This window comes from Armigeres subalbatus, chromosome 1, assembly GCF_024139115.2.
Source record: "Armigeres subalbatus isolate Guangzhou_Male chromosome 1, GZ_Asu_2, whole genome shotgun sequence".
NCBI lineage: Eukaryota > Metazoa > Arthropoda > Insecta > Diptera > Culicidae > Armigeres > Armigeres subalbatus.
This window is the reverse complement of record NC_085139.1, coordinates 13386960-13453549: the sequence shown is the minus strand read 5'-3', so window position 1 is coordinate 13453549 and position 66590 is coordinate 13386960. Positions and strand designations below refer to the sequence as shown.

Genomic DNA, 66590 nt, shown 5'->3' with positions numbered 1-66590 from the left:
CGTCTAATCAAATCTGATTTTTTGTTGAATTCAACAAATAAAATTAGGTATTAGCCGTGAAACAATAATTATTTTTGTTGTTTTTATACATAATATCATTGAGTTTAAAAAACATTTCTCTGCGTGCTTGACTTGTTTCAGGACCCTTAGAAAATTTCATTCGGAATTCCTTGATATTTAATTCGGAGTCTCTCGACATTTTGCCTTGGAAACCCTCAGTGATTTGCTTTGGAATCCTTCGACGGATTGCTTTGCAATCATTCGACAATTCGCTTCGTCAAATACATCGACGGTTTGCTTCGGAATCCCTCGAACATTTAGTTCGAGTCCCTCGACGAGTTACTTCGATTCGCTTCGAAATCCTTCGATGATTTGCTTCGGAATCCTTCAACGATCCCTGAAACATCCCTGAAGGATTCCTTTCGCAATCGCTAGTTTTTTTTCGGAATGCCTGGATGATTAATTCGGAGTCTGGATAGGCACATTTGCGTGGTGTGTTGCGGTGTAAGATCTACCATGGTCAAATTGTCAGCTACAGGCAAATCCTGGCCCAACGAATGCCTTCCCCAATATCCAACTCCGTCGTACTTATAAGGGTGTCGCTGAGTCGGGGGTCTCTCGTTACGTAAGTACTACATCAACACTTCCTTTCCCTCTCAAGTTACGGTGAAGATTGGCGTGGCCACGAGTAGTAATCCTCATGCTTTTGTGATTTTTATCCTTGATGGAAATTAAGGATCACACCCACCTTGATTTCTGATAGCAATCTGAATAAGGATTTCAAAAGAAAAACATGAGTATCACTAGTGTCCAATCTATTAAGTACACCGTAACTATGCTATGCTATGCTGGATGATTAATTCGGAGTCCCTCGACGATTTGCTTCTGGATCCATCGACAGGTTGCTTCGGAATCCTTCGATGATTTGCTTCTACATCCCTGGAACATTCTTGTTATTCTTGTTATACTCAACGTATCCCCGGGCCGTGGCCAATCTACGTTGTATGACACTAGGCAATACGTTTACACTGCTGGCTTAAATTTTCAACGTGACGATTAATGTATAGAACTCATGAAATCAATGTGAACTCGCCTCGTGGAAAACTTATTCCAGGTTACCCGAGGCTTGTGATAGACCCTTTATCAGCGTCCCGTTCTCTGCTTCAGACCCATAAGGGGTCCAAAACAGTTCAGTTTCAGGGTAGTAAACTAGTGAGAGTAGAGGTGTGCGCCGGTCCGAAAATCGACGGCGGCGACGTTTGTCAGAATTTTGGTCGGCGGCGTTTTCGGCGTCACGCCGAAAGCCATTTTAACCGGCGGCGGCGGCGGCGTGAATCGGCGTGGTGATTTTTTTTATAACGTTCTCGAAGATTTTTTTTTTTCATTTTTTCGGGATATTTTCAAGACATCAACGGGAGCATCTTTTCCAAAATATTCATTATTGGAAATTATTTTCGAAATTTCCACAGGAACTACTTTGTAGCTCTTTGTCATTCCCAAGGGAAATTGTTTGGATTTACAGGGGAAAACAATTCAAAATTTGTATGACAAACCTCCTTAGCCGTGCGGTAAGACGCGCGGCTACAAAGCAAGACCATGCTGAGGGTGGCTGGGTTCGATTCCCGATGCCGGTCTAGGCAATTTTCGGATTGGAAATTGTCTCGACTTCCCTGGGCATAAAAGTATCATCGTGCTAGCCTCATGATATACGAATGCAAAAATGGTAATCTGGCTTAGAAACCTAGCAGTTAATAACTGGGGAAGTGCTTAATGAACACTAAGCTGCGAGGCGACTCTGTCCCAGTGTGGGGATGTAATGCCAATGAGAAGAGAAGAAGAATGACAAACTTTTCAGAATTTTGTACTCCAGAAAACTCAACAAAATATTTTGTCAAATTTACACTAACAATTGTCGGAACATCCACGGGGGACTCTAAGGAGTTTTTACGGGAAACTCGCTGGAGTTTTCACCAAAAATTTACCGCAAATTTTTTTCTTGAATGAAAAAAAAATCGATTTCAATGGAAATTGTTGGGAGATCATAGGAAATTTATTTCAATTGGCACACGATTTTTTTTAAATTGCCGTGGAAAGTTCTTCGGAATTTTCTAGAATTTCCACTGGAAAACCTGAAAAAATGCTGGAATTACCAGAGAATTTCTGACACAATCAGGGAACTTTCAAACATAAAAAAAGTAACAAATTTAAGAATTGAACACGTATGGATCGTTGTTCCGCTTTATGGTCAAAAAAACGTTTATCCTGCTTCAAAGCTTCATCCAAATTTCTTAATAATTTCCGTAGCAATACCTAAAGAGAGCTAAACATTTATTCGGGAAATCAAGTAGTTTTTGCTTGTAAAATCTTCTGAGAATTCGCTAGAATATTCTTCATGAATGTATTAAAAAATATATAATAGGGGAACTGTTCCGTTTTCCATCTCAATGAACATATATTAATCTCATCGCAAAACAAAGAAATACATCACCAATCTTGTCGCTTCTTTTTGCTAACACCACAAAAAAAAACCACAAAAATAAGAAACAAGCCAAATTCATTCTCATTGCTTTGTTTTTGAAGAGATGGAAATAGGAGCTATGGGATAAAGTGCCGAACCGTTCCCCTAATTAAGGATTTCAAGGCAGTTCCTGGAAGAACTTTCGAAGAAATTTCTGGATCAATTTTCAAAAGAATTTTCGAGTGGTTTTACAAAGGAATCACGTGTTCTAGGAATTATAAGCGTAATTTTCTAAATTATTTCTGGGGGAATTTCCAAGATGAGTTCCCGAATGAATTACTGGAGGAATTTCCGAAAGGATTCATTAAAGAATTCCCGCGGTAGAACATAGAGATTTTCAAGAGAAAAAATCTAAAGGAAATTGTGAAGGATTTCTGCTAAAGGAATTTTCGATAGGATATCGAATGGATTTTCCAAGGAATTCCCAGAAGAATTTTCAAAAGAATTTCTAAAGGTCTTAATAGGTAAATAAAAAAAAATCAAAGAATTCCTCAGAAGGATTCCTAAATGAATTTATGAATAGATTCCCGAAGGAATTTCGAAATCAATTTCTATGGAAATTTCAAGAGGAAGGAAGGAGGAAGAAAGGAATTTGTAGAAGAGAAACTCTCTAGAAACGACCGAAATTTTTTTTGACCGAAAAAAATAAGAAATTCTTCAAAAGTTCCATTGAAACATTTAAAACAGGAAAGGGTCGTCGACCAAATAACTTTGGGCTAGATGGACTTCGGTCAAATGATATGCTTGGTCAAACTACATATTCGACCTAACAACTTTCGGCCAAATTACTTTCTGCAAAACGACAAAAAATCTATATCAGCGAGAAATCTTTCGGAATTTACACTCACATTTTTTCTTAGTTTTTATGGAGAGGTTTTAGTAATTTAAACGACAATTCTCAAGGAAATCATTGGTATTTTCACGAAAAATTCTCTGGGGTTCCAACGTAATGATGTGGGGATCATTCGGGAAATTCTACGGAAATTCCACTGAATCTTCGAAATTTCTACGGAAAATTCTGTGGACTTCTTCAAATTTGAATCGGCGTGGAAAAATATGGATCAGCGGCGCGACCAAATTTTAAACAGCGGCGCGTCGATGCAAAAATGCCGGCGGCAACGGCGAGCCAAAAACTGTCGGCGGCGGCGCACACCTCTAAGTGAGAGAATAGAAGATAGAGGAGGAGAGTGTGGATCGGCTTGTTGACCGCTTCCGGCTCTAGCGACTGCTATGGAACCTATTTATTAGAGAATTGTTTGTAGAGATAGAAACGGTTGTGTTTATGTTCATGATAGATTTTTAGACAGTTCGGGATCGCTACGATAGAGTTTGTTATAGCTTAGATGATTTATACTTATGGTAGAAGGGAAATGATAGAAATCCGTTTTCTGGTCGAAGAAGCTATGTAGATTGATTTGATAGAGGTACGTGCAGTTTGGAATTAGTATGATCACGTTGGTTTAAGTTTGGAAACATAAAATAGAAAAGGAGGGAGCACGAGGGGTGGGGAAACAAATACCTAACCATTTGACGCAGAAAGATTAAAATAATTAAACTGAATTTAAAAAAATCAATTAAATTTTACCCTTTTGATCGAACTTAAGTTAAAAATGTGTTCCAAGCGTGCCCACCGAATTAAGTATATTACGAGTACTGATAACCTATGACCAAATAAAGATCGTGATTAAAAAATGGAGGTTGACATTGTTATTGCTCATTAAATATAATCAAGGATGTTATCGATCATTCAGCAATTCGCGCTCGATCACCTAGCAGTTCTTCAACAACTCACTCCAGAAGCTGAACTTCAAAATGCGCTGCATGGCGGACCTCCAGCGCGAAGGCCCCTCCACAACCCTGCCCAACGGCTCGCTATCAGAATTCAACCAATAACGGAGTTACAACGCTTGCAGTAACTTAAACTAAATGATTGCAATTTTGTGATCATTTAGTTTAAGTTACAGAAACTACTATATAACTTTTTTGAGTGCTATAACTCCATTACCAGTGGCACTCAAACAACGAACCACTACGCAGAGCTGCAGAAAAACCCTCGCGCTAGAAGTCCACCATACAGCACACTTCGAAATTCAGCCTCTGGAATGAGTTATTGACAAACTACCAAATGAGCGAACGCAAACCACCAAATGATCGATAATATCCTTGAATATAATATTATTCTAGATATTCTGTTAAGTATGAAAACTAAATCCTAACTGTCCCGAAAGTGCTTTCACCATACTGCCGCCCCGAGCACAGCCGCCCCTGCCACTCATAGGCAATGTACCTCCCACCGCCTTGACAGCCTCCAGAAGTATGTACCACAAGATTTGAGAACTAGAATGAATTATTAACATGTCCAGCCATTATATAAAATGATTTCTCGCTTAACTTTTCAAAAGGACCTAAGTAACATTTTTTTTCATGAATTAATTTGAATAGCGCAATCAACAGAACAACATGAAAGCTTTTGATTGCAGTACTCAAATTAATTCATGAAAAAATGTTACTTAGGTCCTTTTGAAAAGTTAAGCGAGATTTGTTCAAGCAAAGGCGTCATAGATGCGGGAACGACACTGCCATAAACGACACGGGATATCCATGCTCTACCAGACAGTGCAACAATGCACGGAATCGGGGACCTCCTCAACTGTTCTATGCAACGCAGAGTTTTACCCTCTCTTGCATTATGTGATGCTGAAAATAAGCTCCTAATCATTTGATGGCAAAAAATAAAAATATTCTAGCTAAATTTTACTATTTTGGTCGAGCATGAGTCAGCGGCCTGTCATCCGCGTTGAAAAATATGATCCATGCGTGCCCCCCACATATAATAATAACGTGTGCTAATCACTAATGATACTAAAAGATTTAAATGGAATTAGGTATTGTTCCCGCTTATCATTTTAGCACCGCCAGGGGGAACTTGGCCAGTACCCACTGCACTCTTCTTTCCCTCTCCACAAACAATTACCATCATTTGTGATATTTCAACGGAATCTTATTGGGAATTCTGAAAAGGCAGACAATCAATGCAGTTAGATTGCCAGGTAATACGTGCACATCGTAGCACTGGTGATGCATCACAATCGTATATATACAGGAGTATATGCACTATATGATGACATTGACCGGAAAATTAGATAAGCATTTCCCCCCTTTTGCTTCTACATCCCTGGAACATTGCCTACAAAATCCCTGGAACATTCACGTAAGAGTTCCTGGAGGATTTCCGATGGAATCTCTGGAACATTCCCGTCGGAACTCCTTAAACATTCCCATCGGAATTCCTGGAGTTTTCCCATTTGAATCCCGAAACATTTTCGTAGGAATCCTTGGAACATTCCCGTTCAAATTCCTGGAATATTCCCGTCGGATGGAATCATCTCCATGGAATCTCTGAAATTTTCCCATTGGAATTTCCCTTCGGATTCCCTGGAACATTCAGATTCCCAGGGGGCTCCCTTCGGTATGCTTCGAGGATTCCCATCGGAGTCCCTGGATGAATGTTGCATTTTTATATTTTTTCAATAGAGATATATAGAATATTTATGAAATATGCCAAAATATCCACTGCCTACCGGTGGGAACCTTTGAGTGTGCGGGTACAAACCCGAGCGCTACTACACTGAGATCGCCTTTTACGAAGATACATTTTATCAATTTCTCGGTTGACCTAAATTACCCCAAATTTGTAAATACCACCTGATTTTTCTACGATATTTTTTGGATTTTTTGGCCAGAAACAAGCAAAAACAAACCGCATAAAAAGCTACCCCAGTGTAGACGCAATATGCTATCAATTTGAGTCGTTGTAGAAATCATCGGCTGGTAAACAAACTTTGATACTGTGGGCTACCACAGAAAGCACATGCTTGAGTAAACAGAATATGGATGAGTATGATTGATCCGTCCTTAGGTAGTTGGACCGTATTTATCACATTACCACTAAGATAACTTAATGAGATGGTAAAATGTTCGAGAATTTTCGAAAAGAAGCTCAAAATAGAGGAAATAGATGAAGGGGCTATAGTCGACCGTAGGCATCGGGGCTATTTACCTATTTACCTATTGATTCTTAAGTGATGGAGCGCTTCTTCTGTGATGAACATCGATTACTTACGTTAATATTATTTAATATTAGGGATGAAGAAGAGGTTGCGCTCTAATTTTCGACAAAACAATATGTCCCGAAAAATCGCGGAAGTCGAAACAAACGTTATGTCCTCCCGATGGATCCATTAAGATGTTGGTCACTTTCATGCTTTCGGCATCACTTCATCATTCCCAGTTGCCTGAACAATACTATCATTACTCTGATACCAAAGAGTATTTATATATCCGAATGAAGCTAATATGACTTTCGTTCATCTAGTGTCTATTTCGATTGCGTTTGAGAAAATTTAAATTCGGTCGAAAACGTGATAAAATCGGGGGTAACCAAAATCGTGGGTAGACAACATCGGAGGGTGACAAAATCGAGACACTGCACAACATAATTAACAATCATTATCATGGCACTCAAAGATGAGCCAAACCAAAGCTGCAAGTGTCTTAAATAAAGGCAATAATACATAATAATAACTAATTATCATGACCACGGCATCTGCTTTACAAAATGAAGCATTATTTCGGAAATCATTTACATCACATTTTTTTGTCAAGTCGACACGTTTCAAGTCGAATCAAGTCCTATACATAGAGGAAAGACTTTACTGGAGAGGTCGAAATACCCATCAGAAAGCCTAATGACAAAAGTTTTATCCATCAAAAACAATGTACACACTGTGTAGCCTTTTAAATATCGCATGATGATGGTCTGCACTGTTTACCGTAATTACAAATAGTACCGTAACTCACTCGCTAGCACAAACACAAACGATGTATGAATGAATTTTCGTTCACTGCTCTTACTGCATCATTCGTTGATATTTTGACAAGCTGATGCAAAAATAACTCACGCAAGCAAACTCCGTGTGTTTTCATGAAAATAATTCCTTCGTTCGCTTCTCGTTGTTGGTCGTTTACGAAGGAGTGAAAAGCGCAGAACAACCTGCACTATCCTCCTCACTCCTGTTAAAGGCCTGTTATTGGTGCGCGGAGCCGGACGTAAACTCGAAAACACTGCGTAACGACGCATACGCAAAATACGCACGTACGTTGGAGTGAAGAGTGCTTACCATTAAAGGGGGTTATCCTTATTGTGTTCTGCATGCGTGTGAACGGGTGCGACAACGCAAGGCAAATATTCGTGTTTTTAAAGGGACTGAAGGAAGTAACAAGTTCCGCGTTAAGAATTTTGTTGGTGAAAATACTGTTTCTAGTGTAAACTGTTCGCATTTCAACTGGCAGAAACATTTGGGCAACGAACGATGGAGGCCGATTATGACAATATCTATTTGAACAAACTGCCGATCACGGCAGCTACCGGTGATAGCGTAATGGTTCCCTACGCTCTGGTGGAAAGTACCTGGGGTGAAAGAAAGATTCTTCTCAAGATTATAGTCTTCAGTCCAATCTACAACACCCCGTTGAGCTTCCTGAGCGAAATCGACCACGAAGTCCTTCAGCAGACGGCAATCCGGCTGGAGAAAAGCATGGAAGACTTTCTAGCCGAAACCAAGGTGGCCCTCTGCACTGATGGAGGTGCGCCCGGATTCAGCTATTCGGTGGAGGATAACAACTTCGTTTGGCGAAAGTTGGGCGGATCGCTAACGGTGACGTATGGATCGGTGATTTTGTTACGATCACCCTGCCTGTTGTCGGATGTTCTACAGAATTCGATCAACGTTCAGAGCCACTTGCGGGGCGTCGTTCAGCTGAGAAACCAAATACTGCTGGAGCTGAAGGAAGAGCACGAAGAGCTCCTTGAATTTCAACGCCAGCAAGAGGAGGATAACCGTTTGTATGAAATCGAACTTATTACCAAATGTATCACGATTTTGAACGAAAAGAAGCTGGTAATAAATCAGATGAAGAAACAGTTGGCCGAAGACGACGACGAAGATCTGGACGGGGATAATCATCTTGCGGTGCAACAGAGGCGCGATGAGCTTGGAGATGGCGGCTTAGAAGGTCGTTCCACAGGCGCAGGTCCGCTAGCTTCGACTGCTACCACCGCCGGTCAAGACGTTGAATCCGTCGTCAGCCGTAAAAGTTCGTCCGTAATCGATTTCAGCGACTCAGATGCTTTCGACAGCCCCCTGCATGAGCAAGAGGAGCTGGAACACAATCTTCCCAAGCGGACCAAGTTCCAGCTTCCAACAGCTGCGGGCACACCAAGAAGTTCCACTTCGACCTCATCTACTGGAGCCACTGGACGGGCTCTTCCTATTGCTGAGACTGACCCATCGCAGGCGTATAACCGGGACACAGAGGAGCTGCTGCAGAATATGTGAGAATTTATGGCGGTAACATTAAGTCACTGACCCAGTGCAATTTATTTTACAATCCGGAGTCCCTGTCTTAAAGTCTAGGGGCGTACAGATTAGTATAAACATTATATTTTATTTAAATAAACGTACAATATTTATTATTTCCATCTAGTGGTACACTTATCCTCTTTATCAAATCACATCGATTTTAGGGATTACAAACATAAGGTCATTTGATCATTCACTTAGAGCAGAACGGTTGAAAAAAAAACAACCCCGGGAAGCTCAACATTCATGTGTCATACTATCCCATTACAATTTAGAAACATAATGAGCATTTTCAACTGTAGCAGGAGGAGTGATTTTGAAAATAAATTATATTTAACGACTATTTTAATGTTCGATTCAATTTCCGAAATCCTAAAAAATGTTTGTTGGTCAGTTCGATTACTTGAATAAGTTTGTGGAAAATAACAAACTCATTAGTATAAAAGATTTAGGAATATTAAACACAACCAGTTGTCGTCCTCAAGGGGAAGTGACATATTTTAAATTACATTACTTTTTGCTAATCAGCACAGGTTCGTAACGCAGAGGTGAGAGATCAGCTTAAGATTTACGATTTATACAGATTAAAATAATTTCGATAGAAATTCTTGAAGGAATTTATTAAAATTTCCGAAGAAATTCATAAAGGAATTTCCAAAAGAATCTTTGAAAGCATTTTCGTAGCAATATTCGGTACAATGTGTTTTCTAAAGAGAGACACTGAGATTTTCATGTGACCAAATAGTCGTTGTTTACACATGTTTTGTAACTCCACTTCAAATCAATTCAGTACCAAATTTTCAAGCCGAAACATTCACCTACGTGTTGATGGTGCTGATTTGCGTGGGAGTGCTATCAGATTCGTCAAATCGACTTTTGAATCTTTGTTTACAAAAGCAGTTAAGTCGTTTTGAAAATTTGTTATTGAATTGTTCTTTTTGCTAAGGTATCAGAAAGCTACAGAAATAAGCGGAAACAAAAATTGAAGACGACATTGAAAAAGGTGGGTATTTAGAGTAGGATGTAAGAAATGTAATTGGAGGATCAAATAAGCTCTAATAACACATTTTAATATTTCCAACTCAAAACAAGTGGATTTTTTAATTTTTTTATCTTTATCTTATCTTTGAAAGTCTCCTTATTTCAGCCCAAGGCTGGCTAGCCTCCGAGAGACAAGTGGAAAATATTACTATTCTAAATGATGTATTAACTCATGTAACAGGAACTTAATCATATTTGAACATGATGCAATATTGTCTGGTAGGGTAAAAGCACTATATTTCGCCACCCTAAACGTACGTTTAACTCTCAAAATGTAAAAAAAATCTAATTATTGAGGAGGTGTCGGGACTAGTATGTAAAACTGGTCCTTACCTAGCAAATCTGATTCAATAATGACGATAAACTATTGCTAATTTATATAAATATGCCGTTTAATTAGCAAGTATTCTGATTCAATTTTCGCCAAACATTTTCAATTTTTGCCACCTCCGTGATCTAGTTTTTGCCACCCCTTTGTTGTCCGCTTGGCTTCTCTTTTCAGTCTGATGTAAGCTTCCACCATCTTCTCAAAGTTACGTGCCATAATATCTATGTCGTCGGCGAAGCCAAATAGCTGGACGGACTTATTGAAAATTGTACCACTCGTGTTAATCCCTGCTCTTCGTATTACCTCTTCCAAAGCGATGTTGAATAGCAGACACGAAAGACCATCACCTTGCCGTAACCCTCTGCGCGTTTCGAAGGGACTCGAGAATGCCCCTGAATCGGACTAGTCATTAACACGTCGAAGACAAAGTACATGATAGGAAGAGGTTCAAGAGAAGACAATGTGAGCCACCCACCGCGAGTTTGCATCGGTGGTGACGAAATCGAGGTGGTAGAAGAATTTGTGTACTTGGGCTCACTGGTGATTGCCGAAAATGATACCAGCAGAGAAATTCGGAGATGCATAGTGGCTGGAAATCGTACGTACTTTGGACTCCGCAAGACGCTCCGATCGAATAGAGTTCTCCGCCGTACCAAACTGGCAATCTACAAAACGCTCATTAGACCGGTAGTCCTCTACGGACACGAGACCTGGACGACGCTCGTGGAGGACCAACGCGCACTTGGAGTTTTCGAAAGGAAAGTGCTGCGTACCATCTATGGTGGGGTCCAGATGGCGGACGGTACGTGGAGGAGGCGAATGAACCACGAGTTGCATCAGCTGCTGGGAGAACCATCCATCGTTCACACCGCGAAAATCGGAAGACTGCGGTGGGCCAGGCACGTAGCCAGAATGTCGGACAGTAACTCGGTAACGACAACGATCCGATGGGCACAAGAAGGCGAGGTGCGCAGCGGGCAAGGTGGATCGATCAGGTGGAAGATGACTTGCGGACCCTCCGTAGACTGCGTGGTTGGCGACGTGTAGCCATGGACCGAGCCGAATGGAGAAGACTCTTATATACCGCACAGGCCACCTCGGCCTTAGACTGAATAAATAATAATAATGTTGTCCGCTTGAAATGGTGGTTTGAACGGATATTGAATCCACTATAACGCCCGAAGCTTGGGCAACACGTACTGCGCGCTCACAAAATCTGTTTTAAATAGACGAATCCAAATAAAAATAAGAAGAAGATAGCCGATGCTGTTGGTGGTGGCGAAAATTAACTCAGGTTTAAATTTCAGAACTATGAATGGAATTTCGCCAGTGGCAATAATTGAAATCACCAAATTTGAAGTACTGAATTTTGCCTTTTATTTAACTAAATTAAGACAAAAACATGAACTCTTTTATATGAAATCGTTAGTAATCGCATTTCTGAATAGTTCTTATGATTGTGTACGTACCTACCTGGATACCTGGTTGGCTACAGCGTCGATATACCTATGCCTGGCGTGTTGTAGAGCTCCATAATCGTCGGTCTGGGGCAATGTTCCTCCAGTTTCCCCAAACGTTCAGGGTCCCCAGGTCCGATTCCACCGCGTGCAGCCAGCGTGTTCGTGGCCTTCCACGAAGTCGCCGGCCCCTATCTGGTTCTCTGTTAAATATTGTTTTCGCTATTCTTTCTTCCGACATTCGCACTAAGTGACCAGCTCACTGAAGTCTGCCGTATTTTATACGATTCACAATATTTTCTTCTATGTAAACTTGATACAGCTCATGATTCATGTGTTTCCCACCGAGTATTGTACGCAGCACTCTTCGCTCTTCGAAAGCTCTCCGGTCGGCCTCTTTTAATGTCCATAAAGGGCCACTGGCAGAATCCGAGTTTTGTATACAGCAAATCTCGTTTCCGTCTGCATGCTGCGGGACCTAAGCTGGTTACGTAATCCGTAAAAGGCCCTATTCGAAGCAGCAATACGTCTTTTCACTTCACGAGAAACGTCATTGTCACATGTCACAAGCGTTCCAAGATAAACAAATTCTTCAATAACTTCAAACACATCCCCATCAAGCACTACCTCAGCACCAATACCACTATGTCTTCCTTTATCTCTACCTGCCACCATGTACTGTGTCTTGGTAGTTAATGGTTAAGCTTATCCTGGCCGTCTCCCCTTCAGTGGGACAAAAGCCTCCACTACTGCTCTGCGATCGATTCCAATAAGGTCGATGTCGTCCGAAAAGCCCATGAGCATATGCGACCGTGTGGTGATAGTGCATGCAGGTCACAAACAAGGTTGACACTTCGTCTGATATCCGAATACTTGATCCACGCCATCCAGCGTTGCACGTATCAGTCTAGGGGCCCTCCTTAGCCGTGTGGTAAGACGCGCGGCTACAAAGCAAGACCATGCTGAGGGTGGCTGGGTTCGATTCCCGGTGCCAGTCTAGGCAATTTTCGGATTAGAAATTGTCTCGACTTCCCTGGGCATAAAAGTATCATCGTGTTAGCCTCATGATATACGAATGCAAAAATGGTAGCCTGGCTTAGAAACCTCGCAGTTAATAACTGCTGCGAGGCTGCGAGCGAGCTGCGAGCTGCGAGGCGGCTCTGTCCAAGTGTGGGGACGTAATGCCAATAAGAAGAAGAAGAAGAAGACGTATCAGTCTAATCAGTTTCGCCGGAAAACCATGTTCGGACATTATCTGCCACAGCTAATTTCTTTTCACTGAATCGTACGCTGCTTTGAAATCAATGAACAGATGGTGAGTCTGCAAGTTGTACTCCCGGAATTTATCAAGGACCATCCGCAGGCTAAACATCTGATCCGTCGTTGATCGGCCCTCACGAAAACCTGCCTGGTATTCGCCGATGAAGGACTCATCAAGCGGTCGCAGTCTGTTAAACAGGACACGCGACAGGATTTTGTACGGGAAAAAGTTTTCTTCTTCTTGTTCTTACCAGGAAATTGCTGACTGGGATTGTTCAAACATTCTCATTGTGCAAATAATTTGGTTTTTGATGACATTTCTTGACTGTATTTCTCTAGAGCTGGTAAATGAAGTAAATTATAAAACCTCAGACTGATGTCTTGAATCTATAAACTTTAGAACGCTCATTCATCAAGAATTAAGTCGATACGAATTTGAAGGATCTGCTGAAAGCCTTGATTGATTTGAATACTGTGTAAAGTTGAGATTCCGTTATGCCAAACGCAATAAATCAGACATCTGAGCGAAAATGATTTCTGACTCCATAATAAGAAACAAAAATATGTCTAAACGTTAGTATTGATGGATCAATATCAATATTATCATACCTTTTTGTTGAAGCCGAAGCTGATTGAGGGGTGCGCCTTCGAGAGCCCGTGTAAGCCATTTCTCGAACATTGTAAATATGCAACGGAACCACAATCTAAAGAGGTATCACATTAAGTTTGAGAAATATCTGAATAAAAAACAGCTGTTCCAATATCAAAGACACGCACTCAACAAAGTACAAGGATTCACTATAAAAATCCTGTCGTATTCGTTGGTCTAAGATTTGCCTAAAGCTGGCAATGGATGATGTCACGGTAGATCTTACCCCGTAACACACCACGTAAAGGTGTCTACCTAGTGTTACGGGTTTGTTTAAAGCATCAGCCTTGTTATTGTGTAATTTTTAGGATAACACTAGCAAAATTTGTGTTTTTCTTTTGGAATTCCTATCCTGGAATATTATCAGAATTTAATAAGGAGAGTTATCCATGATTCCAAGTGTTAGACAAAAATAATATAAGCATGAGGATTACTAATTCTGGCCACTGCACAACAGAGGTCACTGACATCGTGTTAAAGTGGAGAACGAAAATTGAATGTATGGGGAATGTCATCAGGTTATTCTTTATCATGGTATTTATTATGTATCGTAAATGGAGTAATCTGAATAGGCTATAGATTGAATTTTTTTGTTTGGCTTTCGTAAAGGATGCCACTGTGCCACTGGAATATTACTGGCTCGTGACGTGATACAGAATCCATGTTTATCGATAATTATATTATTTGCAAATAAAAATTTTGATGTAACAACATGTATGTGCTACATGCTGGAAGTTTCAGATATGATTTCGAGAAAATGTTGAACTCTTCACAAGTACTAAACTCAATTTTGAAGTTTTTTTTTATTTTTTACGATTTTTCTTCTGCTGTAACTTTACCGGTTCCGTCAAATGGTAGATGTTGTTAGTTGCTGTTGTCATTCTTCTAGTTTTACACCTTTGGGTTTCAAAGTAAGCTTCATTGTGGTGAACGATGCCCGCATTGCTTGTTAGAGCGTGCGTATTGAATCAAAACTTGGATTTACTGCAAATTGTGTTTGTGAAGTTCCATTCTGGATTTACTTTACTAAAATGATATTGCTTCTGTCGGAGAAAAAAGGGAATAATTAAACCTATTTAACCATTTTTTTCTGTCGTTTTTCTACTAGAAAAAGAAAACTATTAAACGAATAAATACATCCAATCCAAAATATATTCTTTCTTTTGCCTAACTAAAATATTAGACACAAAGAAAAGAAGGAAGAAAAGAGGCCAGATTTCCTTTTCTTGTGAATAATACAGTAAAATATAATTGATATGGGTTATAAAACCTTGCACTTTTTAATTACCAATACGTTTCACCAGAGTTACAACTGCTCACAGACAAAAGGCTAATCATAATCACGATAATTATAGAAAAGTCGATCAAGAGGATGAAACTGATTATTCGCTAATGATTACTAACTTCTATTGTGGAATAATGCAAGTGTATTTTGGTTTGCAGGAAATTTTTAGATAAAAGTTGAATTCGCCGCTGATCTACCCTTGCAACTGAACGTAAGCTTATGGAGCCATGTTCTGTTAGATTGATCCGTGAGGAAATCGAGCAGAAACTTTCTTTCAGTGGAAAATAACAACCACCGTGGGCTGAATTTGCTAATAGCCAGTAGCGTTTTGGCCAAACATAATCGAAATTGCAAATTTATTCAAACCATTCCGTCTGCTGTGGTTTTCTTATTACTTGCTTCCCTTCTGACCGAATGTGTGTATGTGTCTATTTTGTCTCTTTCCAATCGCCAGTATCATTGCGATTGCGACTGTTACAAATGTTTACATACTCTGTTATCATTTTTTTTTATCAACTACTCATTTTTCTTCCCTCTTGGTTGGTTCTTTCTAGTAAAAGTATTTCCTCTAATGAATAATTATTTTTCTTATACTAGCATTTCTTCTCTCTGCCTTTCTCATTATCTTGCTTTGCTATAACTTCCTCTCATGCTTCTAAATAGATCTTGGGTTAAATCATACACTAAACTGGTTATCCCTCTATTTCGCTTCATGTCTGCTGCCTCAACGCGTTTCTCATCATGCTTGAAGAATCGTCCTCCTCTCGCCCATCCGGTCGTGACGCGTGTCCCGGTCTGCTTTTGGATACGAGGAGTTAAGGGGCATTTGGGTTCTGATCATTTCGAATGAAGAATCGGATAATGGTAGTGTTCTAATAAGTTGTAGTATTTCGATATAAGATACTAGGTAATTGTAGTAGTAGTAGTGCACAATAGTTTTAGTTCATCAGAAGAAGCAGACAAGCCTATTGTTCTTGTTGTTGTTATCTTCACTGCAAAACGCATTCTCATTTTTTTTTATTGGGGGAAATATACAAGAGAAACTGAGAACAACAAAGGTTCAAGCTGTTCAGCAACAGCCGGACTTGGACTCGACGCTGCGGCTCTTGTCGATCTTGACGGCACTGGGCGCTTCCGCGGCGCTCGACGGTGGCCCAACGCGATTCTTGATTTCCGCTGCCATCGTCATGAATGCCTGCTCAACGTTGGTGGCGTTCTTAGCGGACGTCTCCAGGAATGGGATGCCCAGTTGGCTTGCGTATTCCTGCGGGATGAAACAAGAGAAAAATAAATTGATTGAAATAAAAAATGACTACCATGTCTGAAACTCAATGTGCATATGCACAACATTTGTGAGATTTAGTTCGAAAAATGTATTGGAGTGTAACCACTTCCTTGCTTACCCTACTAAGCTACGAAGGACATCCGTCGTCCTTTGCAGTTCAGCGGGTACTGGCACAGGCACATAGCCATACTCACTCTTTCATTCTATTTCAAGAACCAACTCTCCCACACGTATTATTTTGTGCACTTTTTAAGAAATGATTTTAGAATGTATCATTTTTTTTGTATTACTTATCGAGACCCATTTTACTCACCATAGCCGTAGTCGTGTCGACGACCTTCTTTGTCTGCAGATCGCACTTGTTGCCGACCAGCAGCTTGTTGACGTTTTCGCAGGCATAGCGCTCGATTTCCTCCAGCCACGTTTTGACGTTGTTGAAGGATTCCTGGTCGGTGCAGTCGTACACCACGATGATACCGTGTGCGCCCCGGTAGTACGATGACGTTATCGTACGGAAGCGCTCCTGTCCGGCGGTGTCCCACTGTTGAGTAAGGAATAGATGAGAAAGATCGGTTAGGAATGGATAAGAAATTGTTCATATAATATAGTACGATAATTATTTATATATTACTTCAAGTAAAACGACTTATTAGCATTAGCATTGTTACGGTGTAATTCGTAGATTGGACACTAATGATACTCATGTTTTACTTTTGAGATCCTTATATAGAATGCTATCAGAAATCAAGAAGGGGAGTGGTCCTTGATTCCAGTCTTAAACAAAAATAAAAAAAACATGAGGATTACTACTCTTGGCCACGCCCATCTTCACCGTAACTAGGGAGAGGAAGGATATGTTGATGTGGTACTTACTTAACGAGAGGCCACCGACTTAGCGTCACCCTCATAAGTACCACGGAGTTGGACAATGAGGAAGGTATTCGTTGGGTCAGGATTTGCCTGTAGCTAGCAATGTAACCGTGGTAGATCTTACCCCGTAACACACCACGTAAAGGTGTCTACCCAGCGTTACGGGTCATTACTTCAAGTAAAACGACTTATGTGATATACGTAAACAAAGATTCAAACGCCAATTTATCGCATCTTATAGCTTTACTATCTGTCCATGATTTTGCGTGTGTGCGCTTTCAGGTGCGACCAATCAACGTTTGTATTAGAGCCTAGCCTGAGCTGGCCTCTATTAAGCATAGTGCTACAGTCGGATCAAACTATAAACAGACCTGACACGATAATCCAAAAGGTTTAGGCTTAATAAATAAGTAACTTATAAAATAAATTATTCTCACACCACGTGAAAAAAGATACGACTAGATCGTGATCGATTCACCCGCTGAAGTAAGGATAGCAACTTTCTACCAACCATCAATAATCCAGCTTTATAGTGCTATGCAAAATGCGCCAAATCGTGAAAGGGAAGCAAACAGCTGCAAGAAAACGCAAGTTGAGGATAAAGGCCCGTATCATCAACGAACACTGCCCTATTCCGACCCAACGACGATAAGGAACGCTTGGGTAGAAAAGGAGGAAATGGATCTGTACATCAAAGTTCGAAACGACTGGTCTGTTCACTGTATCGAGCGACCAACGATGCATAACCTTCGTAGTGTTCCTGAGAATGATGTTTCGAAGCATAATATTTTTTCTCAGAAATATCCACAAGGCCAAACAAGGATCATCGAATTAATGAACGGAAAACCGAGACTACGCGCAGCAACTGAAACTTGGAAGTGGCACCTCCAACGAAAGAGCAATTAGATGCACGACGTATGTTGGTCCCGGATCAGAGAAACGACAGGTATGATGGCGAATGTAAGTAGTTAGTGGAAACACGATAAGGTTGAATAAGGAGTAGATTTTCAGGAGTTAAAAAACGCCAGCAGAGAGATGAAAACCGTGGTGAGCTGGTGCAACACACAAGTCGTTTGAGTCGCAAGTTCCCCATCATTTGAGTTGTGTATGTACAACATGCAAATTTTTTTTCGATTGTGTTTTACAAAATACAACAGCGCTGAGATTCAACAATAGGCGGATGCTGCATTACGAAGAAGCGATATGTGAAGACTCAGTTGAGCAAAATGATTCAAGTATGCAGGATGAACGATTCTATCAATCTTCTAATCAATGGTGGCATCTTTTCATGATGTCAACATGTACAATTAATGAATTAATGCTTTTGATAGGTATCTATTCCGCTGGTTTAGGGTTGTTTGGCGGAAGAGTTGATTTTTTTTCTTTGGTAATAAAGTGTGTAAAATGAGATGTGCCAAGTAAGAAATGATATGTGAGGGGCTATACTCCGTTTGGTATAATGATCGTTTGAAAAAATAATGGTCGTTTGGCATAAAGCAAAGAAAATGATTATATTGTTGATAATTTCTATTCGTCGCGAAAGTTGGATTTCAACATAGGCTTCTTGATTTTTACAATGAAGAAGGTAGAACTCTACCTAATGAATCAAACGACTAACATAAAAAAAGCGAAAGTTCAACTAAATAGTGCAGAAGCAAAGGAAGTTATTTTCACAGGTGTCCTACGAAAGGCTGAAGCACTCATAATGCTGAACTCAAAAGAATGAGAGCTCCAAAGGCTCTGAAAGTATCAAAAGGCTGAAATCGGTGGGATGCAACGACAAGTTGAGTGGTTGAATAGTGAATAATAAATAAAGAAGCAAAAATAAAGTATAAAGAATAAGGAACTGAAAATAAAAAAGAGCAAAGAATTAGGAATAAAGTATAATAGATAAAGAATAACTGATCAAAGCAACGGTGGATGGTGTGCGAAACTGTGTGAAGATTTCGGGCGAGCACTCCAGTTCGTTCGAATCTCGCCGGGGACTAAGACAAGGTGATGGACTTTCGTGCTTGTTGTTCAACATTGCGCTAGAAGGTGTCATGCGGAGAGCCGGGTGTAACAGCCGGGGTACGATTTTCAACAGATTCAGTCAATTTATTTGTTTCGCGGATGACATGGACATTGTCGGTCGAACATTTGCAAAGGTGGCAGAACTGTACACCCGCCTGAAACGTGAAGCACCAAAAGTTGGACTGGTAGTGAATACCTCAAAAACAAAGTACATGCTTGTGGGCGGAACACAACGCGACAGGGCCCGCCTGGGAAGCAGTGTTACAATAGACGGGGATACCTTCGAGGTGATCGAGGAATTCGTCTACCTCGGATCCTTGCTAACGGCTGAATAATGTCAGCGTGGGGCGTATTCGAGGATGGAGAGATGCGGCCTCGAACCGTGTATTGTGGCGTCAAATTGTTGATTCAGTGTTATCTGTTTAGATGTAGACTAAATAAATGAAATGAAATGAGATAAAGAATAAAAAAATCAAGAATAAAGAAGAATAAATAGGAGGAAGAAAGAATGAAAGAAAATAATACGAACAAGAAACAACAAGAAAAAAAATAAATAAAAAGGAAAAAGGAACAGGGTAGAAAGAAGAATGAAGGAAGACGAAAGAAGAAAGTTGGAAGAAAGAATAAGGAAGGAAGAGGAAAGAACGAATAAGAAAGAAAAAATATTGAAGAGGGTAATTGGAAGACAGAAAAATGAAGAAGAAAAATGGCAGAACGAATACGAAGAAGAAGGAAAAAGTATAAGGAAGTAGGAAGAAATAATAAAGAAAAAAGAAAAAAGAACAAGTGAAAATAAAAGGAGTAAGAAAGAAGAAGAAAACAGGATGAAATAACGAAAGCAAAAAGAAAAAAATATAAAAAAAAGAATAAATAAAGAAGACAGAAGGTTGAAAGAAGGAAATGGAAGAAGGAAGAAAATAGAAGGAAGAAGGAAAAATATAAAATCAAGAAGGAAAAAGTAAGAATAAAGAAAAAGAAGGAAAATGGAAGAAAGAAGAAGTCAAAAGAAAAACGAAAGAAAAATGATGAAAGTAAAAGAAAGAAGGAAGATAAAAGAAGGTAGAAAGAAGAAGGAAGAAAAAAGAGGGAATAAGATAGAAAATAAAGAATCGAAGGATGAAGGAAGAAAAAAGGAAGAAGGATGAATAAATACATAAAGAAGTAATCTTGGTAAGAATCAAAAACCAAATGCAAGAACCAAGAATAATAAATAATGATAACTCCGAATTTCGTATGCAGTATGGACAAAAAAATCGGTTGTTGATCGTTTTGTAGATCCATTATTCTAATTTTTGATTAAGTTGTATTATCTTGTGCAATATTATGTTAACATTTAATGCACAACTTTTATTTTAAATCACTCAGCTTTTTCTTGGCCATTTTTGCCTTCATACACACTACGAAAAAGTCCTGTAACATTATGTCATTTAAGACCGACATATGCAAGCGAACCAAAAGCCGCATTATTGCGTTCAAATTAATTTTTAAAAGGCTCTGAAAATGTGTATCCTAAATTTTACACGGCCAAAAAAACGAGTGTATGTAGCAAAAATGGTAATGCCCAGCATGTCCAATCTAACACCAGATCTTGTGAGTGGGAGTCCCGTTCGATACCACTCTACCATTCCTGCTGCTTGGAAGAAGGGAGATCGAAGCTAAGCGTGTTCTACGATTTCCTGAATATGGGGAAGCATCAGCCCATCCACTGCTTGTTCCTTGCAACTGCGCTGAAGGTGAAAAAGGATAAACGAAATCAGTGCTCAGCTGGTGCGTAAAGAATCTTGTATTCATGGGTCACTATGTTTGTTTCGGGGCGCTTTGGAATTCAGTCATTCTTACTGTAAATTTAAGCCATTTGGCAATGAAAAGCATTTAATGGCTAGCATTCGGTATTTGATGGCAGAATGACTGAATGAATGACTGCAAATATATTGTTTAGGATGTCTGCAGCAAATATGACACAATATTATGTTACGATTGGATATGCATCTCGGATGATTACGTCAGCTTAAAGGATTGCGTCCCTTATAAAATTGAGAATTTTTTGGTGTGTATATCATGAGGCTAAAACCATAGACGTAACACTAGAGAAAATGCCATCGACCATGACTACAACGATCAATTTGAATTTGATTGATTACGTAATTCACAACTAGAGGCGCTAGTGTCGTAATCCTTCGGGTTTGACATTTCACTCCAGCGCCTTCTGGTGACGATGTCATACGAAACATCGTTTCGTGTAAGGGTCTGTTCAAATATTACGTAACGCAATAGGGGGTGGGGGGTTGTTAAATTTTTGTTACGATTTGTTACGCAAAATATGGGGGGTGGGTGTCCTTCTGAATATTGTTACGCGTAACAAATTATTTGCATAGCGAAAAAAAAATTAAAAATGTTAAAAAATGTTTATTTCCTTTAAAATAGCGTAAAATATACAATGCATAATAATTTATAGTAACGTGTTTTAAATCCTACCAAAAATCTTTTTTTTTTCTCAAAAAACTATTTGTTACGCGTTACGCATAGGGGTGGGAGTAGTTCTGAAAATTGATACAAATTGTTACGAGTGGGTGGGGGGTTCTCAAAAACAACGTTTTTTTGCGTTACGTAATATTTGAACAGACCCTAACATGCTCGCAAGATGGTGGTAGATAAGTTGAACGATGGATTTTTTTAGAAAAATGTTCAAGCTGTTACGTCTGTTTGTCTGTGCTAAAACGATGATACTTTTGTGCCCAGGGAAGTCGAGAAAATTTCCAACCCGAAAATCCTTCCTTTGTAGCCGCGCATCTTTCCCCATCAGCTTAAAGTAAATCACTTAGCTTGATGCATATAGATTTTAGCACAGTGTTTCCCAACCGGTGGTCCGCGACTTCCTAGGGGGCCGCGAGACCGCACCAAGGGGCCATGAGACCAGGATTCACCCTTTTTGTGGTTTGACTATCATGTGCATGTTTTCGTGGTATAATAAAAATAATTTCTTTTGTACAAATATCTATTTATTAGGTTTACTCACAACCAGGAGATTTGAAATAAAAGTTTCTTTTCTGTAGTGATTCGAAAACTACCATCCTGCAATAAATACCTTTTTTGAGTCTGTTTGCAAGCAGTGGGAAAAAGTTGGGAAAGTTTGTACTGATGGTGCACCGTGCTTGGATCAAAATCAGGATTTCAGAGAAGAGAAAATAGTTTGCTCGACATGCCAAAAGTGTTCTTTGCATGGTTCACCGATATGTCCTTGCTGGTAAACGCTCCTTCAACAATTACAAAAAGACTGGCTCGTGAACTGCAGAAGTGGTCGCTATCCAAGAAGTCCGATAATCTAGATCCGGAGCACCTAAATTAAGTGCCGCGGATCCCACGACCAACACTATATTTGCAGCAACATCTGATAGAGAATAAAGAATCCGATCGACCGATAGAACATCTAGTTCACCAAAGGCATGAAAGAGGAAAGCATAGGTAGGGGAGGACGGGGCAAGATAAGCCCCCCATAATTTTACCGCTCTTATGCTATTTTCTCTCTGAATAACCCCGCACACTGTTAAAGTATAGCCCAACAACATGAGACTGAAAAAATATTATAAAAATAAAATGATTCTGAGAAACAGATGAAATAGCAAAAGTTGGTGAAAACTTGATTTTTTTTATAAGAGCATTAGAAAATAAAGTTTTTAAAAACATGAACATTTTTTAATGAAAATCTTGACCAACTACACATATTATACGTCTTTAAAAAATGTTTTAGAGACATTTAAAATCTAGACCAACATTTGAAAAGGCCGTAACAGCCAAAATTTATTCCTTCTGATTCTTTGTCCACATATAAAGCTATATATGTAGACGAAGAATCAGAAGGAATACATTTTGGCTGTTACGCCCTTTTCAAATGTTGGTCTAGAAATAATCACAGTAAAATGTTTGACCATGGTTGAAAAGATTTGCATAATTTATCTCATCAGATGCATCTTGCCCCGTAGGAATGCTGATCTTGCCCCTTAGTGTATTTAAAACAGCCAAAAACTGAGTCTTAGTAAGGGCACATTTTTCGGGATTACCGTTCTTTTTGAAATGCGCGGTCTTTTCAAGATGCTAGATGAGATGCAACAAAAAAGAACAACTGTTGTATTGTAATATAGAAAAAATATGCTTGCTGATAAGGTATTAGGTATCATTCTTAGGGTGCTCATCTTGCCCGGTCCTAGCCTATACTTTCGTGTAGTGAGTATTTAACAGACAGTGATTATTTTCTAAATAATATTTTGTCGAAAAATCACCGCCTCTCCTAACAACATCCCGCCGCAACTTGGAACAGCTAAGCAACTAATGAATGCATTGCAACACTATGCTACGGTGTTCAAGAAAAAATCAAAAAAGACAACAAAACCGCGCAAAAGAAAATTGAAAAAAAAGTGATTTGTTGAGGGTCCTGAGTTACCGGGATATTGATTGGCGACAGGCCACTTAGTTCAAAAAGAAGCAAATAATTAATGAACAAAAAGTCAATACTTACAATTTGCAATTTGATTGTTTTGCCATCTAAGTCAATGGTTCTAATTTTCTGCGTGGGGAAAAAACATACAATTAGTCGTTTTTTATGACACTTCTTAGCAGAGTTTGCGAATACTTACAAAGTCTACACCGATTGTGCTAATATAGCTTTCCGTGTATGTGTCGTCGGCGAATCTCAACAGAAGGCAAGACTTTCCCACTCCCGAGTCGCCAATCAGCAGCAGTTTGAACAGATAGTCGCTGTAAGTAGAAAGAAGAAAAAAACATGCGTACGGTTAATATGCGGACTAGGTGTTTAATCTTTCGGCATTATCTGCGACCTTCGAAGTAATTAGTTCCGATGATATATGATCTTTGGAATTTGGACACAACGTGGTGAACAAAAATACACCCTCCATTCTGTGCTTGAACTGATATGAGTATATGATTCACTGTAACTTTGATGTTGGAGAATATTCTTTCACAGCAGAGCTTTTTCGATTGTTAAATAGAGTCATAAAAAGGCTGACAATGCTTCAGGATTAATCATTATCTCTTGAATGGAAGCAATGCATCCTCCAACAGTCAAGAACTGTCCTGGCCACGTCCACGAAAGATGCAGAGAACCCTGCGACCTCTCATAGGTGGCATGTACATAGAATACTAGGAAACGTACGGGTAGAATGTAAAACACAATACAGATAGAACAAATTTTGAGATACAAAGTAGGAAAATGACCAGAAAGCCTGGGTAGACCTGTGCGCCGAAGTATTTGTGAACGGCGGTGGCGTAAGGTCATTTTTAAACCGGCGGCGGCGACGTCACGCCGTAAGCAATGTTCGGCGGCGTGAATCGGCGTGAAGAATTCACGCAGCAAGGCATATCATGCTTTTTATGAATTTTAGGGTTTTTTGTACAATTGCTAGCTACAGTCAGACTGATGGAGTGAACATCCTAATAGCTATAGCGTGTATTTCCACAACAAAAGTTTACATTACATTACATTACATTAGGACATTGCCACATCACAGCACATAAGTTTATTGGAAAATTTGGATATAAATCCTGAAATTCGTTTGAAAATTCCTCAAGATATTCCTTAGAAAATTCAAAAAAGGAATTCTAAGAATTAATTTAGAATTTCCCTAATGAATTCCTTCAAAACATCCTCCAAGAATTCCTTTGAAAATTTATTTGGGTTTTTCTTCGGAGATTCTTTCCGAAATTTCTCTAAAAGTGTCTTAATGAATTTCCTTGGAAGTTACTTTAGGGATTGCTTCGGAAATTCCTTTACGGAGTCTTTTGAGAATTTCTTCAGAAAGTCATTCGAAAACTTTTTTAGGAATTCCTTTGAAAATTGCTTTAAGAATTCCTTAGAAAATACCCATGGAAAATCCATGTTTTAGGAACATATTCGGAAATCCCTTTAGGCGAAATCCTTCGGAATTTGATTTAGGATTTTTTATAAATTCCTTCAGGAATTTCTTTTAGGAATTTCTATTAGAAATTCTTCCAGTAATTCCTCAAAGAATTTATTCGAAAACTCTAGGTATTCTTTTAAAAATTCCCTCTAGAATTTATTTATAACTTTCTCCAGGAATTCTTTCCGAATTTCCTGTAGGAATTCCTTCGGACATTTTTCCAGAAATTCCTTTAGCAATTCTTCCAAAAAATCCTGTTGACCTTCGAAAATTTCTTTCTTCCAAGGGAAGTTGCAAAGGAATTTCTGAAGAAAAAAAAAACCTTTCCGCCTTTCCGAAGGGTTTTCTGAAGGAATTCATGGATGAATGTCCAAATTAATTCCTGGTGGCTTTTCTAAAACGAATTTCGAGAAAATTCCTGGAGGATATTTCTACTTTATTCTTGAAGGAATAACCAAAAGAGAATCTGAAAAGAGTTTCGAACAGAATTTTTTAATGAATTTTTGAAGGAATATCCGAAGGAATTCTGAAAGCAATTTTCGAAGGAATTTTTAATGGATTTTCCAAACAAACACCTATTGGAATTTACATAGAAATTCCTGTATTTATCCAGGAATTTCTTCGAAAGTCCGGACAGTAGTAAAACAAATTCAGTGTTCCAGACTTCATGTCAAGAAAAACTCTCAAAATATCATGAATTCGATCGGAAATTTCCTTCCAGGAATTCCTTCAAAAAACATCCGCAAATGAAACCAGGTTTTTCTTTGAATTTTTTTCCTCGGGAATTGCTTCGACTTCGACCTTAGGCAAGAATTCTTCTGGAAATTCCTTCAATAATTCTTCTAAGATTAAATATGACAATTCCACCAGGAGCGCAGATTTTTTTAAATTTCTTCCAATGTAGATAAGTACCCAACAAACAATTTAAGCTGAATAAGTTAGTACAGTTGTACTGGATTTTACCAGCTCTTCCTCACAGAAGCCATCCCTCGGAAAACTAAAAAAGGATTGCGAATAATCTATTCGTTAGTCTGTTGGATTACACTGTTGAGAAGAGATTCTCTCTATTCCGCGGGCTTCGCGTAAGTGTCTTTGCTTGTGGGTCCACCACCTCCATTTTTTCCCCTTCACACAGCAGTGCATTGAAAGCAGAATGGTAATTAAAATCGACTGTACTATTGTGTGGAGCCTATGCAGAGCAAGACTCAAGCCAGGATGGTGGATAACTACACACATACATACATACTTTTAAAAATTTCTACAAAATTCCTTCGGAAATTATTTTAACAATTCCACTGGAATTTGTTTAGGTATTCCATAGAACATTCCATTCTCTAGGAAATTCAATTGGATAATTGTGTATTTCGTTAAGTCATCCTAATATCTGAGTTCTAAGTAACGTCTGATGCTAAAGTTATATGAGTCAAATAAATAGTCAGTATTTTTTTCAATCAGTGGCGCCGGGAGTGGGTGGGATAGGTAGGGCATGTCCTACGCATGAATTTTCCTGGGTGGGACAGTCAAAGCATTGTCCTACCCATGATTCTGGTAAGAAAATATGAAGTCATTGGATGCCAAGAATTTGTGTGTTAGCAGAAGATGATTATAAAGTTAATCAGAGTCCAAACAAGAATCATAGATGTTTTTGGTATCCTAAAGCAAAAGACTGATTGATTGTTGTTTAGGACTTCAGGCACTTTAAAATCCCTAAATCGCTCAAAGATGTCTGTGTTTTACAGAGGTGAAATAGAAGTTGCTGAAATCTGGAAATGCGATTAATTAAATATTTTAGACGTTATGATTAAGCACGATTGAATGGATTATTCAAAGCCCACGGAAAAAGTCTTCTTCAAACCTCAAAAGGTCTATTAAAATCTGAGGAACCAGAAACATACCGAAGACCGCTCTTAAAGGGTTCTGAGCTCCGAAAACAGATTCTTCGAAACGAGCCAGCCTCGGGCTGAAAGTCTCGGTAATCTATATCAGCGGTTCTCAACCTGGGTACATGTACCCCTGGGGATACCTTCGCTGGCCCCAGGGGGTACCTTGGACAAGAATGAGTAGTGGCGGCTCTACAGTCGCATCTCCACATCTCGATAATGAAGAGACCATATAAGGAGAGGAAGAAAAATTGAAAGAGGTACTAGATCGATAAAAGCTCGTTGCAATGAAAAACGATAACAAAACAAATGTCATCTCTCGACATAGGAAGTGAGAATCCTGAACAAAATATGACCAGAAGATATCGAGATAGAGAAGTTAGCGATATGTAGAAAGCCCAAATGTATGTAGATTGAAGGGACCGATAAAACCATCGGCATAGGGAGAGACATCGAGAAATAGAACATCGTGATGTAGAGAGTCGACTGTATTACAATTCCAATCAAACTTATTGATAAAGTTTGATAATTGTGAATTTTTTTATTTCAAGTCTTGTACATAATCAATCAATCTATTCGCTTCTGAACTAAAATCTAGAGTCTGATGGTACGAAAGTCTCCATTTGAGAGGCATGGGTGTTTTTTTTTCGAAAAGTTCAGTTGCTCCGTTGCAAGAGAATTAGAAGAATCGTTCTACGCTTCTCGGAAGCCTCCCTTCAAGAGACTGGGAAGCCCCTTCAAGAGGCTCCGGAGCCTTTTTCAAGAGGCTTGGAGACTACTTTCAAGAGGTTCAGTAGCTTAGAAACGTACTTTCAAGATACTTAGAAGCCTTTAAAGAGGCTCGAAATCCGCTTTCAAGAGACTCTGAAGCCTCCCTTCAAGAGGCTCGGAAGCCTTATCTCAAGAGGATCAGAAGCCTCCTATTAAGAGGCTCTGAAGTCCCCTTTTCAGGGCTCGAAAGCCGGCTTCAAAGAGGCTTGGAGGCCTCCCTTTAACATGCTTGGAAGCTTCCCTTTAAGAGGCTTGGAATCCTTCCTTAAAGAGGCTCGGAAGCCTCCATTCAAGAGGCTCGGAAGCTTATCTTGAAGAGGCTAGGAATTCTTTTTCCAGAACTGTTTCCCAAATTGGCATTTCCTATTTGTCCTACCCACGACACCGAACGTGGATGCGCCCCTGTTTTCAATATAGTCTGTTGTTGGAAAACGTATCATAATAAAAGCAATTTTGAGAATTGTGTCGTCGAGTCATATGAGTTCAACCAATTGTAGCAAAGCCTGGGAATACAAGTGTTAGTAGGTTTGAAAAGTTCATTTCCCATTAAGACGTTTCACACGATGTCACTGCATCTCACCCTGTTAAACGGTTTTGAACTTTATCTATAGATAAAAAAAACACTTTAATCTATATCTATATACATAAAAATGAATTTCTGTCTGTCTGAACCTTATAGACTCCGAAACTACTGAACCGATCGGCGTAAAAATTTATATTCAGAGGTTTTTGGGGTCGGGTAAGGTTCTTAAGATGGTTAGAGACCCCTCCTCCTTTGGAAAGGGGGGCTCCTAATCAATTTTAGGCGAAACGAAGTTCGTGGGGTCTGCTAGTAAAGAATAAAAAAAAATCACCCTGTTAAATCCACCCATCACCTATCTGTCTCAGTCATTTTCTGTACCTCACGGTATTCAGTTCAAGTCTATAATATTTGCAAATCATGTTGCGTCAACTGTTACTTCACTACTTCCATTCTACCCATCTAATACCATTGGTATTATACCAATCTCCGAAGGGTTACCTACGCTGTACCATGCCTACGGAAATAAAAGTCCAACTTTAGCTTTTCATACACAACACAATACATAAACACATTTGTAGCTCAATAAATAATTCAATGATAATATAAAAATAAAAAATGTTATTTCGAGTTTCCTAGAGTTTGAAATTTTCATTTTTTTTTGTCTTTATTAAGGAGACTTTCAGCCTTAGGCTGGCTCGTCTCCTAAATAATTTTTTATTAATTGTAGAGTGTTTGTAGAATGAATTTTAAAATCTCAACGATAATACACTCTACTAAAAGAAAATCGGCCTGAGATCATCACGCTAATAGAGGTAGCGAATTTACTTAGTTTTTTTGCTACAACTTACTAGTAATACTACTACAGCTACTGCTATTACTACGAAAAATATATTAACTATTAAGACAAATATTACTACTCCTAAGAGCTACAGCGGATGATCGTTAGCTTCCGAAGTCTTTCTTATTTCTGTATAAGGTTAGTAAAGACTCGTACTGGGCCCAGCCGGCACCTCTAAACTTACGCATAGTCGACTGACGATAAAAGATGTGCCAGTGTTCAATGCGCATATTAGGGGCGTGGAGCGTCAAGTTTCAAATGATTTCGTTTAGGTAATTAATAGATTACAATAAGTCGACAATATAAAAATATGCATGTAATTGAAAAATTGTTATGAATCTAAACAAAAATTAAATAATGCGAGCGCAATTGAGAGTGGATTTAGTTTAACTCCATTAAGGACGATACACATATTTAAAATCCATTTTGTTTTCCCCCCTCTCGGATTTTTTTTGCCAAAAAATAATATTTTCAGGGGGCAACAAAATTAAATTTGGATAATTTTGAGGATTTTCAAAACATTCTTTAACAAATCCGAGGAGTTTTTTGATTTTTTTTCATTTTAATATTTATTTTTTATTATCCCCCCCCCCTTGACCTTTCGGAGACCAGTAGGACAAAAAGTTAATTAAATATTTGTAACGGCCTAATTCATGTTATAACGAGATACTTGACGAACCATCGTCGATCCCATCATCCATGGACAGGGATTTCATCACGTTTTCGACCCGATTTTGTAACCCCAAAAAAATTGAAATTTTAGTAGTTCGTTTTATTTTTGTAAATACTAAAGCAAACAACAATGGTGTTCATGAAATAACTTTCAGCGACTATTATTAAGTATCAGTCAATAATTTTGTAAGCCTTTTCGACTAGAAATGGGTTCCGTTCACGTATTTTACCATTCCAAGGCATTCATTCTGATTCATATTTGTGAAACAAAATAATTTGTTTTTATATATCTTTATTAAAGAGGCTTGCAGGCTTAGGCTGGCTCACCTTTGAAGAGTTAAAAAAAAAATTGGAAATGAAAATTTTTACGGTTTTGTTTCATTTCTCATCTTATCGCCCTTAAATTCCCTGTAGGAGGGATGATAAAATCGGGATATTACTGTATTCCTTTTAATTCCATTCTTTACAGATACATATTTCGACCTCAATTGTAATACCGTAATCCGTATCTCGTACTTGACTAGAATTTTTTTCTCATGATATTTTTGTATGACTATCGTTGCCTAATCTGCTAATGTATTTTTATCTGAGCCGATTGGTATAAAATAAAACATTTTGCCTAATAGAAATTTGATGTTACAATTGAATTATGGGTGAACATATGCTCACCTAATATGCTTTCAAATAAACCTGAATTTACGAAGACAAAAACTTTGTTGTGCAAAATTAGTTACCAATTCCTACCATCCTACTATCAATCACACCCAATTTTACGGTACCCAAGAGGCGAGACAAACCCAAAAACAAACAAAACCCGAGAGGAAAGATGGAAAGGAAAGTTGCACACCACCCCATCTTACGCTTCTACGCCCCGAGAGCTGCTGCATCGACCGCTTTCTTTTGCCCGTTACTGTTGATATGCGAATGTTTTCAACCCCCATTATCGATGTTGGTCTGCGTGCCCCATCGTTGAGTTGTTGTTTTGTATGGATTTTGGCTTGATCCTCCACTGATTCTCGTGCAACAAGCAAGGTGTACCGAAAGCTATGTGATCCTCCCACAGCAAAGAACAAATCGAATTTTTATTGCTCTACATTGCGACCAACTTATTCATAACAAGTATTTTTTTTGTCTTTATTAGATAGACTTGCAGCCCTAGGCTGGCTCGTCTTTATTAGATAGACTTGCAGCCCTAGGCTGATAACAAGTTGCTTTTGAAGAAAAATCGATTCTACTTTTCCCTATTTGTCGCTATTAGAAAACTGGCTCGACATTTGCAGTGCATTGGTGATAACCTTGTTAGAATTTTAAAATCTGAAGTTTAAGTCTTATAAATGCGTGGAATGTATGAGAACGACTTATCCTACTAAGAGTGTTTAACTATGTATGCTATGCTTTTATGCTTTAGGTGAATCAGTTTGTTTTTTTGTTTTCCTTTTCGTAACCGGACGAACTCTAGACTTCCTTTGTAAATAGTGTTTAGGTATAGAGCAAACGATGTTATTGTGTGTTTGAATCTATAGGCGAGGCACATTGAGCGACGAGCACTTGTGTGTTGTTTGCTTTCAGCGATATCGTTAAATGGATATAAAGAGTCGATGACGATGGCTGCCTGGGACTGGTGATGATGCACTTCTCTACCCAGCAGCTAATTCGGATTGACTTGTGCTGACGCACAGGATCTATTAAATGAAAACGGGACGACGACAAGGGACTATGCAATTGGCAGGTTAATATAGCGGCTAGACACCCATACTAAATTTGAATAAAATGGCAAAATTGTCCGACATTATAAGTACTGGTTTAGCTCAGGATAATTTTTTTTTAAAGTCTTTATTAAGGTGTTTTTTTAATCTACAGACTAAGTTCAACACCGGGACAAAGTTCAGGATAAACTTAGAATAGTAAAGCTAAAATGAAGCAAATATTAGTCCTAAAGATGGAAACATTTCCTAGGTGCTATAGAACAAGCATATTGTAGCTTGTAAATATTGCTAATCGAAATAATTTGTATGTCATATGGTTTTGATCTTATGGGTTTAATTTCAGTGATATAACAAGAAGAGTACTGAAATGCTTTATTCTAGAATGTGGAACCAGTAAGTTACAAGAGAATATGAAACTAAAAGTAGCTTGAAGTAGCTCTAAGTTTCTCCCTGTCCTGCTCATGCCCATTTGTTGACAAAAAAGAACGAGCAGGACGGCAACAACTTCGAGCTACTTCGAGCTGCTCATTGGACAGCACTATTGTGTTCCTTTTTGAAGATGAACAAATTGTTAATAAGATGATTAATGGTACACCAATCCACTAAGATATTAGTGCTCACAAAATTCCATTCTGTGGCATCGGGATATTCCGATGACAATCGACCACCAACTTATCTGACATCACAAAGAGTGGCAGGGTGCGACCTACAGGGCCTGCCTAGGTTGTGGTGGGTGTTGACAGTATCAAACTCCAATAAAAAGCTGCATGAATTCACAAGCAGAGCGTCTACTAAAGCGACTGAGTGCCGCTCAAAGTTCCTTAGCCCAGTTGTGGTGTTAGGAGGAACTCTAAACAGAACGGAATCGAACGACCCTCACGAAACAGGTGGTTTACGAGCGTCTGCTGACCAAGGAGGCAGTGTTGTCCTACACTCAACACAAAAAATTCTGCTCTTTGATTTTACTCCATCAAAACGATTTTATAGTCTTAACTAAGTAAATTCAACTAATAGAGGATATTTGAAATTTCTAAACGTCATGTCAAACTGTCAAAAATGCAAATCAAAGCCACAGAAACCCGCGCTGAAAATACACTCCGGTGAAAACACTTCAGTGTATTTTCAGTGCGCGCGTTCCTGTGGCTCTGGCGTGCATTTTTTTTGACAGTTTGACATGACGTTTAGAAAATTCAAATATCCCTCTATTAGCTGTGTGGGGAATAAAGTGAGTCCGAAAAATGCATTTGCATTTGTTGGTTACATTGAAGGATAAAGTGGAACGTATTTCTTATTTCATGATAAAAATAATGAAATATACAAAAATATTTAAAAATGACATTAATAGAATAAATGATAACGAATTTGAAATTCAATCGTAGTTGGCATTTGAAATGCCAGCATACTAAGAAGCTAATGAGAAGAAATTTGAAATTCAATCTCAGTAGGCTGACAGGAACGGTGAAAATAAACGAACATTCAGTGTTCTGTTTTTGAGGCGTGAACATGCGAATTATCCTTCGGTGTTCCGCGCTTGTTTTCGTTGGTAAGAAGCAAATCGGAAGACGAATTTGCTTGGCTACGACAAGTTGAACTAACTTAGTTAAGACTATAAAATCGTTTAGATGGAGTAAAATCAAAGAGCAGATTTTTTGTATTGAGTGTAGGACAACACTGCAAGGAGGTGCGAATCAAACAGCGACTATGATGGCATCCAGCGGTTTAATATGAAATGGTTTTCCTCGAAAGTTTCCCTATCACCTTACGTAATATCCTAGATGTTAACAAGCTACTGTTTAGGCAACGTAACAATCCGATCGGAAAACCAACAGAGAAAAGACGCCTACTGATTTATCGGCAACAACTTATAGTGGAACTGTGGAACTGAATTAAGTCAAACTTTGGAGAACAAAAACTACCATTGGGACAGGTGTGTGTGTCCATTCTAACCAGATTCTAACCCCAAGGGGCTGGCAATGATGTTATGGAAAAACACCCTGATTAATCCACCTAGCGGTGATGGTGCCTTTCTCGTGCATTATAAAAATAGTATTTTGGCCATTACTATTGAGCCCATAGTCCGATCTGACCAATTTTCAATAGGAAACAATGGGAGAGTATTCTGCGTCGAATGTAACTTGTTGCGAGTAAATCGGTTAAGGATAACTGCCTGAAAAATGAGTGACATTTTTTTACTCAATTTTTCTATAAAAATGTGGTATTTTGGCCATAACTTCCGAGCCGAGTCCGATCTGACCAATTTTCAATAGGAAACAATGGCAGAGTATCCTGCGTCGAATGCAACTTGCTACGAGCAAATCGATTAAGGATAAGTACCTGAAAAATGAGTGACATTTTTTTCTGTAAAAAAATGGTATTTTGGCCATAACTTCCGAGCCCATAGACCGATCTGACCAATTCTCAATAGGAAACAATGGCAGAATGTCCTGCGTCGAATGCAACTTGTTGCGAGTAAATCGGTTAAGGATAAGTACCTGAAAAATGAGTGACTTTTTTTTTGGGTGGGTGCGCACAGACGCACACACACACACACACACACACACACACATACACACAGACATCACCTCAATTCGTCGAGCTGAGTCGATCGGTATATAACACTATGGGTCTACGGGCCTTCTATAAAAAGTTTGTTTTTGGAGCGATCATATAGCCTTTACGTATACTTAGTATACGAGAAAGGCAAAAGTTGACAGTTTAACAGTCAGATTTAGTCCTGGAGTTAGAAGGTGCTAGCTCGCTAATGACACATTTCAGACTGCCTGATATTTTATGACTAGTCCGAGGTAACTTTTTCTTACAATAACCCCACCTGTTTATGCTATTATTATCAATTGGATAATGGACCCATGATCAACTTCCGGATTTATCTCTCTAACGCGTATTTAGTTTTAAAAATGAAATCAGAGTACAAACAAATCGAAACAATCCCACCAAATTATCGCATATCACAGTGAATATATTAACTTGAAATTCCGTCATCAACTATAGTTTTTGCACATTTTGACACTACTTTATACAGGATCCTTCTGTCAAGAGCAGCATTAAATTCGGAAAATCTATAACCTGCGATGGAATACAAACTAACAATCTAACGTTGGAACAGGTATTGCTATATTTCGGTATCTGAAGTGACAACACTCAGGTACAGATGTCGCTGATGAAGAGGGATCTGAATATTGAGAGAACAACCATAGTCAGAATACAGGTAAGAGACCTTATGATAATCCAATCCAATCCAAATGTTATGCGCCGAGTACAAGGACCATTTGCACGGCAAATGCTGGGTAAAGCGTACCATTGGTACTTCGCGTACCTGAAGGAATAAAATAGACCCCATCTCGCGGTCCTTAGCCTCTCACCCAGCAACTCATATCCCTACCTTCTCGTGGTGCTGGCCGGGATACGAGCAACCTTAGGGAAGATCGGGTAACCAACCCCGGTGGGAACTATGGTTGTATGCTGACTGAGAAGCGGGGTTTGCTCCTCTCCGGAGGTGCAAATCTTACTGAGCGTGTGTTCTCCATGTCAGGATCGGCTCACAACAGCGTCTGTTCTTCATTTTGGGGGCGGCTGATCATCGTCCGAGTGCCAGGGAGGGACTCTAAACTAAACTGTGCACACCATGTTGCATCGTGTCAGAATCGATAAGGCAGCCCCTTCAACGCGATGTAGGTAGCGCAACCTTGGTAGGGTAGCCTACCGAATATTCTACAGTTACCAAGAAATGCAAAAGTAGAGCAAAAGGATTGATTCAACGCCAACAGACCCGGCAACGAATAAAGGACAACGATTAGAAAGTCGGATCTTAGAACGTGAGAACTTTGAATGCACCCGCACGTGTTAGGCTCCTGGCTCGTGAGCTGCAGAAGGTCGGCAAGAGTGTGGCAGCAATGGCCCAGAACTGGAGAACGTGAATTCCGGGAGGTGGATCCCATAGCGAACACTTCATTCAAGTACCACATCTAGTATAGCGGCGGCGACAGAGGAGAACGAGGAGTTGGCTTCATGGTGATCGGGAAGCAGATGAAGCGTGTTATCCGGTGGAAGCCAATAAACGACCTCATTTGCGTGTTGAGAATAAAGGGCAAATTCTTCAACTATAGCCTGATCAGCATCTATGCCCCAACGGACGATAAGCCTGATGACGTGAAGGATGAGTTCTATGAGAGCCTTGATAAGGCCTACGGAGAGTGCCCAACACACGATGTAAAGATTGTCATCGTGGATGCTGCTGATAGAGGGATGACAATAAGCAGTACCTACTTCGCACGTAAGAATATCCGCAAACACACCAGGCAACATCCGAGTGGAGACACTTGCTCACAGATAGACCACGTGCTGGTCGACGGACGACATTTCTCGGATGTTATAGATATAAGTTGCGAAAAATTGAACGCGACTTTCCAGCGTCACGAAACAACAGAACGATGCGTTTCAATATCTAACGCTTGTCAGTTGAAGGAGTTACTGAACAGTACCACCAGAAGCTGGACGAACGGATAGGAGATGCCACCGGATCTGGCGACGTCAACAGATTGTGGGAAAATATCCACGAAGCTGTGACTACAACAGCGCAGGAAGTGTTAGGCACTGCACAGCGACGCCAACGAAATGGTCGGTTTGATGAAGAGTGGACGAGGTTAAGAAGGCTCTAAACGAGCTGAAAAACTGTAAAGCTGCTGGGAAGGTCGAACATATCAAACACGGAAGTGAGCAGCTTCATCAATCAATCCACCACATTATCCAATAATTATGGGAGGATGAAGAACTGTCTACCGGCTGGCTGGATGGCCTCATATGCCCAATCTATAAGAAAGGGCACAGACTAGAGCTTGCCAATTACAGAGGGATCACCCTTCTGAACTCGGCGTACAAAATCCAGTCGCGTGTCCTGTTTAACAGACTAAGACCGCTTAACGAGTCCTTCGTCGGCGAATACCAGGCAGGTTTTCGTGAGGGCCGATCAACGACGGATCAGATGTTTAGCCTGCGGATGATCCTTGATAAATTCCGGGAGTACAACTTGCAGACTCACCATCTGTTCATTGATTTCAAAGCAACGTACGATTCAGTGAAAAGAAATGAGCTGTGGCAGATAATGTCCGAACATGGTTTTCCGGCGAAACTGATTAGACTGATACGTGCAACGCTGGATGGCTCGAAATCAAGTATTCGGATTGCAGACGAAGTGTCAACCTCGTTTGTGACCTTAGACGGATTGAAGCAGGGGGATGCAATTGCGAATTTATTGTTCAACATTGCACTCGAAGGCGCTATTGGGAGATCTGGCGTGCAGAGGAACAGCACTATCATCACACGGTCGCATATGCTCCTGGGCTTTGCGGACGACGACGACCTTATTGGAATCGATCGCAGAGCTGTAGTGGAGGCTTTTGTCCCACTGAAGAGGGAGACGGCGAGGATAGGCTTAACCATTAACTCTACCAAGACAAAGTACATGGTGGCAGGTAGAGATAGGGGAAGACCTAGTGGTGTTGATGCAGAGGTAGTGCTTGATGGGGATGTGTTTGAAGTTGCTGAAGTATATGTTTACCTTGCACAGTGTTTTATTTTGTCATTTTCACGATCGAAATTCAAAAACTCGAAAAGTGTTGATTTTGGATATAGGGTTTGTTCACAGAAGTTTCAAGATATTTAGGAGCGTTTCTTTCGATAAAAACAGTTTGATGATTAATCCCCCTAAAAGTGAGTTGAGAAAATTATGTTTCCACCAGAGTGAGATAAACACGTAGTGTCTTCCGCAAAGTTGTAGTAAATGTTAATACGAGCAACTTTGCTGAACATCCCGAGTTTCTATCTCTTATATATAACAAACTTAAGTCATTTTATGTAAAAAACCCATTAAAATCTTATTTTTCATTCTATCTTTTTCGAATGAATTTTCCCATTTTCCGTCTCTTCTACAAAGTTGTTAAACAAGCAAAATTACATGTTTTTGCTGAACATTGTAACATTCCATCTCACATACAATAAAAGTTATCTTTAAATTATACATATTTTTAGAGGTATTTCCACTTGTGATTACTCCCTTAATTGCAAAAAGTCGCAAATTTCTTCACGATATGCTGAAAATCGCTTATTTCATTTTTATACTGACATTGAAAACTTTTGCCGACAAGAGTCTTCTCGAATGCTGTGTTAAAAATTTGTAAACCGATGAAAAAACATAATATTTGAATAACTTTTGTTTTATAAGAGATAGAAAGTTACAATGTTCAGCAAAAACATGTAATTTTGCTGGTTTGACAACTTTGTAGAAGAGACGGAAAGAGTTAGTTTAAGTTAAGAGAATGATTTTAAGAGGATTTCCACATAGGTACACCGTGTTAAGTTTGTCGAAGCGTTTCTATTTGATTAAAACAGCAGAAATATCTGCTGCAGGTAATTTTTAGGACAAACGAGGAACTGACGCATTGATCATTGATATCGTTGGATCCCGTTGTATCAAAAGCCAAGAAGTCGAAGGAAGGTGCTTCCAGAAGATACTAAACTATTTTATTGAAAGTGTGAAAGCGATGGCAAAGAGCACAACGAATACAAATCCTGTTGAATTTAGAAACAACTTTTCCTTTGGTATTACAAACTTTGCATTTTACGTTATAACAAATGCGGCGATGAAGCTTTGTTTCTATATCTTCTATATAATAAAAATGAGTTGAGATTTCCTTCCTGACGATTTAACTCGCGAACGGGTTGACCGATTTGCAAGATTTTTTTCCCTAATTGATTCGTTTTGAGATTCGCAAGGTTTGTATATACCAAAAGTTGGTGAATATAACGTGGAAATGTAAAAAATCATTAGAATACTATTTTGGGTCAGCTGTTGAGGAAAACAAAACAAACGCACGAAAATTGATCTAGAGTGCGGTGCTGCAAAATAGTTCATTGTGACATTTGCAACACCCGGGCAAAGCTGGGTTACTTTCGCTAGTTATTGATATAACAAACTTAACATGGTTCATGTGGAAATCCCCTTAAAATCATTCTTTTAACTTAAACTAACTCTAATGATTTTTCACATTTTCCGCCTCTTCTACAAAGTTGTCAAACCAGTAAAATTACATATTTTTGCTGAATATTGTAACTTTCTATCTCTTATAAAACAAAAGTTATTCAAATATTATGATTTTTCATAGGTTTACAAATTTTTAACACAGCATTCGAGAAGACTCTTGTCGACAAAAGTTTTCAATGTCAGTATAAAAATGAAATAAGCGATTTTCAGCATATCGTGAAGAAATTTGCGACTTTTTGCAATTAAGGGAGTAAAAATATGTATAATTTAAAGATAACTTTTGTTGTATGTTTTGTGGTATATGGAATGTTACCATGTTCAGCAAAAACATGTAATTTTGCTTGTAGAAGAGACGGAAAATGGAAAAATCATTGGAATGAGTTAGAATGAAAAATAAGATTTTAATGGGGTTTTTACATAAAACGACTTAAGTTTGTTATATATAAGAGATAGAAACTCGGGATGTTCAGCAAAGTTGCTCGTATTAATATTTACTACAACTTTGTGGAAGACACTACGTGTCTATCTCATTCTGGTGGAAAAATAATTTTCTCAACTGACTTTTAGGGGGATTAATCATCAAACTGTTTTTATCGAAAGATGCACTCCTAAATATCTTAAAACTTCTGTGAACAAACCCTATATCCAAAATCAACACTTTTCGAGTTTTTGAATTTCGATCGTGAAAATGAGGAAATAAAACACTGTGCCTTGGAACGCTTGTGACATATGACAATGACGTTTCTCGTGAAGTGAAAAGACCTATTGCTGCTGGAAAAGGGCCTTTTACGGATTACGTAACCAGCTTAGGTCCCGCAAAACACTGATCTAACAGTGGCCCTTCATGGACATGAAGCATGGACATTCAAAGAGGCGGACCGGGGAGCTTTCGGGGTTTTCGAGCGAAAAGTGCTGCGTACAATTTTCGGAGGGAAACTAGAAAATGGTGTGTGGCGCAGACAGATGAATCATGAGCTGTATCAAGTATACAAAGAAGGAAATATTGTGAATCGTATAAAATACGGCAGACTTCAGTGGGATGGTTATTTAGTGCGAATATTGGAACACGCGGTGGAATCGGACCTGGGAACCCTGAACATTCGGGGAAACTGAAGGAACATCGCCCAAGACCGACGATTATGGAGCTCTACAATACGCCAGGCATAGGTGTATCGACGCTGTAGCCAACCAGGCATCCAGGTAGGTAATGCAGTTTTTTGTAGAAAGATATTTATCACTGCTTCTTTAAAAAACTGTATAAAGCATATTTTAGTTACATTACTCTAGATTCACGCACTTCTTTTTTTCTATTGCACACTTGTCATATACCAGTCAATGTGATTCATATGCGACCAGATCTATAGTCACATTGGAGTTGCTGCAACTAAATCGATCCGAACTGTGCTACTAGGGTACCTATTTTCGCACATTAGATGAACGAATAACAATCACACTATTTTAGCATCCATATTAAATTCCCAATTTTTATTAGTATTACGACACAATTAACAAAAAGTTTTGCGGACAATATTTGGAGCACTCAGCGGCTGATCAACGAAATGCTGTATCGCGTCAGCTACACCTAAGTTGACAGCCCCACCAGCGCGATGTAGGTAACGCGACTCCGGTAAGGGATTGGTGGAAACTCGGTACCTGGAATGTCAGGAACCTAAATGAACCTGGACGAGTGTGCCTTCTGGCTCGTGAACTGCAGAAGGTTGGATTGAACATGGCCGCTATTCAAGAAGTCCGATGGCCTAGATCCGGAGAACGTGCATTCAGAGCCGTGGACCCAATGACCAACACTGCATTCAAATATAACATCTATCACAGCGGCGGTGGAAAAGCAGAGCATGGATTTGGTTTCGTAGTTATGGGAAAGCAGATGAAGCGAGTGATGCGGTGGAAACCCATTAGCGAACGAATCTGTGTGTTGAGGATATGGGGCAAATTCTTCAATTACAGCCTTATCAACGTTTACGCACCGACAAACGATAAATCCGACGACGTGAAGGGCACGTTTTATGCATGTCTTGATAAAGCCTATGGAGAGTGGCCAAAGCATGACGTGAAAATTGTTATCGGAGACGCTAACGCTCAGGTCGGTAGAGAGGACTTTTTCCGTCCCATAATCGGTAGGGAGAGCCTTCACTCCGCTACCAATGACAACGGCCTACGGCTAGTAAATTTCGCTGCTGCCAGAGGGATGGCCATCAGTAGCACCTACTTTGCACGAAATAATATCCGAAAGCACACCCGGAGACACCCACATGGTGAAATTTGCAACCACAAAGACCATATTCTGGTGGATGAGCGCCATTTCTCGGATGTTATCGATGTGCGGACATTCAGAGGTCCGAATATTGACTCTGATCACTATCTCGTTGTCAGTAAAATTCGATAGCGACAACATCAACGATCTATGGGAATCGATCCACAACAGGTGAGCACAACAGCACAAGAAGTGGTAGGCACTGCACAGAGCCGATCCAGGACGGGTTGGTTCGATGTGGAGTGTCAGAGAGTGACAGACGAGAAGAATGTTGTCAGAAGCCGGATGTTGGTGTCGGGTACCTGATCGAATAGAAATCGGTACAAGGAAGCAAGAGCAGCCGAAAAACAAACCCACCGCATAAAGAAGAAAGAATATGAAGGCTGCCAGGTGGAAGCAACACTTCGAGACTTTGTAGAATAGAATAAATATTAGCGACGATGGACAAGTTGTGGAGTCGCCTACACTAGATGAGGTTAAAAAAGCTGTTAAAGAGCTGAAAAACAATAAGGCTGCGGGGAAGGACCAGCTCCCGGCTGAACTTCTCAAACATCAACTGTCTAAGACGAATTAAGTACTCTCCATTTAATTCCACTGGTGGAATTAAATGGAGAGTACTTAATTCGTCTTAGACGGTTGAATACATTCCACTAAAAGAGCTTAATATATTTTTCTTCTCAAACATGGCAGTGGGCAGCTTTATGAAGTTCTGCACCATATTATGTCAAAAATATGGGAAGACGAGGAAATGCCTGCTAGCTAGCTGGGCCTCATTTGCCCTCTCTTTAAGAAAGGGCACAGACTGGATTGCGCCAATATCCGAGGAATCACCCTCCTTAATTCGGCGTACAAAATTATGTCCCGTATTATGTTCAACAGATTGAGACCGCTTGAAGAGTCCTTTGTCGGCGAATACCAAGCAGGTTTTCGTGAGGAACGACGGATCAAATGTTTACCCTGAGACAAATCCTTGACAAATTCCGGGAGTACAACTTGGCGGCGGTATTTCAAGGCGGCGTGAAAAGTGAAACGGAATGAATTATGGCAAATTGTGCTTGAACATGGTTTTCCGGCGAAACTGATACGGCTGATTCGTATAACGTTGGACGGATCGAAATCAAGTGTAAGGGTTGCGGATGAAATATCGACGTCATTTGTTACCTTAGATGGATTAAAGCAGGGTGATGCACTCTCGAATCTACTGTTCAATATAACGCTCGAGGGAGCGATTAGGAGAGCTGGCGTGCAAAGAAGCGGTACCATTATCACAAGATCGCATATGCTCCTGGGTTTTGCGGACGATATCGATATTATCGGAATTGATCGCCGTGCCGTGGAAGAGGCTTTTGTGCCTTTAAAGAGGGAGACAGCGAGGATTGAACTCACGATCAATACCAGCAAAACGAAGTACATGGTCGCTGGCAATCAACGTGGGTTCATTAGTGGTGGTGGTAGTGAAATGGTGCTGGACGGTGAAAAATTTGAAGTGGTGGAAGAATTTGTGTATCTTGGAACCTTTGTGACGTGCGATAATTATGTTACCCGCGAGGTGAAATCAAGACAAAATTTTAAAAACGACTTATCTGCTTTTGTAAACAAAGATTCAAACGACGATTTAACGAATCTGATAGCTCTCCCACGCAAACCAACACCATGAACAGGTAGCGGAATCCTTCACCTACCTATTGATGGTATTGGTTTGCGTGGGAGAGCTATCAGATTCGCCAAATCGTCGTTTGAATCTTTGTTTACAAAAGCAGATAAGTCGTTTTGAAAATTTTGTCTTGAAAAAGCGTATTGCAGCTGCAAATAGGGCTTATTACGGACTTCGTAACCAGCTTAAGTCCCGTAGTCTGCAAACGAAAACAAAACTCGCGCTGTATACTACTCTGATTCTTCTGGTGGCTTTATACGGCCATAACTCCGCTAGCAATGATGGTTCTCCGTAGTTGCATGTCCGAAAGATTGTGAAACTATTGAGAACTTGAGCTACAGGTCCTAAGCCCTGGTAAAGGAGGAAGGTTGCGATGGCTGTTATTCATGGCCATCGTGTAAAGCAAAAATGGATAAACCCCAATGCCAAGGTGTCATGCGACCCGTGCCGAGGGCTGAATGGTTGAGGGGGTTCTAAACATGCTCAACCGCGAACGGAGCCTGGGGTGCACCAGGGCGAACACCTCAGTAAGCAGCCCTTACTGCACTACGGCGGGGCACTGGTGCAGCGGACATTTATTCCCCTAGCTACTCGTGGGACCAAAAATGAGTACAAATTTTACTAACAACCCTCAAGGTGACGACTGCCTCTCTCAGTCGTGTGAGAGCGAAGTGGAGAATACTCTGAGTCAGCTTGGCCTTACCGAAGACCAGCTACTCAGTAGTTCGCAGGAGAAGATGGAAATATCCTGCCCCTCAACGCCTATCTCCCGGAGCAGCACATGTTTCGACAAAGCTGATCCAGATCTACAACCCCCCTCATCGACCGACTCCAACCTGCTGGACATGGAAGATAACGAAGATGATGGTATAAGGATCGTCATCAACCCCAAAAATCTTTAGCAAGTAGCAAAGGATCCGAAGATAACAAGGGTTCTACGGAAGCCAAGGGTGCTCCGAGCAAGAAAATCCCCACACTCACACGCTCGCAGAGGAAGCAGCTTAGAACTCTCCGGGAGAAGGGAAAATACCGGAATGAGGCCTTGTCCATAATCCTGAATAAGGAGAGCGAGCCCACTTCCTCAAAACGCTCGAGAAACGACCTAGACAAATCCGCCACAGAGGACCCCAAACAAAAAAGGGTGAAGCACCATCTGGATCCGAGAGAGCGTGCCCAACAGTCCTCAAACCGCGCGCCTCAGAAAAACGTGTCTGGACAACAAAACCCACCCATGAGGAAAACAGCTGGTATCAGCTACAGTGATATGGCCAAAAGCGTGAAGGTCGGGATAATACCCAAAGACTTTCCCACCGTCCAACTCACTACAGCCCACCTAGACCTTCTACAAGAAGCACTCCTGCTCAGAGTAGTTCAACAGCGAAACGAGCCAATAAAACCCAAATTCAACAACCTCATCTACAAGTCCGGTTACATGGTTCTAATCTGTAAGGATCAAGAGACTGCTGAGTGGTTAAAGAGAATATCCCCATCCATGAAACCCTGGGAAGGTGCAGAGCTGATGGCAATGGACGAAGTGGCGATTCCACGTCCAGAGATGATCCGAGCATTCTTCCCACAAAGCTCCAGCTATGATGACGATCGAATAAAGGCTCTCATAGAAAGCCAAAATGACATCACAACAACCAATTGGCGTATTGTGAAACGATCCATTCTGAAAGATATTCATGTTGAATGGATCTTCACAATAGAGGGTGCGTCGATGGAAAAGTAGAAGAAGTCCAAATACACCCTCAACTACCGATTTGGTGAAATCCAACTAAGGAAGATTACAGATCAACCGACTGCCGCTACCGCCAATCCGACTGGAAGGCCGACCCAAGAGCAATCTGAGGAGGCCTCCTGTTCGGGCGAGGTTCGGCTAACTGGAAGGCCGACCCAAGAGAAATCTGAGGAAGCCTCCGGTTCGGGCGAGGTTAGTAAATCTCACCCCAAAAGCACCATAAAGGCTAGTCTGTCCGCCTCTAAAGGAAAATCTCGAAGCTTACAGGCGACCCCCTGCTCTAGTGGTACCAAACCAAAGGTATCTAAACAGGGCAAAGGGGGTGCAAAAAGCGACAGTTTGACCACAGAGGCGAAACTGGCGGGCCAGGTTGCTACAGGGAAGAGAGAAAACCTAAACTGTAACAGTCGTCGTCCGGAAAAAAGCGGGAACCCCGGAAATGGCGACTAAAGTTCTGCAAGTGAACCTCCACCATGCTGAGAGCGCCACGGGTGTGCTCTGTCGGAGGTTCACCAAAGAGAATTTAACCGTGGCCCTCATTCAAGAGCCATGGGTCAATAAATCCAGAATACAAGGTATTCCACAACACTCATGTAAGTTGGTATATGATGACAGCCAGCTTTCTCCTAGAGCGGCTATTTTATTACATAACAACTGAAAATACTTTCCAATTTCAGAATTCATAAAGGGACATCGTAGCGGTCAGGATGGAGGTACCTTCCGCCAGAGAGAGTAGAGAGATCTTGGTGGTCTCGCCATACTTCCCAGGTGACGTGGACGAAATCCCTCCTCCAGAAATAGCTGCGCTCGTAGCCTACAGCCACCGACACAACATCCCCTTCGTCATAGGGTGCGACCAAATATATTATATTAACAATATAGGTCACTTCGCTCTTCCCCATACATCAAAATAGAGACAACCTTACTAGTGAATACAGCACCATCTGTTATCTGAAATGGTCGATAAACTTGTTTTGGCCATTATCTTCTAAGCGTGTATATGTGACGTTTCTCCTGAAAATCAATACCAAATTTTCAAAAAGACTTATCTGCTTTTGTAAACAAAGATTCAAACGTCAATTTGACGAATCTGATAGCACTCCCACACGAAGCAACACCACCAACAGATAGCAGAAGCATTCACCTACGTGTTGGTTGGTTTGCGTGGGAGTGCTATCAGATTTGTCAAATCGACGTTTTAATCCTTGTTTTTTTTTTAAATTGTTAGACATTGAGAGATAAACCCTTTTTACTGACGGCATCTCATCCATTGAACGCAGTAGGAATTACTTCCATAAAGTATTTCACTATAGACGAATCCAAGTAAAAATAAGAAGAAAACACACGACGGTGTTAACTTTGACAGATCCTACAGCACAGCATAGGGAGATCATTTTAAAATGCTTATAATAAAATCAGGACAAAATGTAATTAAAATCTGATTGATGTATGATACGGAAAAAGTTCCGAACTGTATGATAGATACATTTTTGGAAAATATTCAAAAAATTGAGATAAGCATCCAGATACGTAATTCAGAACTTTTTCCGTATCGTACATCAATCAGATTTTAATTACATTTTGTCTAGAATTTATTATAAGCATTTTAAAATGATCTCCCTATGCTGTGCTGTAGGATCTATCAAAGTTAACACCGTCGTGTGTCTTCTTCTTATTTTTACTTGGATTCGTCTATTCTTACCTTATTTTTGCTGCATTAGATAAAAAAGGAGAGATTTTCATCGAGAAGCATGTTGTTAAATCCGAAAGTGGTGATGTTCAATTTACCCAGATTTTAGTACAAATGGCACAAATTCATTTTGACGTTTACTCAGATTTTTACAACTCTCTAGACGACGCAGAATTCGGATAAATCCCTCGGTCCCTGGGTAATCTTAGAATAGCGTGTACCTGGGAGGGAGAAACAGATTCGAAAAATGTGTATGTCAAGCCGAGCCGAAATCTAGCTGTCAGTGTGAGCCGAAAACGAAACACTCGACAAGAAAATGTTTGAAGGCAATAGGGCACTGCACGGGCTGCTTTGTCTCTTTCTCGTTGCAATGAAATTAGAAAACAACAAGGCCAGTAAACGTCAAAATTTATGAAGAACGAAAGAGAAAGAGATTCGTCCGTGCAGTGGCTTATATCACAGAGAACAGGCGTTGAAGCTGCACTCGCCATGTTGTGATAACTTTTTACTGTTCATTTAGAAATTACTTTGGAATGTCGCCGTTATCTCGTGCATAATTAGCGCTAGCGTCATCAAAAAATGCCACTGTGCGCTAGTGTCGTTATGCAGGCAAGAGCATACCAGCACAGAGAACAGACGTTGAAGCTGAACTCGCTATGTTGTGATAACTTTTTACTGTTCATTTTGAATAACTTTGGAATGTCGACGTTATCCCGTGCATAATCAGCGCTAGCGTCATCAAAAAATGCCACTGTGCGCTAGTGTCGTTATGCATGCAAGAGCATACCAGCGCCATCGTGTTGTCAAAATGAGATTGTGAGTTGCAACATGTTTTGCAAGAAATTTTGTTCGAGCATCCATGTCTGTTCTCTGTGATACCAGCGCCATCGTGTTGTCAAAATGAGATTGTGAGTTGCAATGTCGACGTCGATGGCGTTGAGGTTCGGTGTGTTTGTTTACACATGTTTTGCAAGAAATTTTGTTCTAGCCTCCATGTCTGTTCTCTGTGCTTATATACCTAACAACAATAACGCACAAAACAAAATTTAGTCGTTTCAGGTGGCGCCTACGTAGATTGTTTTTCTTGTTGAAAATTTACTTGTTGCATTATGACAGTATGTATTTAATTTGATGTGTAGTATCGAGAGCGCCCTCCCAGGCGTGTACTATGCATCTTTTGATGGCCACGAATTCACGTAGTACAGGTAAACTAATAAATAAATTGCTTTAGGTATGGTGTATGGTTATGATCCGCAATAAACTCCGCACCATGAGGAACTAGTCGCAGTGGCACACTGCAACAAAAATAAAAAGGCCGTCTACTGGATGGAAGTGTCCAAACTTCAGAAATCGAGTTTACGCTTTCTGTTGATTGGCCATGTTTATGATAAACTAACTAATTAAAAAATTGTATCGATTCCACAGTTTTGCCATTCCGTCCTTTTCATGAAGGACTCTTGCTATTTAGATTTGACACCACTTGCGTCAATTAAGGTTGCGCGAAATTTTAGCGTGTAGTAGTTGCATTTCTGCCACGGATGGCGCCACATACGCTAAAGCATGGGTCGCCAGTATTGCGTGAGAGTGAGCTATATTGTTAATATAATATATTTGGTGCGACGCAAATGCACATCACACCGTATGGGGAAGTACCAATATAAACACCAGAGGTGAGTACCTGTTACAGTTTCTCTCTTCCAAGAACATTGACATTTGTAATGTTGGTGACAAGCCCACGTTTGAAAACTCCATTCGTCAGGAAGTTTTGGACTTGACTCTATGTAGTCGGTCTATCTCTGATAAAATAAAAAACTGGCATGTAACGATGGAAAAAACGTTTAAAGATCCTAAGAAAACTGATTGGGAATCCTACTCAGCTATCCTACGATCCGAAGAGTACATCATAGAAAGTCACATCAAGTCCATAACACAATTGGAAGATGCGTCCAAATCCATTAAAAACAAAATCCTTAACGCCTACCAAGAGAGCTGTCCAACTAAATCAACTAGTTCGAGTAGAGACGTTCCATGGTGGAATAAAACTCTTGAGAAGCTTAGGAAAACTGCGCGTAGGGAGTTCAACCGTGCTAAGCGAACCGGCGATTGGAGCCTATACAGAAAGGCCCTGACGAACTACAACAAAGAAATAAGGTCAGCCAAACGGAAATCGTGGATTCTAATGTGTGAAAGCATAGAGAATACACCCGTAGTGGCCAGACTCCAAAAACTCTTTCAAAAGACCACTCCAATGGTGTGGGTAGCCTCCGAAAGACGGATGGTTCGCTCACTGTAGAGCCTAGCGATACACTGAGCGAATTGTTAAAGATCCACTTCCCTGATTCAATCCCTGAGTCGAGCATCGGCGACCAAGGCACTGGAATTGCTGTCTCAGATCCACAAGAGATCCAATCATGGGTTTCTGGATCTAAAAAGACGCAATAAAGGTTGCAAAGGAAGCCACTCGGGCCAGGGTTGAGAGGGCTGTGAGATCTTTCGAGCCATTTAAGTCTCCTGGCATGGATGGAATATTCCCAGCGTTGATCCAAAAGAGGAGAAAACACTGGTTCCACCCTTGGTTGAGATTGTTAAGGCGAGTCTGATTTTGGGGCACATACCTAACGATTGGCGTCAAATCCGGGCTGTCTGCATTCCGAAGGCAGGCAAGAGAGATCACCCCCCCCCAAAGCATTCAGGCCGATAAGTTTATCCTCTGTAATGCTCAAAATTATGGAAAAGGTACTATGCGAGTACATAAATCACAAATTTATGAAAGCAATGCCTTTGTCAAAAAACCAATTCGCTTATCAAAGTGGAAAATCTACGTTCTCGGCACTACATACGGTAGTTCAAAAATCGAAAAAACACTTAATGCAAAAGAAATTGCTCTTGTAGCATTTCTTGATATTGAGGGCGCATTCGATAACGCTTCTTATTCGTCTATAGGGTCAGCAATGTTGAGGAGAAAATTCGACCCATGCATTGTTACCTGGGTACATGCTATGCTAGCTAATCGGAAAATCTCCTCTGAGCTTAGCGGTTCATACATCACTGTTAAAGCAACAAGGGGGTGTCCTTGCGAGTGCTTTCTCCTTTGTTGTGGTCACTGGTGGTGGATGAGCTTCTAGACAGCTTAGAGAGAAGAGGCTTCGAAGTGGTTGGATATGCTGATGACGTTGTCATTATTGTACGAGGTAAATTCGAAAGTGTTATCGTGGAAAGAATGCAATCTGCCCTAAATCACACTTTTTCCTGGTGTCAAAAGGATCAACTAGGCATAAATCCTACAAAAACTTCCATTATCCCTTTCACCAAACGGAGAAAGGTACAACTGAAACCCCTTTTCTTGAATCAAACACAATTAGTTTATTCAAGTGAAGTAAAATATCTAGGTGTCATACTCGACGCAAAGCTTAATTGGAACTCTCATCTCCAATCAGTTGTGCAGAAAGGTCTCAATACACTTTGGGTTTGTTCAAAACCCTTGGTAAAAGATGGGGCCTAAAACCAAGTATGATCATGTGGATATATAAAACCATTGTCCGTCACAGGACAACTTACGCTTCCCTTGTCTGGTGGCCTAAAACTAATGAGGCTGCTGCAAGGGCTAAGCTCAACAAAATCCAACGCACCGCTTGCATAGCCATCACTGGTGCAGTTCGTAGTACACCCACTTTGGCCCTAGACGCAATGCTTCACCTGCCCTGGTTAGATCAATTCATAAAGCTGGAAGCGGAAAAAAGTGCTCTAAGGTTAAAGAGAACAAAACACTGCTGTCGGGAGACCTTACGGGTCACCTCAGCATATTAAATGAATTTGCCATAAATCCCGCAATAGGAATTTGTAGTGACTGGATGGAAACGGTAGTCAATTATGACTTACCTTACGATGTGTTCATTCCTTCCCGCCAGGAGTGGGAAGGAGGTGGACCCAGCGTTCCAACAGGCTTTATAAATTTCTTCACAGATGAAAAAATGAAAAAAAAAATGAATAATCTGACAGGATCCGGAATCTATGGCCCTACAACAAAAATTTCTGTCCACTTAGGACAGTGGCCCACAGTATTTCAGGCGGAAATATATGCAATATTAGAATGCGTGTTATTATGCCTGAGGAGAAAGTATAGATTTGCAAAAATATGTATTTTCTCTGACAGCCAAGCGGCACTTAAGTCGCTTAATAACTACACTTGTAACTCAAAGCTAGTGTGGGAAATGCATTCTGGCTTTGAAAAACTTATCCATACGCAATCGAGTCTACCTATATTGGATCCCAGGACATACGGGTCTAGAGGGAAACGAGATTGCTGATGAGCTAGCCAGGAATGGAACTAATGAAAGGTTCATTGGCCCTGAGCCCTTCTGCGGGATCTCAGACTGCTCTGTAAAAATGGAACTGAACAAATATATGGTCAGTCATATCACATCAAACTGGAATGCACTTCCCCATACGAGCCAATCCAAAAGGCTCGTAACGATTAACCCCAAGAAAACCCAACAACTATTAGGTCTCAACAAAAGGGATCTCAACATCTACACCGGTCTAATAACTGGACACTGCCCCTGCAGATACCATCTACAAAAGATCGGAGCAATCCAAACCTCAAATTGCCGCTTCTGTGACGAGGAGAGAGAAACATCAGAACACATCCTCTGCTATTGCAGTGCACTCACCCAACGTAGGTTCAAAGTTCTCAGCAAGCCCTTTTTAGGGCCTGCTGACATATACATCTTATCCCCCAAGGACGTGGTTGGCTTCATAAAGCTAGTCTCGCCAGAATGGGGGAGTCACACACTGTAACTCAGGATCTCTATTCATCAATAACAGATGGTCTTGAGTTCAGTCGATACCAAGGTATCTCAGTGACAAACATGTTACTGAGATAACTTGCGTATTTCACAGCAAAAGGGTATATCACAATAGTCCTAAAATCTGGACGCAGTGATCTTCACCCGACAAACGAGGAAAAAAAAATACGGCCATGAAACATGGACGTTAAAGGAGGCTGATCGGAGAGCTTTCGGAGTGTTTGAGCGTGAAAAGTGCTGCGGACAATACTCGGCGGTAAACAATAGAACGGTATCTGACGGCGTCGCATGAATCACGAATTGTACCAGGTATATAAAGGGCTGGATATTATTAGGCTTATACAACACGGCAGACTACGCTGGGCTGGTCACGTTGTTCGTATGCCGGAAGAACGTCAAACGAAGATAATATTTTGTAGAGAACCCGGAAGAGGCCGCAGGTTTCGTGGAAGGCCATGTACACGATGGCTTTTTGCAGTTGAAGAGCACCTGAGGGCGCTCAATGTTCAGGGCGACTGGAAGCGATTGGCCCAGGATCGAGTCCAGTGGAGAAGGATACTCCATTCGGCGTAGGTTCATCGAAGAGCTGTAGCCCATCAAGTATCAAGTAACTAAAGTCCATTTCGCTCGAAACTTTCGTTAAATTTGTGTACAATTACTGTTGGTTTTGTTGTTTGGTGTAGTAGTAGTAACCAAAAGTAAGCAAGCATCTGGTGATATAATTTTGGTAAAAGCTTCAATATACCTATGAATTTTCTCAACGATAATATGCTCAACCATAGCATATTAGGCTAATGTTTGAGCCATATGATATACCCTTGATAATATAAACAGGCAATAAAAAGTTTGCATCGCAACTTAATGGTTTCGCTAATTCCTCACCCGTGCCGAAGAGGGTCTTCGGAAGAACAGATGATTGAGACCTTGAAGTGGAGCCTATTTTCGTACATTGTTTTCTTCATTATCACCGCATATAGCTGTTCTGGCGAAGTATAAACTATAACAAAGCCAAAATGAAATCCATAAAAGCAGGGCAATTGGCGACGCAATGTGTGATGATGACGGAATGTGGGTAAAACAAATCAGCGCCGATTTGCTGACTGAATTACGAATTCAAACAATGAATGAGCAAGAAGCACACGACGTTATTGGTGGCGCATATCAGCACTCGGATGTGTGCGAGCAGAGAGTGCAAACTTCCACTGGTATAGAGGTTTTCCAGATTCTTGCAAGGACGGAGCACAGGATTTATTTTGTTTTTAATCAACTTTTTGTGGTGCGCATCCTCCGAAAATAAAAAAGGTCAACAGGCATAATTCAGCAGGATCATCAATCCGATGAATGGAGCAATTAATCAAACAAATTAATTGTCAATGTTAGCTGATTGAACATGAGATCTAGCATGTAATTTTTACAATGTTGTGAAAACTCATATGTGAATATGTCCATTATGTTATATATTAACCACTTTCCCTTCGATGGGACTCAAACCCACGACCCTCAGACCATATTCACATATGAGTTTTCACAACATTGCAAATTCATGTCAAAGTCGGGTGGTTTAATACCCGGAATATAGGCAATTAACTTTGATTGAACTGATGTAATTTTTGTTTAATCGTTAATTTTTAAGGATTGTCTGGAACTGTCTTTAGGCGGACTGCAATTAGGGCAACGGCGACCGGCAAAGCCTTTGCGATTACAAGCCGGATAGGATAATTACTGTTCCACCAAGTAAGCTATAAAACCACCCGCACGGTTGGTGCACTCGAAATTGATTTGGGTTCAAAACAAAGCTCGGGACAGCCAGGCAATATATTGGGATGACTCATTTCATTCACACATACCCACACGGCGCCTTTGCACTGTGGAAATAGACAATAATGACGACAGACCAACCGTTGGCGAAGACGACGATGACGATGAGCCCAAAAGAAGTCGCAAAAAATGGATTGATGATGAGCTCGGCTTACGTGTGGTGTTTGCATTGTTGCTTCCATGTCGTCGTCGTCGTCGTAGCAGTCGGCTGTCTGAAACATCATGCTTTATAAGAGAAGCAGAGCACGGCTTATCAGCTATTGCTCGGACTCAATCCGATTCATGCTGGTTCCGTGATATGACTGGACCACCACTACGTAGAGAGGTGATTCGCTCTTCGTTCAGATCGGGTATTCGGGTATCACTTTCTTCTATACAATCGCAGGGCTATTATAGTAATTCTAAAATGGTAGCTCTATCAATGCAAAAAAGAATAATGATATATATACATATATATAAGTGACCAATTCAAATATTGACGAAATAGTATCCTAAGAAACGACAGAAGCAAAACAATTGGTTTCTCCCTGGTTCCTTGGTTTTGACTCAAATCCCGAACAGGCTCATATTCTGAACACTGGCGTTTTAGCATCCTAAAACTAAAACTTTCATATGTTTTCCGCACTGAGGATCTAGATTACAAATAAATTAAGGGTCCTGTGAAGAAAATTACAGGAATAAAGTCAAATTTTGACTTGCTGGGTAGTTCAGGGCATCGAACAAAAAACTTAGAAGCCACTTAGAGCTTCTCCAAAAGTTGCTTATTGAATCTCTCCAAGAATTTCACAATGAATTTTGCTCAAAGTTTTAAATTTTTATCACAGACATCCTTAAAACTTTGTGCAATATTAAACCCAGTACAAATTTACATTAGCATTAGCATTAGCATTTAGCAGTTCGCACAAATTCGTAGGTGGTACAAGCCAAGACTATTGTATGAGAGTAGCATCACTTTCATCCGTTACCACAGATATTGATTTGGGACTAATCAGCATCTCTTAGATGGAAGCAATGTACTCTCCAATAGTCGAGATCTGTCCTGGCCACGTCCTTGCGAATGCTGAGGAAGGGGAAGGATGGTTTGTTGGACACCTACTTAAGAAAGATGCAGAGAACTCTACGACCTCTCATAGATGCCACGGGAGGTTTTGGGATTCTGGGGAAGGTTATAACAGTAGGAATCGTTTTGGTATAACGTGAATCACAGAAAGAACTAAGATAGAAATTAGGGGCCCTGCTTAGCCGTGTGGTAAGATGCGCGGCTACAAAGCAAGACCATGCTGAGGGTGGCTGGGTTCGATTCCCGGTGCCGGTCTAGGCAATTTTCGGATTGGAAATTGTCTCGACTACCCTGGGCATAAAAGTATCATCGTGTTAGCCTCATGATATACGAATGCAGAAATGGTATCCTGGCTTAGAAACCTCGCAGTTAATAACTGTGGAAGTGCTTAATGAACACTAAGCTGCGAGGCGGCAATGTCCCAGTGGGGAATGTAATGCCAATGAAGAAGAAGAAGAAGAAGATAGAAATACAAAGTAGGAAAGGGACGAGCCTGGAATTGAACCCACGACCTCCTGCTTATAAGGCAGAAGCGGTAGCCACTAGACCACCGAGCACGTCATCATATTAAACCCAGTATCAAATTAGAAAAATAAATCATGGAATACATTTAGAATTTCTACGTTGAAAGAATTCCACCAGAAGTTCTTGTAAAAATTTCATTATAAGCTCCAAGAGCTTCCCTGACGTTTTCTCCAAAGCATGCATCAGATACTTTTCAATAGCTTATGTTTTTTTTAGATACTAGTTGACCCAGCACCCGGGTAGACGATAATAGCTCAATAACAGTAAAACGTGATATTAATAACAAAACATGATATTAACTTGTTTGAAATAAGAGTAAAAATAACAAGCGAAAATAACAGAAAAATGTACCGAAATATCATAAGCTTTTGCCATTAACAAGAACGTATCAATATCTTGAGCTTGTTAATAGCAAAACCTGATATTTTATAATATTTCGGGACAAATTTTTGTTATTTTCGTTCATTTTTACTTTTATTTCAAACAAATTAATATCATGTTTTATAACAATTTTGTTATTTTGTTAGCGGTCATTTCTAATAAATTTATACCCTTCAATGGCAACTGTATTATCAGAAATTTTATCCGACAACCACGTTTCCGTTAGACAGATTATATCAATTATACTTTTATAAAAACATTGTTTGAATTCGTGAAATTTACTAAATTGACAGGCACAGATACTTTGTGCATATGGCATATATTCACAGTTCCATATACACACTGTGATTCATTGGTTACAGCAAGCATTATGAATTCATTTGAGAAAGTGTATCCAACAACAGCAACATCAATAGTCATCAGAAGCAGCAACAGCAGCAGCAAGGGCGATCATATCCAGACGACATCAACAAAAGCAGCATCGTAACAATTTACTTTTAGGAAGGAACAAAACATGGGAAGACACAGGAAAGGAGTCACGGAATATTTGGGTAGGATAAAGAATAGTTTATTGGATAGGTGAGATTTTGTAGACTTTTAGGAGAGGAAAGAAGTTTTTGGGGATCGGATTCCAAGGAAATGAGGAAGGAAGTGAGAAAAACTTGGGAAAGGTTTACTCAGCCAGTTGGTCCTCCACTTGCCTTCACAAACACGATTCCATTCCTTGTATATACCGAAGCGATTTTTCCATCCTTTTTCTGTTTAACAGCTAAGGCCTTAATCCTGCGTGCCTCCTCAGTTAAGTTTTCATTGATGAAGATTCGCTTATTCACATCAAATCCTAGATGAGTTAGCGAAAGATTGCGAGACGATAGATATCGGTTGTAGAAATCATCGAAACCATCTATCCAATATCCAAGAGCACTTGAAATCTTACTAACATGGCCCATAAGATCTTCAGAAGCATGGTAGGGAACTCCGGAAAGCAACAAATCGTTCAATATTCCCGCTGCTATGATACGTTGCTTGTTGGTTCGCACATATCGGCCAATTTCCTTAACAGAATCAGATAAACGCCGTATTTCTGAAGAGCATTCTGTTTTGATTTTGTGCACGTCGGTTCGCAGTGTGTCTATTTTCGCTTGAAGATCGGGTTCGCAGCTTTCCACACTAGCTTCTATCCTGGTGTTAGTATTTTCGAACATTTGTTGCATTCGTAGTAAAAGCTCGTCGAGCGAATTAATATGGACATCTGTATCTGTGGTGACCTTAGAGTTCTGTGATAACAACAGCAACAGATAGCACCGATGATGTTTTGTTTTTACTCATCGTCTACTCTGTTGGAACCCTTCTTTGACGGGGTTCAACAGCCTCCTTCCAAGACCCCTTCAAGAGACTTGGAAACCTCCTTTCGAGGGGCTCAGAATTCTTCTTACAGGAAGCTTCTTTTCGAAAGGGTTGGAAGCATCCTTTCAAGAGATTCGGAAGCCCCCTTTTCAAGAGAGTTGGAAGCCTTTTTTCAAAAGACACGGAAGCCCCCTTTCAAGAGGCTCAGAAGCCCACTTTTAAGAGGCTCGGAAGCCTTCTTTTCAAGTGGCTTCCTTTCCGTGGTCCGAATTCTACCTTGGAGAAGTTTGGAAGCCTATTTTTAAAAGGTTCTTCAACATCATTTCAAGAGGCTCAAAACCCGAGCAAAGTCTGAGAACATAATGAGAGCATATAGAAAACATATTTTGATTTTGACATCATTTTGCTGTAGATTTCTAAATTGTATGATCTGACATCAAAATGTGTACTTATTTTGTTATCGGAACCAATATGAAAATTAGCTTTCGATTTGCTCTCATCGATAGCAGGAATAGTTTTCGTTTTGATGTCACAGTAAGATTTTCCTGCTATACATTTTGTTATTTTAACCGTTAAAACGACCAAAAAGATAACAAATTAAGTAATCATATTCGGCGATTTCACAACATCAAAACAAGTTATCAATTTGCTCTCAAGCTTTGCTCGGGAAGTCCCCTTTCACAAGGCTCGAAAGCCTCCTTTTAAGAAGCTCGGAAACCTCCTTTCAAGGAGATCCGAATTCGTTCAGGCAACCCCCACAGGTGGTTCGGAAGCCTATTTTCAAAAGGGTCGGAAACCCAGTTTCAGGAGGCTCGGAAGCCCCCTTTTCAAGAGGCTCAGAAGTACACTTTCAAGAGACTCGGAAACCTTCCTTCAAGTGGCTCGGAAACTTCCTTTCGAGGGGCTTGGAATTTTTCCTTGGAGAAGCTTGAAAGCCTATTTTAAAAGGCTCAGCAACGTCATTTTAAGATGCCTAATGCCCCCTTCCAAGAGGCTCGAAAACCCTTATCATGCGCCTCGGAAGTACCTTTTTAAGAGGCTCGGAAACCTCCTTTCAAGGGGCTCGAAATTCTTCTTTCAGTCTGCCCCCTTTGAAGTGGTTCGGAAGCTCCTTTTCAAAACAGATAGAAAGCCCTCATTTAAGAGGCTCAAATGCCCCTTTTTTAAGAGGCCCACAAGCCCTCTTCTTTCAAAAGACCGGGAAGCCCCCTCTCAAGAGGCTCGGATTAACCCACTCGGAAGCCCACTTTCAAGTGGCTAGGAATCCCAATAGAGGGACTCGGAATTCTTCGTTCAAGAAGCTTGGAAGCCTATTTTCAAAAGGCTCTGCAAAGTCATTTTAAGATGGTTAATGCCTCCTTTCAAGAGACTCGAAAGACCCCTTTCATCAGGCTCGGAAACCACCTTTCGAAGGGCCTCGGAATTCTTCTTTCAGCCAGCCTCCATCAAGTGGTTCGGAAGCCTCTTTTTGAACGGGTCGGAAGCCCCCTTTCAAGTGGCTCGGAATTCTTCCTTCGAGAAGCTTAGGAGCCTACTTTCAAAAGGCTCAGAAATGTCATTTCAAGATGACCAAAGCCTCATTTCAAGAGGCTGTAAAGACCCTTTTTCATGAGGCTCGGAAGCCCTATTTTAAGAGGTGCAGAATTCTTCAGAATTCAAAAGGTTCAGAAACGTCATTTTCAAGAAGCTCAAAAGTATCTTTTCAATAGGTTCGAAGGCACTCTTTCAAGATAATCTTATGTGCTACGTTTATTAAAATAGGGGGTACCTCTCAAGAAAAAGGTTGAGAACCGCTGTCCTAGGCAAACAACTTGTGAACGCTCTCTTAGAAAAGAAGAGATCATGTTGCATGCATCACAAGAGAAACGGAATTCGTTGAACAATTTGTTCTCCAAGATCAGGTGGTTTACACAATTGAAAGGGATATACACGAAATTTCTAGAGTGAATAAAAATGAGTATATAAGCATTGTTGTAGCACAATTCCAGTCAGTATAATTTTACCATCCGCTACGTGAATATAATCGATAACCTATTGTTGACAAAGTGTAGTGTATTGAAAGGTGAATAAAGTGAAGTAGTTCAGTAGTGCAAAGTGGTGTTTTTCCTAATTAATCCCAGTATTACAGTCCACTGACCACCTAAGAAGGGAATCGTCTCCTAAGTATAAAGAACATCATACCATTCCAACGATTGCCCTATTCCAGTTTCAACCAGCCAGTTTTGGGACGAAACACCATCTCTTCTTAAGTTGTTCCCTTTTGCTAGTATAGTTCTATCATTGTATATCGCCACGAGCTCTGTTTGGGTTTCGCCTATCAAGGTCGAAAGCAAGATCTCTTAGGCTGCACTGCATTTTTTATTTCAGACATAATCCCTGAGGTACGTTGGTCACACACAACTATGTTTCTTAGTCACATAGCCAATCGGTTTTAGAGTTGTTCACATCCGGTGCTCGAAAGAATGGTAGTACGTCTTTAGTCTGAAAGCTTGCCTGCAGCTGGTCTATGCCACACATATTCCTGACCTGAATAGTTTGAGCAGCAGGTTTCCGTACAATATGGATTATTTTCAGGTAAGTTGAAAAGCAGGCCAAGTTCCAGTTGGGATGTAGAGCCATTTAAGAAGAAAAAAGAAGAATATCAGGTAAGTCTGTAATCAGCAGACGACGCGGGTGGGTCCAGTCGGTAGAATTGTCAAATTAAAAATCGAATTGACCGCGAGTAGCGAATATTATCAAATTTACTGAAATTTCCATCGGATTTCTGTTATTTAACGTAATTTTGATGATATCAATAAAAAATAACTTTAATATGACCAATGCACATTTGAAGTTATTATTTTGTTAGTTCTTTAATGAATTACAGTTGAAAAAATAGATTTTTTAAAGGGTGCCATTCCTGCCCCGTAGTGATGCTGATCTTGTCCCGTATTATATTTGAACCAGTCAAAAACTGAGCTTTAGCTAAATCACATTTATCGGGTTTGCCGTTTTCGTTAATTCTAGTTAATTTCGTTAATTTGCATTCTAGTCTAGATGTTGGATAAGATGCATTAAAAAAATAATTGTCGTAATATAGAAATGCATGCTTGCTGAGAAGGAATTAAATATTATCCTTAGGATGCACATCGTGCTCCGCCCTTTCATATTGGATATTTCTCCTCATTAGACTGAAAACGGCATCTCTGTATTTTTCATAGTTTTTAATGAATACATTAATTAGAAGCCCCTAAATACCTTAAGTCCAGAAGCCCTTAAGTATGAACTTCGGAAGAAATTACTTTTCCTAAAACAAACAGCTTTTCGTGACCTGCTGACAACTCAGGACGCTAAAAAGTAACACGCTACCAGCCCTGCAGTCATCATCATTAACAGCAGCACTGCGATTAATCAAAATCGATTGTTGAGCCCAAAACAAAATCGGAAAAAGTTTTCTCTTCCGTGAATGCGCTGAAAATCGGATTGCGGTGCTATCCGGGGAAAGCCTCCCGTTTTACACTCACTTGATAACAGAATTTGACGACAATGATGGCCTTTGTTGCGATTAGATTCCTCATCGACGACGTAACTCTGAGACGAACTTCCATCATCGTCATCACTCTTCTCTATTTCTAGGCAAGCAAAGGCAAAAAAAAAGTATAGTTCCACGGAACGGAGCTGACAAGAGGGCGTATTGCAAACGCGACAACGGGGGAGGATGATGGTGCAGAGGATGGGAAACGGACGTGGAAAACTGGGGCGGGGGGTAAAGTCAGCAGTTTCAGATTTTTCCAGCCACTTCACTTCAGTGGAACACTTACTATTCGGGACTCATCGCGGATGCGGACATTTCCTTCCTTCACTTCGCAAGCTGCTCCTGTACTTCGATCCAGACAACAAAAAGAATATCCAGGCAGCAGCAACGTAAATCCTCCTGAACCTCAGAACAGATTCCGCACTTGAAACTGTTTTCTTCTTATTCCTCGCTCACACACACAGGGGCACGATCTTTTTATTCACAAATCCGTAGCACGACCGTCGCGAAATCGTAATCAATTCACGATTATCCGCACCAGTAATTACTATCAATCGCGATTTCAAATTCGAAGCTCGCGAAAACACTTTTCCCAAATGGAGATTTTTCCTTCTCTTGCGATTGACGACGATGATTAATGATACGACGGGAGGGACGACGACGGCTCTTTCTTCGCGATGAGGCTATTTTTCTGACACGACGACGACGGTGCGATGACGGACGGATTATTGCCAACCGTACGGCGATGAAACGAGCAGGTAGAAACGTCATCGTCGAAAACAATCTTCCCAGTGGGTTTCGGCGGAGGGGTCTTTCCCGGGATTTGAATATTTCCTTATAGGGCACTGCACGGGAACATCTCTTTCTCTTTCGTTCTTCATAAATTTTGACGTTTACTGGCCTTGTTGTTTTCTAATTTCTATGCAGCGAGAAAGAGACAAAGCAGTCCGTGCAGTGCCCTATAGGGCACTGCACGGAAACATTTCTTTCTCTTTCGTTCTTCATAAATTTTGACGTTTACTGGCCTTGTTGTTTTCTAATTTCTTTGCAGCAAGAAAGAGACAAAGCAGTCCGTGCAGTGCCCTAGACCAAATTTATCTATAAGGGAGGATCCAATAAATACGTAACGCAAAAATTGACCATTTTAAACCCACCTCCCTATGTTACAAATTTTTTACAAAAAACATTCTGTAATTTATTCAGATCAACTTTATTAAAAAATCCATATTGTTTCACGCCTCTAGCGCCTCTAAACAATCACAAAAGAGGCGTTTTAATATTAGTCTCAAACGGGTTTTGACAGGCAACCAACATCCTATAATTTAGCCCATAACCAGATCGTAGCCAGGATGTTCCATCCACATGTCCCGGGCACATTTTTTTTTCATATTGCTTTTCAATGATGGCAATATGGACCAAGATGAATACAATTTTTCACTCCCACCTTCTTCTCTTCCATAAACTTGGCAGATTGAAACACCTAGCTGTGTATTGATCTTAATATGGACCATGTCCATTGATGATGATGCACCGCGCTCGTCACAGGCTCGGTTTTTGACCATCTATTATGCCCAGTGCCCTCCTTTGACGTGCGGTAAGCAGGGTTGTAAATTTTCGGGAGCACTGGATGAAGGTGATGTTTTTTTCTATCATGTTTTTATTTTCTTCCTGCTTTGAAATCAACCTCACATTCCCGGAGAGACAGAAAAGTAAACAACAGAACTCACATCACCCACTGCGCCGCGAAGATGAAATTTACCACAGCAAAATGTACACATTCACCCAGCAAATTGAAAAAAAATCACCACGCGTTTAAATGGGCCATTCACAGTCATACGGTAAGGGGCAAGCCAGAGTAAACGCGACGAGCGATGCGACGCGACGCGACTCACGTAAAAGAATAACAATCATTATCAACAGCCTGTCAAATTGCACTGTCGTGTCGCATCGCATCGCTCGTCGCGTTTACTCTGGATTGCCTCATACGGTAAGGCACGAACTGAGCAGCCTGTCAGAGCGACTTGTGAGTGGCTGAATGCGAAATTGGACAGACGGTGTTGGAAATGATTTTTCGGCTGCATTCAGTCGCACTCACCACGGCGGCGATGAAGGTGACTGCAGATTATACTGAGATCCATGTTTTTCACTGCATTGACTGTGAAATATTTCTACCCTGGCGATAAGACGCGCTGCTACAAAGCAAGACCATGCTGAGGGTGGCTGGGTTCGATTCCCGGTGCCGGTCTAGGCAATTTTCGGATTGGAAATTGTCTCGACTTCCCTGGGCATAAAAGTATCATCGTGCTAGCCTCATGATATACGAATGTAAAAATGGTGACCTGGCTTAGGCTGTGAACCATTCCACCGATTCGTTTAACTTTTAGTTAAAATTTGACAGTTCGATGGTTATTTCGCCGTGGTTAAAAATAACCCTGCTCCGGAGCATGGTTAGATTTGACAGTTCAATAGTTAAACTTTGTTCCCGAGAAAATTGGCGCCGAATCCATTTTGTTCCGAATAACTATCAATCTGTCGAAACTCAAATGGGTCGGCTTCGGAGTTAAATTTTAACCACGATGGGAAAATAACCATCGAAGTGTCAAATTTTAACTAAAAGTTAAACGAATCGGTGGAATGGTTCACAGCCTTAGAAACCTCGCAGTTAATAACTGTGGAAGTGCTTAATGAACACTAAGCTGCGAGGCGGCTGTAATGCCAATAAGGGGATGTAATGCCAATAAGAAGAAGAAGAAGAAATTATGCCCCGTTAAGATATTCGCTAATTTAATCGAACAATCAAGGAATGTAAAATAACAACATTGCCAATGACAACGACATTATCCTCTCTTGTAAATGTTAGGACAAACTCAACTCGCAATAAGCGTTTGTCCCAAACTGCAACAGAATAGGACAATTATCGCCTGCCACGCATTTTGAGAAGTAGTCGGTTTCCGATGATGTTTTTGGTTAAATTAGTATCAGTTATCATAGATTAGACATAAACTTAACCATCTGTTGACATGATTTGCGTTTTACTTCTGAAATAAACAAGTTATCGCAGTTTGAAAAGTTCTCAACAATTACCTCTCCATTCATTCATTTATTTAGTCTACATCTATACAGATAACACTGAATCAACAATTTGACGCCACAATACACGGTTCGAGGCCGCATCTCTCCATCCTCGAATACGCCCCACGCTCGCCAAGTCGTTCTGCACCTGGTCTGCCCATCTCGCTCGCTGCGCTCCACGTCGTCTCGTACCTGCCGGATCGGAAGCGAACACCATCTTTGCAGGGTTGCTGTCCGGCATTCTTGCAACATGCCCTGCCCATCGTACCCTTCCGGCTTTAGCTACCTTCTGGATACTGGGTTCGCCGTAGAGCTGGGCGAGCTCATGGTTCATTCTTCGCCGCCACACACCGTCTTCTTGTACACCGCCAAAGATGGTCCTAAGCACCCGTCTCTCGAATACCCGAGTGCTTGCAAGTCCTCCTCGAGCATTGTCCATGTTTCATGTCCGTAGAGGACTACCGGTCTTATTAACGTCTTGTACATGACACATTTGGTGCGGTGGCGAATCTTTTTCGACCGCAGTTTCTTCTGGAGCCCGTAGTAGGCCCGACTTCCACAGATGATGCGCCTTCGTATTTCACGACTAACGTTGTTGTCAGCCGTTAGCAAGGATCCGAGGTAGACGAATTCCTCGACCACCTCGAAGGTATCCCCGTCTATCGTAACACTGCTTCCCAGGCGGACCCTGTCGCGCTCGGTTCCACCCACAAGCATGTACTTTGTCTTTGACGCATTCACCACCAGTCCAACTTTTGTTGCTTCACGTTTCAGGCGGGTGTACAGTTCTGCCACCTTTGCAAATGTTCGGCCGACAATGTCCATGTCATCCGCGAAGCAAATAAATTGACTGGATCTGTTGAAAATCGTACCCCGGCTGTTACACCCGGCTCTCCGCATGACACCTTCTAGCGCAATGTTGAACAACAGGCACGAAAGTCCATCACCTTGTCTTAGTCCCCGGCGCGATTCGAACGAACTGGAGTGTTCGCCCGAGATCTTCACACAGTTTTGCACACCATCCACCGTTGCTTTGATCAGTCTGGTAAGCTTTCCAGGGAAGCTGTTCTCGTCCATAATTTTCCATAGCTCTACGCGGTCTATACTGTCGTATGCCGCCTTGAAATCAACGAACAGATGGTGCGTTGGGACCTGGTATTCACGGCATTTTTGAAGGATTTGCCGTACAGTAAAGATCTGGTCCGTTGTCGAGCGGCCGTCAACGAAGCCGGCTTGATAACTTCCCACGAACTCGTTCACTAATGGTGACAGACGACGGAAGATGATCTGGGATATCACTTTGTAGGCGGCATTAAGGATGGTGATCGCTCGAAAGTTCTCACACTCCAGTTTGTCGCCTTTCTTGTAGATGGGGCATATAACCCTTCCTTCCACTCCTCCGGTAGCTGTTCGTTTTCCCAGATTCTGACTATCAGTTTGTGCAGGCAAGTGGCCAGCTTTTCCGGGCCCATCTTGATGAGCTCAGCTCCGATACCATCCTTACCAGCTGCTTTATTGGTCTTTAGCTGTTGAATGGCATCCTTAACTTCCCTCAAGGTGGGGGCTGGTTGGCTTCCATCGTCCGCTGAACTGACGTAGTCATCTCCTCCGCTGCCTTGACTTTCATTGCCTGTACTCTCAGCGCCATTCAGATGTTCCTCGTAGTGCTGCTTCCACCTTTCGATCACCACACGTTCGTCCGTCAGGATGCTCCCATCCTTATCCCGGCACATTTCGGCTCGCGGCACGAAGCCTTTGCGGGATGCGTTGAGCTTCTGATAGAACTTGCGTGTATCTTGAGAACGGCACAGCTGTTCCATCTCCTCGCACTCCGCTTCTTCCAGGCGGCGTTTCTTCTCCTGAAAAAGGCGGGTCTGCTGTCTCCGCTTCCGTCTATAACGTTCCACGTTCTGCCGGGTACCTTGCTGCAGCGCGACCGCCCGCGCTGCGTCCTTCTCCTCCAGAATCTGTCTGCACTCTTCGTCGAACCAATCGTTCCGTCGACTTCGACCCATATACCCGACGTTGTTCTCCGCTGCGTCGTTAATGGCTGCTTTGACTGTATTCCAGCAGTCCTCAAGAGGGGCCCCATCGAGCTCACCCTCTTCCGGCAACGCTGCCTCGAGATGCTGAGCGTATGCAGTGGCGACAACAGGTTGCTTCAGTCGCTCTAGGTCGTACCGCGGCGGTCGTCGGTACCGAACATTGTTGATGACGGATAGTTTTGGGCGCAGTTTAACCATCACCAGATAGTGGTCAGAGTCGATGTTAGCGCCACGATATGTCCTGACGTCGATAATGTCGGAGAAGTGCCGTCCATCAATCAGAACGTGGTCGATTTGTGATTCTGTCTGCAGTGGCGATCTCCAGGTGTACCGATACGGGAGGCTGTGTTGGAAGTAGGTGCTGCGAATGGCCATATTCTTGGAGGCGGCGAAATCAATTAGTCGTAGGCCGTTTTCGTTCGTCAGCCGGTGAGCGCTGAACTTTCCAATAGTCGGTCTAAACTCCTCCTCTTGGCCAACCTGAGCGTTCAAATCTCCTATGATGATTTTGACGTCGTGGCTTGGGCAGCTGTCGTACTCACGTTCCAGCTGCGCGTAGAATGCGTCCTTATCATCATCAGTGCTTCCGGAGTGTGGGCTATGGACGTTGATTATGCTGAAGTTGAAGAACCGGCCTTTGATCCTCAACCTGCACATTCTCTCGTTGATCGGCCACCACCCGATCACGCGCCTTTGCATGTCGCCCATCACTATGAAAGCTGTTCCCAGCTCGTGTAGCTGCCGCAGCTCTGGTAGATGGTATGATTACCTCTAAACGTTCGCACCAATGATCCGTTCCAACAAACCTCCTGCAGCGCTACGATGCCGAATCCACGGTCCTTGAGCACATCGGCAAGTATTCGTGTGCTCCTGATGAAGTTGAGAGATTTGCAGTTCCACGAACCGAGTTTCCAATCGCTAGTCCCTTTTCGTCGCAGTGGTCTTCGCCGATGGTTCCGGTCCGTACTCTCTTGTTGATTGTTCGTTGCTTATGTTTTTTAAAGGCTGGCTTGCAGGGCCTGACACCAAACCCCCTAAATTTCCGGAGGACCATTCCTCCTTATTTCCGGTGGACCATGGTGCACAGTTTCACTTAGAGTCCCTCGCTGGCACTCGGACGATGATCAGCCGCCCCTAACATGGAGAACAGACGCTGTTGTGAGCCGATCCTGACATGGAGAACAGACGCTCAGTAAGATTTGCACCTCCGGAGAGGAGCAAACCCCCTTCCCTGTCAGCATACGACCATAGTTCCCACCGGGGTTGGTTACCCGATCTTCCCTAAGGTTGCTCGTATCCCGGCCAGCACCGCGGGGAGGTAGGGATAGGAGTTGCTGGGTAAGAGGCTAAGGACCGCGAGATGGGGTCTATTTTATTCCTTCAGGTACGCGAAGTACCAATGGTACGCTTTACCCAGCATTTGCCATGCCAATTACCTCTCCATGTTTGTTGCAAATAAAATGGAACGCTACAATGTCTTTATCCTCTGCAGATGGGGACAAAGAGTTATCGCTATTATCTTTTGTTGAATGTTGGACAAGTCTAATGTTATGTGTACGATGTTTATAATCCCTTATCAGCCCTGTGAATATGTTGTTGTCTATTGTATGATGAATGTAAATAGAATAAATAAACGACCACCGCGGAGAGCGAATCGCTTGTGTTTTCTCGTCCACTTTACGCGTCCGAAATACCCCGCCGGGAGTTGTGTCGGTTCCGCTGTTTACCGTGGGAAGCCTCAGTGATAACTTCCCACAGGTTATTGGCCCAGTGATAGTGGAGAAAACGGTGGATTTCGCTGAGAAAATAGACCCGGAGTGTGAAAGTTTGCCCGCGGACGCTACCCTTTGTGCTTGTCGTTCGGCGGGAGCAAATTTGTTCCACTCGTTAGACTGTGCTGCAGTGGGTGGTTAAAGCAGCTGAGAACGTTGTACATGGTTAAAAGTGATTACCGGGAGTTGGTTACCCAAGAAACATTGAAGGTGGGTAAAGCATTTGTATGACCAAAAATAGTCTTATTCAGCTAAAAAACTAGCTTATTCAGCTGAAATTGTTTGTTGGGTAGTGTCCGGATTGCCAGCTGTGTTTCGTTCCATCGAAGCAATTAGTGCGGACTGAGAACCATTTTGTGCAACGAGCTGTAACTGTAGCCGGTGGTGATCGAAGACATTGTTGTGTA

At 41.1% G+C, this 66590-nt stretch overlaps 1 protein-coding gene across 1 annotated transcript; it reads right to left on the bottom strand.

Moving 5' to 3' along the window:
* Positions 1–14451: 14451 nt before the first annotated feature.
* Positions 14452–60007, bottom strand: LOC134221977 (ras-related protein Rab-1A). Its single transcript, XM_062701138.1, has 5 exons — positions 59581–60007; positions 23760–23880; positions 23642–23689; positions 16559–16786; positions 14452–16224 (listed from the first exon to the last, which is right to left on the bottom strand). Exons 1-5 carry the CDS (start codon positions 59607–59609, stop codon positions 16030–16032), a joined length of 621 nt encoding a protein of 206 aa, XP_062557122.1. The 5' UTR covers positions 59610–60007; the 3' UTR covers positions 14452–16029.
* Between the last annotated feature and the right edge of the window lie 6583 nt (positions 60008–66590).

What these genes read in the sequence shown, in the direction of transcription:
- LOC134221977 (XM_062701138.1), bottom strand. Translation starts at nt 59,609, where the DNA reads ATGTCCGCATCCGCGATGAGTCCCGAATA. An exon ending in TCCGCGATGAGTCCCGAATA is followed by an intron (nt 23,881 to 59,580) that starts GTAAGTGTTCCA and finishes TTCTACTTACAG; the next exon opens with CGACTATCTGTTCAAACTGC. An exon ending in AAACAATCAAATTGCAAATT is followed by an intron (nt 16,787 to 23,641) that starts GTAAGTATTGAC and finishes CTTACTCAACAG; the next exon opens with TGGGACACCGCCGGACAGGA.